A 65296-nucleotide genomic window follows, 5' to 3' on the forward strand; every position below is an offset into this window, starting at 1 on the left:
TACTGGCCCCTCCCCTTTGCCGAGTGAATCCAATGTCCTGGAAGCACTTGTGCATGCTCACTCCTGAGCCACCTCTGTGTGTCCCCCGGTCCCTCCTCACAGTCTGTGATTGACAGCAGTGGGAGCCAGTGGCTTCTGCTGCTGTGTCTCATCCAATGAAGAGGCAGAGACCCGGGAGAACCGCTGCTCTAATGCACAGCGCTGGATTGATATTGGGCTCAGGTAACTATTGGAGGTGGGGGGCTGCACACTGAAGATTTTTTACCTTCATGCAGATAAACAACCTTCAGCCTTTGAAACCACTTATTTTTTTTTCATTAAAATAAAAAAGATGTTATACTCACCTGCTCTGAGTGGTCCAGAACCTCTTCTTCTGGAGTCTTCCACCAATGCTCTCACTCCTTCTTTTTCAGTAAGTCCAGTGCTGAGGGGGCACCTGTGTGACTCCCTAACTGGGCTGTGTGGGTCCCCAGACAAAGCGTGGCTTGGCCACGTCATACCTGCTTCCTCCTCATGGGATTTTATTGACAGCAGCAGGAGCCAAAGGCTACCATTGCTCTGAATGTCTCCTGTGAGATCACGAAGGGGGAGCAGCAGTGCATCATTGGAGTACTCGGGTAAGTGTTTAGGAAGAGACCCAACAAATAGAATGGCATTTGTACCTTATTGCCGTCAAGGAATTAAGGTAAAAAATCATTTAAACTGCTTGTTGCAGGCCTTCGAGAACGTGGATCATTTTCAACAGATTTCAACAGATTCTTGACCATCTTTGAAGCGTTTGTGCCACACTTTTATTTGTGTCGCACTTATTGCATTGTCCCCGAAAGCCTTCTGTATCATCCGAAGAACTATCATGGAGGAATGTTCAAAGTTTGATGCAGATTCGTTGCTCACTCAATGGTGTCTAGCTCACCCACTGACTAGTACAGTTAAATTGTCATTGTTCACGCATGCGCATTCCAATCCACTCTTCTTGGCTGCCAGGTTACAATAATGTCGCTCAAACTGTTACAAGAATATAAGATATATATATATATATATATACAGTCAGGTCCATAAATATTGGGACATCGACACAATGCAAACTGTTGTAATTCCTACACCGTTCACCTGATTTGGATGTAAAAACCCTAAAAATTAAAGCTGACAGTCTGCAGTTAAAGCACATCTTGTTCGTTTCATTTCAAATCCATTGTGGTGATGTATAGAGCCAAAAATGTTAGAATTGTGTCAATGTCCCAATATTTATGGAGCTGACTATATATAAAAGAATATAAGAAGTTATATTAATGGCTGGCCTTTTTCCTCGCAGACCTCATACTAACATTGGTCCAAGATGGACCAATATAACTAAGCAATAAAATCCATGCCTGCATTTCAGCTTTAGCCTGGGTTCACATATATGCGGTTCGGTATATCTCATGTGATTCGCACAAGAACCGCACCGCATTCCTGTGCAAATCACATGCGAATTCTGTGCGGTACGATTGGAGCCATACATTTTGCATGGCTCTAATCGCACCGCACCCATACCAAAAAGGTGCAGGACCCTTTTTTGGTCCGCACTATAATCGGATCGCATGGGTATTCACACCTATGCGATCCGATTCTGCACATTGCACCGCATTTTGGGGACTGCTTTCGGGTTGTTGTGACAAAAACTGTAGCTGGTGACTGTTAAAAAACAGCCACTTACCTGTCCCTCGATCCCGTGGTGTGTCACGTGCAGCCACCTGTTACCGGCCGTCTTCTCTCCCTGGTCGCTGGCATCTTCAGTGTGGGCACCCGGCTGTGACAGCTTGCGGCTTCACAGCCGGGTACCCACTGCGGATGTGTGAGTAGCGCTGCGCTTCATGAATAGTCCTGTAGTCTTCTGGGACTTGTCATGTGTCCCAAAAGACTACGGGGAGGGAGGACACCTTCCGCTTCTGATCGCCTAGGTGATCGGAGCGGAAGTGGGAGCGGGTATCTGTCAAATTTGGGTACCCGCTCCCCCCCTGCCCCCCAAAGGTGACAATCCTTAATGGGGAGCGGGGGACCAGTCTTTAAAGCGGAACTTTCCCTTTTGGGTGGAACTCCGCTTTAACTTAACATGCACACGCAGTGGTTCGCATGAATGGGGTGCAGTTCTGATGTGATGCAGAGTTTGCACAGAAAATACTGTGAATTCCGCACCGCATCAGTGTGAACCAGGGCTTATTGTACAACAAGATCATGTATCAGGGTGGGTCTGTAGGCTCATTGCATCAGCAGTGCACTCACAATCTGATTTAGCTTTTACAGTATAAATGAAACCTGTTGAGTAAGAACCTAAGACGCTCCCCCCAGTGCTTTTCAGTAATGGGGAGTGGACACGGGAAAGAATGATCTTACGTCTCCTCCCCAGACTTGATTCACAAAGCTTTGAAGTAAGCTAAACATACACACCTTTTCCAGCCAGTATAACCTGCTGGATTCCTGACTGGTAGGACAAGTCACCCCGAGTCATATTTCATAGTTTCTCTCTTACTCATGTCTGTGATACGCTCGGAAACATTGCTGAAGTGTTACAAGTATTCACTTCCGCTGGATACCCACATGTCAATCTTTTTTTTTTGTAATACTAAGTTGCATTCAGTACTGTGTTTTATAGAGCTCGCAAGGTCACCACCTTTGCCTGTCCGTACAGGAGGTACAGGCAGACAGCTTACTGAGAGTCTGCACCATCCTGGCATTGCATTCGGATGCAATGCTTTACAGCAGTGGTTCTCAACCTTTCTAATGCCGCGACCCCTTAATACAGTTCCTCATGTTGTGGTGACCCCCAACCATAAAATTATTTTCGTTGCTACTTCATAACTGTAATTTTGCAGTGGGAGGAGTAGTGCCACGTCATTGGTGTCAGTGGGAGGAATAGTGTCCCATCACTGATGTCAATGGGAGGAATAGTGCCCCATCATTGGTATCAGTGGTAGGAATAGTGCCCCATCATTGGTGTCAGTGGTAGGAATAGTGCCCCATCATTGGTGTCAGGGGGCGGAATAGTGCCCCATCATTGGTGTCAGGGGGCGGAATAGTGCCCCATCATTGGTGTCAATGGGAGAAATAGTGCCCCATCATAGGTGTCAGTGGGAGGAATAGTGCCCCATCATTGGTGTCAGTGGGAGGAATAGTGCCCCATCATAGGTGTCAGTGGGGGGAATAGTGCCCCATCATTGGTGTCAGTGGGGGGAATAGTGCCCCATCATTGGTGTCAGTGGGGGGAATAGTGCCCCATCATTGGTGTCAGTGGGGGGAATAGTGCCCCATCATTGGTGTCAGTGGGGGGAATAGTGCCCCATCATTGGTGTCAGTGGGGGGAATAGTGCCCCATCATTGGTGTCAGTGGGAGGAATAGTGCCCCCATCATTGGTGTCAGTGGGAGGAATAGTGCCCCATCGTTGGTATCAGGGGGAGCAATAGTGCCCCATCGTTGGTGTCAGTGGGGGGAGGAATAGTGCCCCATCGTTGGTGTCAGTGGGGGGAGGAATAGTGCCCCATCGTTGGTGTCAGTTGGGGGAGGAATAGTGCCCCATCGTTGGTGTCAGTGGGAGGAATAGTGCCCCATCATAGGTGTCAGTGGGAGGAATAGTGCCCCATCATTGGTGTCAGTGGGGGGAATAGTGCCCCATCATTGGTGTCAGTGGGGGGAATAGGGCCCCATCATTGGTGTCAGTGGGGGGAATAGTGCCCCAACACTGGTGTCAGTGGGGGGAATAGTGCCCCATCATTGGTGTCAGTGGGAGGAATAGTGCCCCATCACTGGTGTCAGTGGGAGGAATAGTGCCCCAACACTGGTGTCAGTGGGAGGAATAGTGCCCCATCGTTGGTGTCAGTGGGGGGAGGAATAGTGCCCCATCGTTGGTGTCAGTGGGAGGAGGAATAGTGCCCCATCATTGGTATTAGTGACACCAATGATTGGGCACTATTCCTCCAACTGACACCAATGATACTTACCTTGCTGACCCCTGCTCCAGCCTGGGCTCGCTCGCTCCCTCCCTCTCCCATGGTACAGACACTTACTGGTCAGATGTCTTCCTTCTCCGGCCGCTCTCCTCCTCTTCACTCGCTCGATCTTCGCGGTGCCGCTCGGCTCCTCCTTTCCAAGCTCCACCTCCTCGCCGGTGATTGGCCGCCTGTGTGCATCTCCTGAGCTACAGTTCCGGCGGCCAATCACCGACGAGGATTGATCCCGGGGGTGTGTCCAGATGACAGGGAAGGCATGTCATCCCGCCCACACCTGGAGTCGGATAGAGGAGCGGTGTCTCGGTTCCTAAGGCCATCGGAAATATGTGTTTTCCGATGGTCTTAGGCGACCCCTGGGAAAGTGTCGTTCGACCCCCAAAGGGGTCGCGACCCCCAGGTTGAGAACCGCTGCTTTACAGGCTGCAATTTGAAAAAAAAAAATAAATATACATTTTTTTACCTATTAAAAAGATGTGCAATTATTATTAATATTATTATTTTTTTTTTTTTACAAAAGTTGAACTTATCCTTTAGTCCCCATGCACAGTGGACATTTTTACAGCTGCTCTTTTTTGCTTTTGGCGTTTTTTTCTACAGCCAGTAAACCACCCAGCATGTTATCCTAGGGCAGGGGCGGACTTACAACTCATGGGGCCCCCGGGCAATAGGGGATCATGGGGCCCCTGTTTCCTTGCCCAAACTCAAAAAAGCCTATGAAAAGGGTACCAGGGGCATCTCATGGGGCCCCTTACTGACCCCGGGCCCTCGGGCAGTGCCCGAATTTCCAAATGGTCAGTCCGCCCCTGATCCCCGGGTCAGTAGGGGGCCCCATGAGATACCCTTGGTACCTTTTTCATAGGCTTTTTTTAGTTTGGGCAAGGACACAGGGGCCCCATGATTCCCTATTGCCCGGGGGCCCCATGAGTTGTCAGTCCGCCCCTGGTCCATGCACACATAGGCTGTAATCAGCGTTTTTTGGCAGGGGCGTTTTTTTTTTGGCTGAAACCCCCCCGAGAAATAGTACGTTTCTAGAGTAGTTTTATAGCTGTAAAAACACTCTAACGCTGAAAAATAAGGTAAAACGCAGCAAACCAGCATTTTTGGAGTAAAAAAAATAATTTTTATTGGTTAAGAAACCACCGAAAAATGCGGTCAAACGCAGTAAGTGACTTTACAAAGCTAATGCTACCAGCGTTATTAAAACGCCCCCTGTGCATGGAGCCTTAAACAATTAACGTTTGTCGAGCCGGGAAACCCACACGCTGATCAAAATGCATCCAGTCCCCGCTAGATTGGCTGAATTTTGGTCACTATATGGCCAGCTTTTTGGTTTTTTTCTACCTTCTTGTAGTGTTCTCTGTGAGCTCCTGAACCTCTCCTTTTTCCTCTGACCTCTGGAACAGTGTACCTTAGTTGTGGTCATGTGTACACCACACATCCCATAGTCCAGTCCATCATGAGAGCAAGCAAGAGCGGGTGGTTATGTTCCTACATACAATGGTATCATGGAGAACAAAAGTAGTCACCCTCTAACAGGAATTCAGATCACAGCAGCAAAAAAAAAAGAAAAAAGGAATTTGGAGATTTGGAGGGGGCTGGGAGCAATAGAAGGGACTTTTTAGTTAAAGCAGAGCTCCACCCAAAAGGGGAAGTTCCGCTATAAGGACAGGTCCCTTGCTCCCCGTTCAGGATTGGTACCTTTGGGGAGCGAGGTGGGGGGGGAAGAGGAGTGGGTACCCGAAATTGACAGGTACCCACTCCCACTTCCGCTGCGATCGCCTAGGCAATCGGAAGCAGTTGTCCTCCCCCTCTCCCTCCCCATAGTCTTCTGGAACATGGGACAGGTCCCAGAAGACTACAGGACCATTCACAAGGTGCAGCACTTCTCGCACATGAGCAGTGAGCACCCGGTTGTGATGCCGCAAGCTGTCACAGCCAGGTGCCCACACTGAAGATGCCGGAGCCGGGAATACTGGAGAGCACGGGGGGGGGGGGGGTTACACCGTGAGATCAGGTAAGTGTCCATTTTCTAAAAGTCAGCAGCTACAGTTTTTGTAGCTGCTGATTTTAATTTTTTTTTTATTTTCACTGGAACTCCGCTTTAAAGTGTTACTAAATCCAGGACCCTGCATTCACTATATCTTTTGAATTTCTCCCTGCTTTCTTGAGGTGACGAGGATAAAAAGAGGGTGAATCTATCCAGCAATAACCGAGGCAACAAAAAAAAAAACTTGACAAAAGATCTAACCCTTCCCCACTTTATTAAAAACGTAAAACCTAAAGTGTTACTAAACCCAGGGCATCTACTATATCTGGTCTCCCACAGTACACAGAACATGGAGTTGCAATTATTCTGGTAAATATAAACTGTTAAATACCTTTTTACATCAGCAGTTGGAGCAGTCTTGTGGCTTTTATCAGTGTCCAGCTGAGCACTGGTTAATGCTAGCAGGAGGAGTTTTCATTCTCCCCCGATTGTCCTATGTGGCTGCATAACCCTTGACCTCTGTCTGGACAGCGCTGATTGGCCCTGTGCTGATCACATGCACTCTCCCAAGGAAAAAAAGACAAAACACTCTTGCAATACACACCCAACTGAGCATGTGCAGCTTGCCCCCAAAGCTCTGTTCTATCAGCAGAGGGTTTGGTGACAGTATAAGGGGAGGATCGGAGAAGACAGGATCAGACAGCCTTTTTACATAATGCGGAGGATTAACCCCTTAGGTTCCACAGTGAGTATAACAAGCATGTTGACTGCACATACAGACTGATTTTACTGTTGTGGGTTTAATAACACTTTTAGGCTCCGTGCACACTAGCATTTTTTTAAGCTCCCAAGGGCTTGTTCACACTTGACTTTTTTTCAAACTCTTGCCAAACGACCCTATAGCGTTTGACAAGCGCTGGTCCGGCGTTTGCAGAGCGTTTTTAACGCTCCAAAAACGTTGCATGCATGGTTTAGCGGCGATTGCTAGGCATTTGCCAAGCGTTAAAAACACCCCACAAATGCCTATAATGCAGATTGAATGGTGTTAACGCTCCGCAAATGCCTCGCAACCGCACCGCAAACGCCGGCCGGGCGTTTTTGGAGCAGTACCATAGACTTGAATAGGAGGCTTCAACTCCTCCTGACTCGACCAGAGGCATCTGTTTTGCCGCGACACGATGCTAACGCTGCAGTGTGAACAGCACTATGTGCTGCAATGTTCAGAAATTTGCGAGGCGTTTGGAAAATGGTAAAAACGCTTCCCGAACGCCTGTCTGCCGCTTGCTGACAATGCTAGTGTGAACGTAGCCTAAAAGCCATTATCAGCATTTTTTTCTGCTCCTAGAAGCTTAATAGTGTTATGCTCTGTATCCATGCATACTACTTTAGGCTATTAGCCTTTTTTGAGCTAAACACTCCTAAACCCTACTAAAACGCTCCTAACAGCTTTTTTTTCCCCCTCTACATGTACTGTAAAAACGCTAATAAAACGCTAATGCTCCTAAAGACTTGTGAACACTACTTTAATGCTACTAAACCGTTACTAAAAAATGTTATTACCAGCGGTTTTTACCAGCATTTTGTGAGCTAATGCTAGTATGCATGGAGCTTAACTCCTTGATGCCGACCACATGCAAATTAGTGGCCTCACAGAACTGGGCTTTTTCCCATGGGCCACTAATTTGCGCACCTGTCTGCCCAAAGTAGTTGTGATGATTTGTGCGGTTTTACTAACGTGTCAAAGTTACAAAATTGTGCTTAGGCATTAAGATTTGCTTTATATTTAGGCACAAAGGGGTTAAGTTTACATCCTTAACTGCTTCCGCGCCGCCCTATAGCAGAAATACTGCTACAGGGTGGCACAGGTGCGCAAAACCACGTATATATGCACCACCATTCGTGGCCTCGGTTGTCAATCACCAGGTCCCGGCCGGTGATTCCCTTCCGGCACCCGGAGATCTACGAGAATTACCGAAGGGGAGAGACCTGTGTATAAACAACACAGATCTCTCCCATGTCAGCTCCTGCACACTGCTTTGTATGGTTCTTCATAGCGGAGCCATGCAAAGCAGTGTGCTTACAGTGGAAAACACACACAGCACACAGTTAACCCTTTGATCGCCCCACATGTTAACCCCTTCCTGCCCAGTGCCATTAGTACAGTGTCAGTGTTTTTTATTAGCACTGATCACTGTATTGGTGTCACTGGGGATGTCAGTAACACCAAGTCAGTTCCCCCCAGTGTCAGAATGTCCGGCGTAGTCCCACTATAAGTCGATGATCGCCGCCATTACTAGTAAATAAAAAATGTAAAGAAAAATTCCAGTATCTATACCGCCATTTGTAAACGCTACAACTTTCATGTAAACCAATTAATTTACACATATTGGGAATTTTGTTTTAGCACAAACATGGAGCAGAATACATTTTGGCCTAAAATGACGAAATTTGATTTTTAAAATTTTTTTATTGGACATGTTTAATAGCAAAAAAGTCCAAAATATTGTTTTCTCAAAATTGTCTGTCTTTTTTTGTTTATAGCATAAAAAATAAAAACACGCACAGGTGATCAAATACCACCGAAAGAAAGCTCTATTTGTGGGAAAAAAAGGACGTAAATTTACTTTGGGTGCAGCGTTGCATGACTGCGCAATTGTTCGTTAATGTAACGCAGCGCCGTAACGTAAAAAAAACGGCCTGGTCAGGAAGGGGGGTAAATCCTCTGGAGTACAAAAAGTCAAAAATATTGTTTTTGTCCTCAAAATTGTTGGGGTTTTTTTGTTTATAGCTCAAAGAATAGAAAACGCAGAGGCGATCAAATACCACCAAAAAAAAGCTACATTTTTGCAAAAATTTATGACGAAATTTGATTTTTAACATTTTTTACTGGACATGTTTAATAGCAAAAAGTCAAAAATATTGTTTTTTTCTCAAGATCATCAGTCTTTTTTTAAATTTATAGTGCAAAAAATAAAAAACGCACAGGCGATCAAATACCACCGAAAGACAGCTCTATTTGTGGGAAAAAAAGGACACCAAAAGAAAGCTACATTTTTGCCTAAATTTATGATGAAATTTAATTTTTAACATTTTTTTACTGGACATGTTTAATAACAAAAAGTCAAAAAAATTTTTTCTCAAGATTGTCGGTCTATTTTTTTTTGCTTATAGTGCAAAAAAAATTAAAAAACGCACAGGCGATCAAATACCGAAAGAAAGCTCTATTTGTGGGAAAGAAGGACGTAAATTGCATTTGGGTGCAACGTTGAATGACCGTGCAATTGTCCATAAAGTAACACAGCGCCGTAATGCAAAAAATGGCCTGGTCAGGAAGGGGGGTCAATTCTTTGGAAGGCAAGTGGTTAATAGCAAAAAGTCAAAAATATTGTTTTTTCTCAAAATTGTTGGTTTTTTTGGTTTCTAGCTCAAAAAATAAAAACCTCATAGGTGATCAGATACCACCAAAAGAAAGATGCATTTTTGGCTAAATTTATGATGAAATTTTATTTTTAAAATTTTTTTACTGGACATGTTTAATAGCAAACAGTCAAAAATATTTTTTTCTTGATTGTCGCTTTTTTTTAATGTATAGCGCAAAAACTAAAAAACGCACAGGCGATCAAATACCAAAAGAAAGCTCTATTTGTGGGGGAAAAAAAGGACGTAAATTCTATTTGGGTGCAGCATTGCATGACTGCTCAATTGTCCGTTAAAGTAACGCAGTGCCGTAACGCAAAAAATGGCCTCGTCAGGAAGGGGGTAAATCCTCAGGAGGTCAAGTGGTTAATAGCAAAAAGTCAAAAATATAGTTTTTTTTTCTCAAAAGTGTCGTTTTTTTTGGTTTATAGCTCAAAAAAATAAAAAAGCAGAGGCGGTCAAATACCACCAAAGAAAGCTGCATTTTTGCCAAAATTTATGATGAAATTTGATTTTTAACATTTTTTTACTGGACATGTTTAATAGCAAAAAGTCAAAAATATTTTTTTCTCAAGAGTGTCGCTTTTTTATGTATAGTGCAAAAACTAAAAAACGCACAGGCGATCAAATACTAAAAAAACTCTATTTGTGGGAAAAAAAGGATGTAAATCCCATTAGGGTGCAGCGTTGCATGACTGCATAATTGTCCGTTAAAGTAACGCAGCGCCATAACGCAAAAAATGGCCTGGTCAGGAAGGGGGCTAAATCCTCAGGAGGGCAAGTGGTTAACAGCAAAAAGTCAAAAACATTGTTTTTTTTCTCAAAATTGTTGGTCTTTTTTTGTTTATAGCTGAAAAAATAAAAATGCAGAGGTGATCAAATACCACCAAAAGAAAGTTTTTGCCTAAATTTATGATGAAATTTAATTTTTAAATTTTTTTTACTGGACATGTTTAATAGCAAAAAGTCAAAAATATTGTTTTTTTCTCAAGATTGTCGGTCTTATTTTTAATTTATAGTGCAAAAACTAAAAACCACGCAGGCGATTAAATACCGAAAGAAAGCTCTATTTGTGGGGGGAAAAAAGGACATAATTTAATTTGGGTGCAGTGTTGCATGACCACACAATTGTCCGTTGGGCTACGTTCACACTAGCGTTGTGTGCAGGCGGCAGAGAGGCGTTTGGGAAGCGTTTTTACCGCTTCCCAAACGCCTCTGCCAATTCTGCACATTACAGCACATAGTGCTGTTCTAACGGGAGCGTTTGTGTCGCATCGCGGCAAAACAGACGCCTCTGGTCGCGGCAAAACAGAAGCCTCCTATTCTCGTCTATGGTGCCGCTCCGCAAACGCCCAGCCGGTTGCGACACGGTTGAGGGGCGTTTGCGGAGCGGTAACACCACTCAAACTGCATTATAGGCGTTTGTGGGGCGTTCTTAACGCTCGGCAAACGCCTAGCAACCGCCGCAAAACCACGCATGCGGCGTTTGCGGAGCGTTTGCCAAGCATTAAACACCGCTCCGCAAACGCCGGACCAACGCTTGCCAAACGCTATAGGGGCGTTTGGCAAGCGTTGGTAAAACAGCCAAGCATGAACAAGCCCTTAAAGTAACGCAGCGCCATAACGCAAAAAAAATTCCTGGTCAGGAAGGGGGGTAAATCCTCCGGAAGGCAAGTGGTTAAATAGAATATTTTTAATGTCACAAATGTCAAGTTACAATGGATCTACAGATCCAGCATGAGAATAGACAAGAAAAGAGAAAAGAAAAGAGAAACGAGAAAAGAAAAGAAAGGTAAAGAAAAAAGAAAAGAGAAAAGAAAGGAAAAGAAAAAAAAGAAAAGACAAGAGAAAAGAAAAGAAAAGAAAAAAAGAAAAAAGAGAAAAGAAAAGAAAAGAGAAAAGAAAAGAAAAAAAGAAAAGAGAAAAGAAAAGAAAAGAGAAAAGAAAAGAAAAAAAAGAAAAGAGAAAAGAAAAAAAAAAAAAGAAAAGAAAAAAGAGAAAAGAAAAAAAGAAAAGAAAAAAAAAAGAAAAGAGAAAAGAAAAAAAAAAGAAAAGAAAAAAAGAGAAAAGAAAAGAAAAAAAGAAAACAAAAGAAAAAAGAAAAGAAAAAAGAAAAGAGAAAAGAAAAAAAGAAAAGAGGTCAGCTAAAATCTTGGAGCAGAAGTCTGTGACCTCAGGAACTGTTCCTGTTCACTGTGGAGAGCCTGCAATCATGAGCAGTGCTCCTGCATCCCACATCCTAGCCCTAGTGCAGTGGAGGTGAAGCATGCTGAGACTTGTAGTCTCCCGGAAGCAGCTGAGCGAGCAGTTGTGTGTCAGAGGAACTGCTGAGTGTCTCCATGGCCAGCCAGTCCCCTCCTCTGTACACACAGGTACTCCCTGAGCCACTCCTGTATGGCAGGCCCTCCTCTCCCCTATACACGTCTGTTCCTCTCCCAGCCTCTCCTCCTCCTCCTCCTCCCTGGACACACAAGTCCTCCCATCCTCCCCATTCTCCTGTCCCTGGCATGGAGCTGGCACTGCCCCTTTCCTGTTATTTGCTGTGCTTTTCCTGTTTTGGTGAGTTTGTTTTCCTTGAAGTTTGTATCTCTCCTGTGGATCGTGCTGTACCCTGTCCTCGTCCTCTTCTCTGTACACCTCTGCTTTCCTGGAGCTTCAACTCCCAACAAATCTCCAACTTCAGCAATCTCTTCCCAGGAGACATCAGAGATCTGATTATAGATCATGGTGGCCATACATGCTTTGATTTTATTGATGTGCGCTTCGGTCGAATCGGTAGCAACAGCAAACGTAACTTCTATTCCGATCGATTTAGATCAGATTCGATTGCCAGGGCGAAAAATGATCATTCGTGTTGCGTCGATCGGCAGCCCTGAGATGCTTTGTTCACGAATTTGATCATATTTTGATCGATAGGATTACGATTGCCTGTACATTCTTAATAATCTCCTATCATATCTTTCAACTGCTGATAGAAATGCACTCTTCTGTGTGTTACATCAATTGAATGGGTTGATGACTATAGATCGATTATTCTTACTGGGAGAAACGAATTGGATGCTCCTTTATTGAAGCATGTATGGTCACCACGGAGGCTCGCTTATACCTTAATATCCGTGTTCACTCTGCAGTTCCACGTTCGCGTTTACATACATTTGTAGTGCGTTTGCGGCACGTTTGCAGTGCGTCTGGAACGCATTTGTGGTCTTTTTTTCATTATTATGAACTTTTTTTTACTGAGTTGCATTTACGTGCATTTGTAGTACATTACAGTAAATGTGAAAAAATGCAGTTCAACAGAGAGCATATCTCATATGAAAAACTAACCTATGCAGTAATAGCCTGTACAGCTGGATTTAGAAAAATGCAGTGTACGTTTTATTAAATGCACGTGAAAGCATCACAGTGGTGTGAACTAAGGGCTGCTTCACACTATAGAAACGCAGTCTGGACGTGTATCTGCATGTACATTTTGTATGCATTCTGGTGGGTTTGGGATGTGTTCCAAATGCTTTTTTCCCTCCTTTTTTGAGGTCCAGTGTGTATTTGATGCATTCCAAAAGCTTTTTTTCTTCCTTTTTGGGGTCATTTGGAGTCCAGTGTGTATTTGATGCGTTCCAAATGCTTTTTTCCTCCCTTTTTGGGGTCCAGTGTGTTTTTTTTTCCTCGTTTTTTGGGGTTGTGTGTATTTAGTGTGTTCCAAATGCTTTTTCCTCCTTTTTTATTATTTATTTCAGGTACTTATATAGCGCTATCAATTTACACAGTGCTTTACATACATATATATTGTACATTCACATCAGTCCCTGACCCTCAAGGGGTGTACAATCTAAGGTCCCTAACTTGCATTCATACATTTACATACTAGAGCCAATTTACCTACCAGCATGTCTTTGGAGTGTAGGAGGAAACCCACACAGACACAGGGAGAACATGCAAATCCCAGGCAGGTGGTGCTGGGGTTGGGATTCAAACCAACAACCCTAGTACTGCCAGGTGGAAGTGCTAACCATTTAGCCACTGTGCTGCCCAATAGTTTTTGGGGTCCAGTGTGTATTTGATGCATTCCAAATGCTTTTTTTCCTCCTTTTTTGGGGGTTATTTGGGGCCCAGTGTGTATTTGATGCATTCCAAATGCTCTTTTTCCTCCTTTTTTATTTATCTCAGGTACTTATATAGCGCTGTCAATTTACACAGTGCTTTACATATATGTCATATATTCACATCAGTCCCTAACCCTCAAGGGGCCTACATATTAGGGTCAATTTAGACAGGATCCAATTAACCTACCAGCATGTCTTTGGAGTGTAGGAGGAAACTGGAGTACCCACATAGGCACAGGGAGAACAGGCAAACTCCATGCAGGTGGTGCTATGGCTGGGATTTGAACCAATGACCCTAGCATTGCCAGGCAGAAGTGCTAACCATTTAGCCACTGCACTGCCCAATATTTTTTTGGGATCATTTGGGGTCCAGTGTGTATTTGATGCATTCCAAATGCTTTTTTTCCCCTCCTTTTTTGGGATCATTTGGGGTCCAGTGTGTATTTGATGCATTCCAAAAACTTTTTTTCTTCCTTTTTTAGGGTCATTTGGGGTCCAGAGTATTTTGTGCATTCCAAATGCTTTTATTCCTCCTTTTTGAGGTCATTTGGACTCCAGTGTGTATTTGATGCTTTCCAAATGCTTTTTTACTCCTTTTTTTGGGGTCATTTAGGGTCCAGAGTATTTTATGTGTTCCAAATGCTTTTATTCCTCCCTTTTGAGGTCATTTGGGGTCCAGTGTGTTTTTGATGCGTTCCAGTGTGTTTGATGCGTTCCAGTGTAGTTCTGTGCAGGAAAAATGCAGCATGTTCTACTTTTTTTTCTGGAACCAGAACACACTGGAACTGCAAGCACTAGTGTAAACCATACCATTGACAACCATGTAACCTACTTTCTGTGCGTTTTGGATGCAGAAAAAACACACTGAAGCGCGTGTGTGGACCAGCCCTAAGGTCACTGAAATGCATGTGGTTGTAAAGGTTTTTTGCCTTCATGTATTCTATGCATGAAGGTAAAAAACCCTTCTGTGTGCTGCTCCCCCTACAGCCCCCCTGATACTTACATGAGACCCTTCTCAACCCAGCGATGTGCACAGGAGCCTTGGCTGTCCTGGGTCTCTCTCTCCTCATTGGCTTAGACGCAGCAGCGGGAGCCATTGACTCCAACTGCTATCAATAACAGCACGTGCAGCCAGTGGAGGCAGGGCCGAGCTGCAGCTCTGTTTCTTATGGAAACATAGAATGGGGCTCGGGAGTGAGCACGCACCAGTGCCCCCATAGCAAGCATGCTATTGGGGGCACTGGTCAAGGGGAGGAGCCAGGAGCACCGGCAGGGGACTAGAGAAGAGGAGGATCGGGCTGCTGTGTGCAAAACCACCTCACAGAGCAGGTAAGTATAACATGTTTGTTATAAAAAAAAGAACCTTTAATATCACTTTAATTTTTCTTGCATATACATTTGTACCGCTTTTAAAAGCTTATTTGAATGCATCCGGTACAAGCCCCAAACTCCTTGCACACAGTACTGATGTTTTTATGTTGAATCTTCCTGGCAAAAAGTCTCTGCATAACAAAGCGAATATGGCCCTTAAAGTACATATACTGTAATTACACACGTATATAAACGTCTATACGCTCATAAGTGCGCAAAATTCCCCTAGCTCCCAGAATGTTCTTTTGCAGGAAAATAAACCAGTAATATTATAATCTAATATTCTAATAGATCATCTCTGCACCTTTTTTTCACATTTCTTTTAAAGGGAGCGTGTATATGCGTATATACACGTATATATATATATATATATATATATATATATATATATATATATACATATATACGTGATCCAGCACAGTGGGCCTGCAATGTAGCAGTAAATGTACAGTATACGATGTATGGTCCGCAAGTGGTTAAACTGGATATTTAACGGGCAGCACAGTGGCTAAGTGGTTATTACTTCTGCCTGGCAGCACTAGGGTCGCCGGCTCGAATCCCAACCACGGGACCACCTGCCTGGAGTTTGCATGTTCTCCCTGTGTCTGTGTATGTTTCCTCCCACACTCCAAAGACATCCTGGTAGGTTAACTGGCTCCTGTCTAAATTGGCCCTAGTATATGTATGTATGAATGTGAGTTAGGGACCTTAGATTGTACGCCCCTTGAGGATTAGGGACTAATGTGAATGTACAATATATATGTAAAGCACTGCATAAATTGATGGTGCTATATAAGTACCCATAATAAATAAATAATAAAAATTTCTACCAGCTTCAGGGAATAAGACTCAGCATAAATATCTGTATTTTCAAGTTAAAAAAAAAATCTGCCAGAGGGTCTAACCCTTCCCCATATTAAAAATTAAAATAAAAGGTTATTGCATGGAGATACACTTGAAGGGCTCATTCATAGGGATGCATGAGCCCTTCAAGTGTATCTCTATGCAATAACATTTTATTTAATTTTTAATATGGGGAAGTGTTAGACCCTCTGACAGATTTTTTTTTTTATCCCTGCCTGTGCCCTCATTGGGGATGTTCACCACTCTGTACTGGTGACCACTGACACCAAGAAAGAAAATTAATGAAAAACCAACATTTTAGAATTGTCACCAGAGCAAGAGTTAAGGGGGAATCTTCCAATGAGGACACCTTCTCAGGGGATAGCTGTCTAAAGGTTTGTGGACATGGGCATAGAGTGTTCTGTGCTCAGATCTGTAGACCCGTTTCAGAAAGGGTGGACCCGTCAGCAGATCCGCTTGCTCAGTGGGGGGATCTCTCCGATGATCCCTGCTGAGCAAGCAAATGACAGGTCTGTGTCTGCTCCGCTGCTGCAGAATGGACACAGACACAGCCCACTATTTTCTATGGGGCAGTCAGATGGAAACGGATCGTCTGTCCATTTCTACCTGTCAGTCATCCGATCCGATCTGCCAGCAGATCCACATCTGTCTGGTTTTAGCGGACAGGATCTGATTAGATACCAGCGAGTGTCAGCGGACATATGTCCGCTAACACCCGCCATGCCATAGAGCGCTATGGATGGTCTGATCGGGTCCACCTGAAAAACTGACAGGCAGACCCAATCAGACCATTAGGGGCCTTAAAGTATAGAAATCTGACCGCAGCAGTGTTGTATGCTTTGGACTCATTCACACAACACAGATTTGGTCTGTAGAGTTCAGCTGTGTAAGGGTTCATGTACACGAGACGTTTGGAAAACACTTCTGAACGATGGAAACTGACTGCTGGAAAACGTCTGTTTAGCTGCATTTGCATACCACATTTGTGTGCGTTTATGTGCGTTTGCGTTTAGAAGCGTTTTTTAAAGATAACATCAGGAGACCTTCCAAAATGCCCAGAATGCACTGAAAAACAGTAAAAAAATAACTGTTTTAGACATTTTGATAGAAATAGAGAGAGCAGAAGCAGAGAGAGCAGTATGTGTTGAGATTACCTGTCTTTTCTGGTTGTATTCACTATGGATCCCATCATGAGCATAATGCAGCACGTTCTACCATTTCCTTCACGCAAAATCTGGAACTGACTGCACTGGTGTACTGGGTCCATTTGAATACATGGAAAACGCTTTGCATGCATTTCTGATGATGAAAAAAGGCTCTGGACAGCATCTGGATATGGAACAGTTAAAAAACGCTTCTAAACGCAAACACTTATAAACACGGTTAGACACATTTACACATGTTTACAAGTGTTTGGCGATAAAATCTACTCTTGAACGCAAGTTTGTGCGTTAAAAAAAACGACTGTAAACTCAACTGCCTGTAAATGACTATGTGTACATGTACACATAGGAAAACATTAGGGAGAGTTCTGAGGCTGCTGACAAAAACGCAGAAAAGCTCCTAAACCTCAGTTTAGCAGCTGCAGTGTTTTAACCAAAAGAAAAAAAAGAATTGTGTCCACAGTCCAATTTTGACCGCATTCTTCACTGCACATATGTAAACGTTTGTACTAATGTTTACATGTATACAGCATATAAGGACATGGCCATATCCATATCCACTGCTGCCTTGTGAATATAGGGCCAGGGGGAGATGTAAACACAAACAATGTGTAGGTGGTGGTGGCTGCACAGGAAAAGAATGACCTCGGCCTTCAGGCATTTTGTTGATATCTACATCTCCCCCGGAATGAGTTATTCACATGGTGACAGCACAGGCGCAGAATAACCTCCCCTTTCAGAATGATTTAACCTAAAATAAAAAATAATGAAATGATTAAAAAGTTCAATTCATTTTAGTGCACATAAAACACAACATAAATCCCAGTTTTTTTTTTAAATATAAGTATAAGGTTGTGTCAATTAAATAGATACCAAATATGTCTAACCTTGAAAATGTGTGCTCCTGCCAAACAGAAAAAACTACAGTACCCAAAATGTCCATAGATGATCAATTTAGGCTTCATGTACACAAGCAGCTACTAAACTCGAGTTTAGGAGCTTTTGGCATTTTTTTGCCAAAGCTCCTAAACTAAACTCCATAAAACTTGAGAATGGGAAAAGGAAATAGGCAAAGAGAGAAAATGGACGTTAAAGGCACTGAATACATAAACACATATCAGTAAAATCATTTCTACTTTATTATGACAATAAGTCATGACAGAAAAACATTTTTAGTAAAACCCATCTCTTCATGGAAGCCTACCCCACCCCCTGCTAACTTGCCGACCTCCTCCACTCTTCCTACCACTCCATCCCCCACAGCTATCTCCTCCTGTGCCACCATCCCCTCCCTCCTAGATTGTAAGTTCGAAAGAGCAGGGCCCTCAATCCCCTCATGTTTTGCATTGTATTGGTATTGTTCTGTCACATGTTCTGTCCCCCTTTGTAATGTACAGCGCTGAGCGAACTATTGGCGCTTTATAAATACTGTATAATAATAATAGTTAAAAATTCCATTGCACAATGTCCCCGCGGACAATGTCACACATCCCGCCATACCAAAGGAACAAGACTAGTGATAAGACATACTGTAACCACCAGGAAGGTCCTATGGGAGGTGAGAGACATTAGGCTGCTAGAAGAATGGCCCAACATGTTTCGTGACAACAATCGCTTCCTCGGGGGCTGAATTATAAAATATATAATATTTATGTGTGCCAAGCAACAAAAGACCTCCTGTTCCCAGAGAGCTGACCTCCTCCACTGCTCACACAAGGCAGGGGGCCATCCAGGAGCCAGATATGGGGGCACAATAATGGCCAGCAACCAAAGGCCTCATAGGTCTCAAAACTATGTTATGTAGCAAATAATTAGGATTTCTTACGAGTAGAAGAAGGCCCTGTCCCCAAAACTGGGCAGAGAATCCACAGAAAAAGAAAAAGTTCACTCCCCAATATCCAGGGAGAAGACAGGCGTGGCCAGGAAGATATTCGAATAAAACAGCCCTTGACCTGTCTGTCAAAATGTCAACAAAGTACACAAAGAGTGCTAGTAGATGGATCCAGCCTTCTACTAGATAGAATGGCCATTCTTCCTGGGGATGTTCAGCCTTGTGGGTTACAGGATTCATACACCTTGTGGAGGGTTTCTTGACTGTTGCAGTTGTATTCCTCTTCCAGAGGTGCTGCGTTTAGGTGAGGTTAAACGTCCCTCTCCTGAAAGCGGAAGAATTGTGTTCAGGTTAGGAGCGTTTTGACTGCCGTCCGTTAGAAAACGCGGTACGGCGGCTGCTGCGTTTTGCCACGGTTCTGCTGCGATGTGCATTTTCCCACAAAAAAAAATAAAGTTTTGCATTTAGTTCTGCTTTCAAGTTGAATAAAACATATATATATCACCTCAGAAGATACAATCAGAAGGCAAATGAGCGCATTGGCTGCACCATAAATTTTAGGTATTGTGCGCACCGGAGTAAGATCAATAATTCTAGAGTCATCATTTATGGTTAACTATAAGATTTCATGTACACGAGCCTACCCTGATGGCCGACCGCGTGAAAACGCGGTACAGTGGTTGCTGCGTTTTGCCATGGTTCTGCCACGATTTGCATTTTCCCGGCGCCGCCGGTCAGGGTAGGCTCATGTACATGAAGCCTTATAGTTAACCATAAATAATGACTCTTACTCCGGTGCGCACAATACCTAAAATTTATGGTGCAGCCAATGCGCTCATTTGCTTTCTGGTTGTGATTTTGGGGTGATTTATATATGTTTTAGTAAAATTGAAAGTAGAACTAAATGCAAAACTTTATTTTTTTTAATTTTGGATAGCGCAATGGAGGGTTATAACCCATCTCAATTTTTTTTTGCCATCTGTTTACCTTTGGGGAGATTTCCTTTCACTTCCAGTCCAATAACTAAACGCGAAAGGTAGAGGAAATCCCTAAAAATTAAGGAAATCTGTTGTCCCCTCCCCCCAAGTCATCAGAACTAATATCTCTATTGGAAGATTCCCCCTCTATGCCTGTTCTAGATGCAACCCAAAATTTGGGATTTTCGTATACTTTCACTTTTGATGATAATGGTAAACAGGACAAATAATGAGGGGGAATCTCCCTTACAGGGGTGCATAACGCAATAAAAAGCAGACATGTTTTTTATTCCATCTTCACTCTATCCAAAACTAAAAAAGGTTTTGCCTTTAGTTATACTTTTTAAACAGTTTTCTAAACCCACCTTTATTGTGATCACAAAGGGGCTAATGAGCAGTACATTTCCCAGCATGTAGAAGTGTCCACTTCTACCACGTAGCTGGCAGCTGGGAGTAAAAATGGAAACAAACTCCTGACTGCTATAACAGCCAGCAATTTGTTTTTATGCCAGTGCCACTGTCATAATAGTTACGGCAATGTCAGCAAAGGATTTACAGGATAAATATACCTTTGAATAAATTAATCCGAACACTTCCTCCTCCCTATGCTGACTGTACCATCTTCCATTTACCTTGGAACAATGAGAGAGCCAGACCAGGAGGTATGACCTATGCCAGTTGGCATCAGGTCCTCTTCTCAGTTGGCACGGTGGTGTGGCACTGTGTACTTGTGGTCGTTTCCATAGGCCATAGAGATAAAACCAAGGTTGCAGTCGCCTCTCATTCAACCCACCGTACACTTATAAGGTACGTTATTTGGCAAATTAACGTTGTGTGTTGCGGTAAGGCAGCCCATGAATTTTTCACTGGTCCCCAAAGCACAAAAATTGGACTTACACCTTTTTTACGCAGTGCACCACAACACAAAGATAGTTCACATCTGTGCATTGTGCACTGAAATACATGTTCATTGAGGAGCACTGTCAAGGTGCATTGAGGTGCCATTGAAGATGCATGTTACCGCAATCTATAGGTGTGTTCCCAGCCTAACTTCACTCTAAGTGGCCGTTCATACCATCTCTCATGACCCCTAGCAAGTCACACACTTACCTGTCTCTGCTCCGTCAATTCTTGGCTGTGTAGCCTGATGGGTGCTGCTATGCCTGTGCATGTGCACTACAGCCACCAATAATTCCAATAGGAGGTTTGTACTCCACTTACACTAAAGTCCTATCTCCAGAATTACAAATCCCAGGCTTCTGGTATTGAAAACTAATGTACTTCTTTCTGCAGATATGGACACCTGCAGATAGAAGGCCAAGGAAAAGCCATCACTGTCTGCATGGTACCCTTACATTGCCTGCCAGCCACAAAAAGTACGGGCTTACCTCAGTTTACGAATGCCTCGGTTAACGTAATTTTCGGTTTATGAATGAAAATCCATTTAAAATAATACCTTGGTTTACGAATGTTTTTCGCAATATGAACAGATTAATTGGTTTTCAATGTGTTTACGAATTTTTTTTGCAATCATATCCCTGTACAGTACTATGCCTTTAAAGTGCACTTTATAAAGAGTTTTGAACAGATAAGACTTTTTTTTACTTTTTTCTGACCTCGAAAATGGAGTAGTTGGTTTTCAATGCATTTACGAATTAATGTTTAATCATGTCCCTGTACAGTATTTATGCCTTTAAAGTGCACTCTATACAGAGTTTTGAACAGATAAGACTTTTTTTTTTTACTTTTTTCTGACCTCCGGAACGGATTAATTGGTTTTCAATGCATTTGCGAATTAATTTTTAATCTCCCTGTACAGTATTTATTCCTTTAAAGCGCACTTTGAGTTTTGAACAGATAAAATACTTTTTTTTTACTTTCTTCTTACCTCTGGAACGGATTAATTGGTTTTCAATGCATTCCTATGGGAAACTGCATTTCGGTTTACGAATTTTACGCAATACGAAAAGTCCCGCGGAACGAATTAAATTGGTAAACTGAGGTACGCCTGTACTTATTGTCTGCAGTGTGCTGGTTAGGATAGGATAGGACAGGAGACCAGTACTGTTCTTGGGTTTGTCCAGCAGAATATTTGGTTGTTGATCATTTTATTGTTTGTTGAAAGCTCATAATGCCTACATGACTTTTAGTAGCTACAGGTCCACATCAAGCATCAGTAGCAACAATTAAGTAGCGTGTGTGTTAAAGCTTAACTCCAGATAGATAAATACAGTACAAGCTGAAAATAAAGTAGAATGAGCAGGAGGACAACATCATTAGGTCCTGCTGCTCTTCCACTGTCAACTCAGATGGCTGCCGCTGCAGTGGATGTCAAGCACCTATCTGTGCTGCTTAGCAGAGTGCCTGAATCACAATACTCTTGTCCATAAATATTCATACTTTGACAGCTAAAAGATTGTAAGGAACAGTCAGGTTTTACACATTCACCAAGGATTATATTGAAAGAGAGGTATGTTTTTTTTTTTTTTTCAAATCATACACCTACATCCTAGGTGGATGCAGGATTCCCTGCTGGCTCTGAGGGTGAGAACTGAGCCATTAGATAGACTGCTGTCAGCAGTGAGTGGTGACTCTCTTCCAGCACCCCCCCCCCCCCCCCCCGTGCTCACTGGAGTGCTGGACCATAGAGGATGCAGGCTCTCTGTGTCTCGCTGAGAGACTGAGCCAGGTGCCGGTCCGGACATCTTGGTGGATCCTGACTTTAAGGTCGTTATCTTTCCCCAGCCTGGACCAGCTCAATGACGTCAGCCGACAGCGAACTGTTGCCCATGGGTTTTAGTTATGAGCCATTGTCACTCTCTTTCCGAAGACAAACTAGTGTCATTGTGGCCTAAAAGACTGTCCTATTCAGAAATAGGAAGTTATAGGCCTTACCTTCCAGGTATCATTCCACATCACTAAATCTATGACTTAGTATGGACATACATATTCAGATCAAGATTCAGTTCCAGCTTGGGCTTGGTTGCAGCTAACTTGATCTTCGAGGTTCACATTGTGGCTTGTTTAGATTCCATGGTTCTAATGCTGTCAAGTGCCTTGCAAACACCAGGCGAAAGAGTGTGTTTTGAGGCAATTGGCTCATTTGACACTTACTGTTGGGCATTTGGGTACTAGGGTGTAGTGCTCTGAAGGTGGCCTTTTTGGGCAGTGCCCTCAAATTAAGGGTGGTGGAACCCTAGGCCGAACTCTGTCATTAAGCACATTGCATTGGTTGTTCTTATATAGGCATCACAGTGTTAATGATGAATAATTTACCAGAATAGCAAATGTGCTGTGTATGCCCATGAATGTGGCTATCCTGTGACACAATGTTATACTGTATATTTGATATCTTGGTTGTTAATTGTTGACTGTTAAAAGCCCATATCCAACCCAATTATCATCAGACTACATCTAAAAGGGTACATGTATGTTCACTTTCATTTTGCACAAAATTCAGACAGCTAATACATTTTATGTTATCATATTATTCCAATGGGATCACCCATATTTGTGTTCTCCATATAATTTTGAAGCCCATGCTATGTCTAAATTCAGCTAGTGTCCTGTTCCTTGCTTGACTGTCTGATCTGTTTTTTGTCTCCAATATTTGTTTACAAAGGCTTAAGTGGTGCCACAGACCTACAGAGCTCCTTCTTGAATTTGCAGAATGAATCCTTGGTGGAGAGTGGAGAAGCATGTCAAGGGATCATATTGGTGTTCAGCAACAAGACTGACAGACTGGTATAGTTTCCAAAGTTATTTAATGTTGCTCTGTTTTGCCACCTGTGTCCCATTAGGGAAGATTTTCTTTCACTTCCTGTCGCATGGCCCAAACGGGAAGCGATAGGAAATACCTCTAAATTGGGTCACCAGAGCTAGTGTTCCTAACGGAATATTCCCCGCTATTACTGTTCTAGAGACAACCCAAAGTTTAGGATTTTCTTTAACTTTTGATGATAGCAGTAAGTTCCCTAGAGAGGGTGAATCTCCCTATCAAGGGCACAGGCAGCAAAAAAAACCCTGACAAGTGTACTAATCCCTGTCACACATGAATACAGGAAAGCCTGGCTAGATGCGAAACACCATTTCGAAACATGGGCAGCAGCCTAAGAATCAGTGTACCAGTCCCATCTTGACCTACAGTACCATAAGTTTGGCAACAAACCTGGTAAATTATTAGCTCACCTGTGCCGCAAACCATTCGTTCCCATACACTTCACCTCCCTCAAAGACTCACAGGGAACGTTAAAACACTCCCCTGAGGAAATTATTTCCATATTGGAAAATTCCTTTGCCAAACTGTATGGCCCTGAACCCATTGACCAATCACAGGCCATCTCCTTCCTAGACGATATTGCACTACCTCAAATTGACCCCGTAGCACTCCAATCTCTCAACGCTCCTATTTTGCAATCTGACATTCACTCTGCCATAAAAACCCTAGCAAATGGTAAAGCACCCGGCCCGGACGGATACACCTCTGAATTCTACAAAATCATGGATACAACCCTATCTCCAATTTTACAATCAGTGTACTGCGCAATACAAGAAGGGGGACCATACTGATCCCTCTCCAATGTATACAAAACTTGAAAAAAAGTTTTGCCTTTAGTTATACTTTCAATGTTCGGTGATTAGCATAATCATATAGGAGAGCTAGGAATCAAGTAGACACATCCTGGTAATGGACCATTTGCTGGAGAAAAGTGTAAAAAAGATGAATTCTGAGTGGTTGATAAGGTCAACGCCTATAATGTCTTAAGCTTTAGGTTTTATAGATACATGCAGTAATGTTTATTTGACTGCTCAAATAGTTACAGTATATTATTTTTTATTTATATGAACATTTTTGTTTGCGGCTTGTCTTCGTGTGCTGATTGCAAGTCTATGTTTTGCAGCCAATACCTCGTAAGTACTATGACTTCTCAATATCCCTCATGAGTGCTCATAAGTTAACTGCCACTGTTGCTTGTGTAATTTTCAAACTCATTTTCAACACAGGAAAATGTAATTGTGTATGGAACAATCTTCCATGCAAAAGATTGTTCATGCAAAAAATTGGCCACAAGTCCAGTGAGCGCAGTATTATTTCTGTAGTTAGCTATAAGATAGGATAGCTTACTTACATTATATGATTTGTTCCTAAACTTTTCCTACAAACTGTAAGAGAATAGGATCTATGGCAATGGGCATGACACGTTACACTATTACACCAAAAAGAATGGACTTTTCCATTCAAATCTTGGATGCAGGCCCTATGTGTGGCCATTTATTAAAAGCCTATCTGGCTTATTTATACTTTTCTGATCTATAATTAGGAAATCCCTCTAATGTAAGATCTAATTATAGATGGATTTAGGGCAGATGCTTGTCTTGTGTACCGTCTTAAGTGGTGAGAAGGGGAACATTCCACAGACAATATTAAAGATTTTGTGGCCCGCTAATAAATAAGGAATGTAAACTGAAAATTATTTTCTTTAGTACCAAGTAGATGTAAAATCCTAGGACTAACTTACTAAAGTCCAAAATGCTTTTCATCAAGAATCCTGTTTGTCATTTGCTTTTATTATTACACGTATTTCCTTTTATGTACTTTATCAGCAAAAACCGCAATTACAGTCAAAAATTTTTTTTTGTTCTGGACAAAGTGGAGAAGAGTTACAATTTCTATTTTTGTTGCTGTCCTGGACAAAAAAAACAAAAAAAGAAGAGAAAGGGACAGAAAACACAGACCATCAAAACAAAACACAAAAAAACAAAACGAAAAAATGGATAAAGGTTAAAATCTTTGGCCACTCTTGTAAAAAAAATGGGTTGTAGCTGTTTTTGTTCGAATTTTCCATCACTTTCTTTCTGGGTGATAACCTCTGTTGCAGGGGTCTCCAGACTTTCGAAACAAAGGGCCACTTTACTGTCCTTCCAACTTTAGGGGGGCCGGACTATGGACAGTGGGAAAAGAAAGTGTCCTGAGCTCAGTGGAGGCAATAGTGCCCTCTTTTTAGTGTCAGTGGGAGGAATAGTGCTCCATCATTGGTGTTAGTGGGAGGAATAGTGCCCCATCATTGGTGTCAGTGGGAGGAATAGTGCCCCATCATTAGTGTCAGTGGGAGAAATAGTGCCCCATCATTGGTGTCAGTGGGAGGAATAGTGCCCCATTTTTAGTGTCAGTGGGAGGAATAGTGCTCCATCATTGGTGTTAGTGGGAGGAATAGTGCCCCATCATTGGTGTCAGTGGGAGGAATAGTGCCCCATCATTAGTGTCAGTGGGAGAAATAGTGCCCCATCATTGGTGTCAGTGGGAGGAACTATGCCTCATTGTTGCTGACAGTAGAGGGAAATAATGTCTCAAAGGCCGGATAAAAGCAAGTGAAGGGCTGCAGTTTAGTGACCTCTGCTCTGTTGGAAGGTTGATTGCATGCCATGGTTGCCTGACTATCCTACCCACTATATGGCCAAAAGTTTGACATTATAGACAATTGTGTGCTTCCAACTTTTTTTAAACAGTTTGGGGAAGGTCCTTTTCTGTTCCAGCACGACTGTGCTCCTGTGCAACTTGGATGCGACTTATCCCTTTGCAAAGTCAGACCCATTGTCGCTCTACTTTTGCATGTAAAACATTCACGTACAGCTTTCATGCAATTTTAGAGGGTTAACATTGAAGTCTATGGCCCTCGAGTTGTATGAAAGTCAGACCAAAGTAATGCGTAAACTACTTTGAAGTCGCTGCGACATTAAGTTGGGGTATGACATCTTAATTGATTATTTTTGTTCTAAGCAGCAACGAATTACACTCTCCCTTTTATTTACGGTGACGTACACATAAAAGTGAGACCCATCAGGGTCTAAGGTCAACAATTCTTAAGCCCCGTAAACACAGTCTGAATTTTGGCCGAAATCAGCTGGTACAGTAGAACTGGCTGACATTCGGCCCATGTGTGCAGGTCCTCGTCCGACAGTAGCTGACCCCACGACCGGCTTCTGTCAAACGAGGATGCTGGAAAACCAGCAGTCAATTGGCATCCTTTCAGCACTCTCAGCCAATGGCTGTGAGCGCTGACTGGTGTGTTCTGGCTGGTGAGCCATCCCCCTGTCAGAACACAATAGTACAGCGGGGGAGATCACTGATGTTAGCACAGTGACCTCCATGCGAGCCCCTCAGTTTTCATTCAGCCCGCTGGGTTAAGCAAAAAAAAAACCATAGTGTGTGTATCAGGCATTATTGTAGACTGGTTGTTGCTTGTGGCACTGTGTGGTTATGTTTACATAGGAGCAACTACTATTGCTAAGTCCAATTCTAAGGAAACTCTTGCAGATTTATGTGTATTTTATTGCAATATTGAAAACCTATAAAATAATAAAAATATAATTTGAATCTTGATAATGCCACCCTGATAGTAGCTTGCAGTTGCAGGACATGTGTCTGCTTGCTAGTTTCCCAGGCTTTATGTAATTGAAAAGCACAGGACTTAAGAATAGTGTTTTCACTACTCATATATGCGCACACACGCTGTTTGGATGTAAATAGAATTTTCCATCCTCTCTTTCACATTTGACAATTTCCTCTTTCGCTTCAGTTTCCTCTAGATCTTATCAGTGTAATCGTTTTAACTGCCTGCTATTTTCGGTGCCTATTATGGCTATTGTTAGCTACAACTAGTACGTGATACAAAGAAAGGCCCCGGCAAACTGGGTCTGTCCTCCCTACTGTTCGGACACATAACTTGTAGCACATCTGAGCTTCTTTCACATGCCTGCTCCATGCACCTCTCCGCCATGTTTTGTCCAAATTTACTGTCAACAATGTCAACAATGCATCATAGATTTACTGTCAACAATGCATCATAGAAAAACATAATCCCTGGAAGTGTATAGTTCAGCTCAGTTGGTTGTATGATGATCTAGTTTGACTGACTATGCTAAAATTATACAGTTACATCTATCTTCCTCAGTGCAGCTGGGCTAGGTTGGTTAGACTTTGCTATACAGGTATTGACCAAAACTGTTAAAGATAGTTTGCCTAAAAACAAGCCTGATCTACATTTAATTTGCCCATGACACCCAGTATTTCAGGAATATCCTTTTTGGCCTTGTGATAAAGTACACTTAGAGGAAGGGCATTGTATCATTATGTGTTACTAAAAATAACTAATATGAATCCCTACTGTGTACCTTGAGGCTTATATAAATTATTATGATATTGAAGCAGACCTTCGTCCCCCCAACCCTCTTTATCATTTCACTTCTACTACCCTCCTCTCAAACAATCCAAAATTAGTTTGTTTTCTTTGATACATTTTCTTTTGGGTCTCCTCCTGACACTTCCGGGATTCTTGCCTTTTCGGACTCCTTTCAACACTTCCAGGATTTTTGCCTTTTGGGACTCCTCCCAACACTTCTGGGATGCTCCCTGTTGTTCCAGTTGACCGCTGCCTTCTGAGATGCTCAATTCATGCATCCCAGGAGGCCTGGGGTACTTTACAGTGCACACACTGCTAGACATCATCAGGGGCCAACTGCAAGAACCTAGAAGAGACAACCAAGTCAAGCAGAAGATGACAAGGAACCCAGCATGTAGAGGTGGATGGTAGCTGAACTACACTATGTGTGAGTATGTGCTTTAACAGACTGTGTACCTTGAGACTGATATAAGTTATTATGATATTGAAGCAGACCTTCGTCCCCCCAACCCTCTTTATCAATTCACTTCTACTACCCTCCTCTGAAACAAACCAACATTAGTTTGTTTTCTTTAATACATTTTCTTTTGGGTCTCTTCCTGACATTTCCGGGATTCTTGCCTTTTGGGACTCCTCCCAACACTTCCAGGATTTTTGCCTTTTGGGACTCCTCCCAACACTTCCGGGATTCTCCCTGTTCCAGTTGGCCGCTGCTTCCTGAGATACTCAATTCATGCATCCCAGGAGGCCTGGGGTACTTTACAGTGCACACACTGCTAGACATTATCAGGGGTCAACTGCAAGAACCTAGAAGAGACAACCAAGTCAAGCAGAAGACGACAAGGAACCCAGCATGTAGAGGTGGATTGTAGCAGAACTACACTATGTGTGAGTATGTGCTTTGATCGTAACAGAATAAGCAACGTAAAAGGGGATTTAAAAGAAAATAAGGTGTATTCTAATATATTTTGTGGCTGAGAGAGTAGGTTGATTATTACCTTTCGCTAGGGATTTTCTCTACAGCAGTGATCCCAACACTAGGACCTGCGGTAAAACCTGGGCCTGACATAAACAGGCCCCTGCAATGAGAATACCATTCCCAGTGGAGCAGGGTCTTTGATTATTTTCAGGGACATTGATGTGGGGGGTGCCTTATATTTCTCCCATTGATCCATGGGCATTTTTTTACCGGACCACCAGTGCGACACATATTTACTCCTACTGACCTCCAATGGCATTTTCTCTTATTAACCACATTCTGGCTGCTAAACAGGGTGTTCAACCTTTGTTTAAAAAGTTTGGGGACCCCTGCTTTACAGGACTACCTTGCAGGTTTTCATGGTTTAGGATACAAGGCTTATTGATGTTGAGTAAGATGGGTAGGATGGGGAACAACTGTTGGGTTTAACTGTTAATGGTACTGTTCGGTTCTTTGTGGTCTAACAAAACATATATTAAAAAAGCCTTGGTTTTTAAGCAAGCTAGCAAGTTTCCAAATGTATTCTTTATATTTTCCTTATGCCCTTTTAGAATAGTATTGGGATCATGTTTGTTTTCTTTCAGTTGAAGATTCCTCTCTGGATATTTTACAAACTGATCTGAAAGATGCAAGCTCTTAAAAAGAGTTCTAAAAGGATAGTGCCCCAGAATTTTCTTACACCCTAGGTACAGCTACGGACACCTAACACCAGTGATCCAGACTTGGTCACCTTTTCATTGAAGACATGCATTATGTAGTGTATCTCCAAGGCATCCTGCTAATTTAATTATCCTAGAATAGCCCATAATTGATTGGATACAGCAGAACACATAACTGGTGCCTAATGTTGATTACAGTGGCTATAACTGGAGGTGGACATTTTCCAGACAGCTAGGAGCTGCTGTGTATGGAGCCAGTGGGGGAGGTTGGTCTCACATATACAGTGCTATTGATCGCCCAGCCATCTGCTGTGTTTGGCGCAAGAATTGTAGATAAGAAATAATTTCTAACCACGTGCAGAATTACTGCCTGTGAGATTATCGTGTCCGGCTGATTACATTTATACATTGGGCTGCCATTTAGATACAGGAATTAATTGTCAAGGTATTGCCGGAGAACACGAACAGGATATTAAACAATGATAGAGAACAGAGGAAAGTGTAGATTGAAAAAGAATCAATCATTGCACATCCTAAAATGTAATTTATTTATGCCATGTGCACCTATTGTTGTTCAAAATTGTAGTTTTACATCTTTGAGGAAATTAAAGAGTGAGCCCTCTTAAAATGAATAATTGAGTTTTTGCCAGATTTCAGTGGGATGTGTTACCAGACAACTTATTTTACCATTCAAGGAGCCCAGCTAGGAGATTTCTCCCTAGAACCCCAGAGAAGAAAAAATCCAGGTAAATTCCACTTTTATATTACAGGTCTTTAAGTTTAAACTTCAGGAGTTTAAAAACATAACTCAGCCTTTGTTCATAAACACATCTACCTGTCCTGTGATAGACTTCTCCTTCACTGGTTCTCTGTACCATGTGGCTGCTTTCATCTAAATGTAAAGTCCAACTCTGGGAAAGTAAAAAAACATGTCTTGCAGTGGGACTGTGGCAAAACTACAAAGGTTAATTGCTTGTTTATATCTAGAGCAGTGGTCTCCAAACTGCGGCCCAGGCACCAGATGTGGCCCTTTGCTTGCCTTTATCCGGACCTTGGGGTACTATTCCTCCTACTGACACCAACAATGGGGGCATCATTTTTGCCACTGACACCAACAATGAAGCACTATTCCTCACACTGACACCAATGATAGAGCACTATTCTTCCCATTGACACAACCAACAGAAGCATAATTCCTTCCACTGACACCAACAATGGGGCACTATTCCTCCGACTGACACCAATGATGGGGCACTGTTGCTCCAACAGAAGATGTAGCATTGTTTACTCCCTCTAACACCAGGACATTTTCTACTTCTGCTGGCCACAGTTCAGCCCCCCTAAAGTCTGAAGGACAGTAAACTGGCCCCTTGTTTAGAAAGTTTGAAGACCCCTGATCTAGATGAACAATAAAAGATTTACTTACCTGATCCTCTGCTCCTCCCAGCAGCTAGCCCATTCCCTGCAGCGTCTGTACCCCCACACTACTGGTCTAGGGTCCTGGTGTCATCAAGACCAGAGCAGGGTCCATAGACCTGCACTGGACATGAGGACCCCCAGGGAGAGTCTATAGCCGAATCATGGGGGATTGCTGCTTGCCAGGGGTGAAGATGATCAGATGATCAGGTAAGTAAAACTATTTTTTTTTCCTCTCCCCTTGACATCCTTTAAAGCAGTATTAAACCCAATTTACCAATTCTTAGATGTCATGGCTGCATTAGTATTCTTTTATAGGCTTTCTTCTATTTTCCTCTGGTGATCCAACCATCAGCTGTGCTGTTTTGCAGACGCTCAAGCTCTCTAGCAGAATGTATCAGTTTACATGGATGATGCCATCCATTTACCACTAACAGGGGGGCTTACAATGATCTGCTTTTATTTATTCATGTAAAACCTTTATCCCAGAAGGAAAAAAACTGTTTGCTGTAACCTATTATAAAGTGTTAGCTAGAGTTTGGCTTCAATTTGTTATTGTATTAAAATCTGCTAATAAATTTAACACTCCAAGCTATCCCCCCATCCTGACTGATAATGCTGGTGTCCTGGCTCATTCCTCCAAAGTGGTGTCTCACTAATACAGGAGGGCCAGATCACGAGGTGAAAACAGAGAGAAAAAAGTAAAAAGAAAACTGATGCAGCCATCACAGCTAATGATTAGCAAGCTGCAAAATAATACATTTTTGGTTTTGGGTTTAATACCGTGTAACCCCTTGCAGTGCAGGCACAGGGCAAGGGATCATTTTTGTAATTGCCCGGAATTGGGCTTTAACCTTTTGCTGCTGGTAACGTCCTATGAACCTGACAGCGGGGTGTTTTACACACAATCCAGTGGCTGTAGCTGCGCTACCGCCTGATTGCTTTTACAGCCCCCCATAATGGCGCCCCACCACCCAGCACGAACGCTCCCGCCATGTATTGCGGGTTCTGCTTGCCCATCTATGGGGCCAACATGGCAGGTGCCAGCGGGTTGAGGGGAGAGAGGAGACACACATACACTCTCCTCCCCTTCTTACTGTGACCCAGAAAGCGGCATATGTGACATCACTTCCGGGTCACCGCTGTCACATTCCTTGGCTTGAATCTGCATTGAAATACATCCAGTGGAGCACAGAGGAGACATGCAGGGGCTGTTAGACCCTCCATGTCACATTAAAGAGAACCTGTCACCTAAAAATAATCACATAAGGGACTTTGCGTCCCCTCTGTGATGAGAAAAAAAATTTACAAAAAAAATAAGTTACACCCAAGCACATAACATCCCCTCCCCAAAAAAAGTTTGAGGCCCCTCACCCCCATATATACACACCTACGAACATAAACACAGGTGTCGAGGTCGCATATGTGTGAAAACGTGGATTGCGATACACATGTTACATATCACCCCGCATGCCAGAGTGAGAGCAATAATCCTAGCACAAGACCTCCTCCATAACACAAAACTGATGACCTGTAGGGGCTTTTGAGACCTCGCCTATAGAAATGATAGGGTGATGAAGTTTGTCGCCATTTCACAGTCCCACACAAATTTAAGGCTTGACATGTTGGGTATTTATTTGCTTGGACCTCATCTTTTATATTTTACCAAAACTCTAGGCAATCTATTGCGTTTGTTTGCCCTAAAATTGACTTTAGTGTGTTTTTTACTGAAATTCTGAGTCCCCCGCTCCCCAAAGGTCTGCAGTCTCTGGTCATCTCCTGTACTATGTTCACAGTCTCTGGTCATCCCCTGTACTATGTCCACAGTCTCTGGTCATCTCCTGTACTATGTCTGCAGTCTCTGGTCATCTCCTGTACTGTGTCCGCAGTCTCTGGTCATCTCCTGTACTGTGTCCGCAGTCTCTGGGCATCTCCTGTACTGTGTCCGCAGTCTCTGGTCATCTCCTGTACTATGTCCGCAGTCTCTGGTCATCTCCTGTACTATGTTCACAGTCTCTGGTCATCCCCTGTACTATGTCCACAGTCTCTGGTCATCTCCTGTACTATGTCTGCAGTCTCTGGTCATCTCCTGTACTATGTCCGCAGACTCTGGTCATCTCCTGTACTATGTCCACAGTCTCTGGTCATCTCCTGTACTATGTCCGCAGTCTCTGGCCATCTCCTGTACTATGTGCACAGTCTCTGGCCATCTGCTGCACTATATCCACAGTCTCTGGCCATCTCCTGTACTATGCCTGCAGTCTCTGGCCATCTCCTGTACTATATCTGCAGTCTCTGGTCATCTCCTGTACTATGTCCATAGTCTCTGGCCATCTCCTGTACTATGTCCGCAGTCTCTGGTCATCTCCTGTACTATGTCCGCAGACTCTGGTCATCTCTTGTAGTATGTCCGCAGTCTCTGATCATCTTCTGTACTATGTCCGCAGTCTCTGGTCATCTCCTGTACTGTGTCCGCAGTCTCCGGTCATCTCCTGTACTATGTCCGCAGTCTCTGGTAATCTCCTGTACTGTCCGCAGTCTCTGGTCATCTCCTGTACTATGTCCGCAGTCTCTGGTCATCTCCTATTCTATGTCCACAGTCTCTGGTCATCTCCTGTACTATGTCTGCAGTCTCTGGTCATCTCCTATACTATGTCCGCAGTCCATTGGTTCAGAATATTTTTTTTCTTGTTTTCCTCCTCTGAAACCTAGGTGCGTCTTATGGAGCGAAAAATACGGTACTTTGCAGTAAAACTCATCGAATCTGCAGCTTCTGAAGTGCAGGAAAGTTGATGCATCATTGAACATCATGGGCAGCACAGTGGCTAAATGGTTAACACTTCCACCTGGCAGTACTAGGGTCGTTGGTTCGAATCCCAGCCACGGCACCTCCTGCCTGGAGTTTACATGTTCTCCCTGTGCCTGTGTGGGTTTCCTCCCACACTCCAAACACATGCTGGTAGATTAATTGGATCCTGTCTAAATTGGCCCTTGTATATGAATGTGAGTTAGGGACCTTAGATTGTATGCCCCTTGAGGGTTAGGGACTGATGTGAATGTACAATATATATGTAAAGTGCTGCGTAAATTGACGGCGCTATATAAGTACCTGAAATAAATAAAAATAAATAAATAATAAACATTGCTATGTATTGATTCAACTGGCAAATCATGCCCTTTTGCCAGCAGGAAATTGGTACATTTTATAGTCTGTTGGGATTAAAGCAGTAACCATTGCTTGGTTACTTTTACCTACAGGTAAGCTTATAATAAAGCTTTCCTGTAGGTACAAGGACTATCTCCTAAATGTGCACTGCTTAGGAGATATTCATTTTTGTAGCAGCACCGGCACATGCGCAGTGCTCTCTGAATGGATGGCATACTCAAGCCAGTGTGCATGCGCAGGAGTGAAATCTTCGCAGCTCGGCCATTCAAACGGATGGAGCCTGTGAACCTGAAAGGAAAGCCAGGTGAAGATGTCAAAGGTGACAGCACGCCGCTGGAGAATTTCCATTTTACAGGTAAATCTTTCAAATGTGCAAGTACATTATGCTCTTAACTTCCAGGGGGAAGGATTTTTTTCTCTAGACTTTATTACTGCTTTAAAGTGCATCTATAGGGAAATTTTATTTTTTTATTTATTTTTTGACAGAGCACAGAATGAAAAAAAACCCCTTTCAGGGTGTTATGCCATTTTTCTACCTTTGGGAAAGAATCCCTTCAATTCCTGTCCTGTAGACACAACGGGAAGTGAGAGGATATCTATCCAAATAGTGGAGAATCCTGTTTGAACAGATGTCTCATTGAAAGATATCCCCTTACCTGCAGTTCCAGTGACTGTAAAATGTAAGATTTTAAATCACTTTCTGTCCTGTGGCAATGATCATCAGGGTGAATCTCTTCAATGGGGACACAGACAGCAATAAAAACCTAGAAAACCATTAAATCCATCCAGAACCATTCTTATACACTCAATGCTGCTTTCGGTGATACCATGTTAGACATAGCCAGCACACCACCAAGCAGGGGCAGCACAGTGGTTTAGTGGTTAGCGTATGCTGCCTTGCATTACTAGAGTCCTTGGTTCATATTGCAACCAGGACACTAACTACATGGAGTTTGCATGTTCTCCCTGTACTTGTGAGTTTTCTGCTACAGTCCAAAGACATTCTGCTAGGTTAATTGGCTCCTGTTTAAACTGGCCCTGTGGTATAATGACCTTACATTGTAAGCTCCTTGAGGGCAGGGACAGATCTACAGTTCCTTTTGCTGTTCTAGAATTAGCCAAGATTTTAATCAGTTTTTGGGTGTGAATAATGTATGGCACATGAACTGAAAGACTGTTTATTGATGTTTAATGATTTTGTGTATTTTGTGACATAAATGTACAGATATGAGTAGCTGAAATGTGACCTGTAGCAATATGTAATCGTAAATGTAGATTTAGCACTCCATGTTATAATAATATAAGATGTTTTCAGAATTATGGCAGAGGTATGTGCTCATCCATTAACATTTGAAAAGACTGAGCAGCTACCTCAGGCTGAAAGTGACACCTGGGTGCCAATTAGATGTTGTCACCTATATGTAATCAGACTTTGCCATCTTCCTGAAGTTCAAAAGAGAAACGCAGACGTTTCGGCTTCATGACACCAGGGTGGCTCCGATCTGTCTAGAGAGCTCTAAAAGTATATACATACATCAAAGGAGTATGTTTCATCCCTCATACAAACTAAAATATTAGTTGCAGAGATGAAAATACTTCCTTCTGATGGGGCACTCTTTAGGCTACATCGGCATATAAAAACTATATTTGTGGACTATGTAGAATGACAGGAAAATGCAGGAAATGGTTATGTGGCACTGGAGTGCGATAGCGGAACAGTGATTGGTACTGTCGCGATCAGACTGATGCGCTGGTGTCGGAAATTCAATCCTCGATTTGGTGATTCAAGCCGGTCTTGGTCCAATTCACTTAAGGCAGTTCAGCACCCAGAACAGCCTGGGGGCGGGTACAGGAACACACCCAGTGTTAATTGGCCAAGAACTAATGTCCTGCCTACGTCCATATCCCCATAAATTGAAGACCTGGACATTGGGACATTGTGATTCATATGGAGCTGGTTCGATCGACTAACGGTTTACGGACTCTCTGACTTGCTCCAGTCGCAGGGTAAATCTTGGTAAAAGTTTTATCTCGTTTTTTGTTCCCTTTTATTTTATAGTGAACAGTCTATGTGTGTCTTCTTGTATTTTTTGTATTTTCTGTAACTTTTTATATGTTGAACATATTTTATGCACTGCCCACTTTCAGGATATTAAATCCTAAAATTAATAAGTGACTTCTGGGTATTTAAGCACGGGCTCATATCTTCGGAGAGATTAGACTGTATTGTATTTTAGTGTCTTTATACGCTCGGTCAAGCTCATTGCCAATCTGTATGCAATTGCACTGCGTGTTGGCAGATTGCCTGCAGATTGTAAAGGTAGCAGATCTGCCAGACGGAGATCTGTGTGTGTGGGGTGTCCCAGCAGACCGTTCTGCGGATAAACTGTTGGGTGGTGGCAACCTACCGTTTGTGGTGTGTCTGGTGTGGGGGTGTGTGGACAGTGGAAGAGTGATTAACACTGGGGTTCTGGCTTGTAGGATAGCTGGAGGTATCCTAGAAGGGTGTGTGATTGCTAGGCTGCTCCTCAACCCTTGTTAGTGCATCAGATTGTATGTAAGATTTGTATCTGCCAATGTGTGGTCAGCCATCTGGATTGGAGTGGAGTCTCCCTCCGGTGGTGGCCAAGAGGTAGTGCAGGCTGTGAAAGTATATCATGGCTGGTTTTATATGGTTTTATATATTTAAAGTTAAGTTCCCTTTATTCCCTCTTACCCCAAGTCACGGCCACACGTGCGCGCCTCGGTTAGCTAGTCACTGTGGGCGTGGCGTGTGGGTGAACGCATGACATGACCTTACATTGTAAGCCCCTTGAGGGCAGGGACTGATCTACAGTTCCTTTTGCTGTTCTAGAATTAGCCTAGATTATAATCAGTTTTTGGGTGTGAATAATGTATGGCGCATGAACTGAAACACTGATTATTGAAGTTTAATGATTTTGTGTATTTCTACTCAGGTGTGTGATGATCAATGGAGTGTGGAGTCTCCGCTCGCTCATGTGGTGTGCAGAGAATCTGGCTGTGGGACACCAAACATAACATGGACACCGAAGTCTGCTCCACAGGGCTCATTAGAAGCTCTTCAAGGAATACGCTGTACAGGTATGTTAGTATAGCACTACCCGCTGGATTTTGATTGGGTCCCCCTAAGCTCTGCAGAGCCAGGCAGCACACATTTTCCATACTTTCTCCCAGAATAAGTAAAACACTCCTTGAGCTTGTTTTGTTTTTTTTTTATTAGGGTTAACAACATGGATAGGGTCTAGGGGTATATGGGATTCCCAAGGAATTGTAGAACTTTGAGGGCAATTTCTCAGCAGAAAGTGACAAAAAAATCAGCAACAGTCTTGGTAAGTAGCACTGAGTCTCCTTTGGTGTACCTCCTCAGTCCTCATATGAAAATCTCCTCATCCACTGGCTGTCCTGAGGGTATCCCTGGGCAAGGGATTCCAAGATCTACAGTGAAGTAGTTCCAGTGAGCACAAGTTGGGTATTGCATCTGACCACCCTCTCCCTTCTTTGGCCCAGGAAGTGTAGAATTCCTCACACTGTCCTGTCTTGGAGCTTAAATGCATTGCAGCTGCTTTCAGGCCTTACGCTGGGCTGGCTCCTTCCCTGCTGATAGGCTGTCCTTCCTAGCAGATGGTCGGACAGTGGAGAGGCTTCTGTCCAGCTTCAACATGTAGGTAGCCCCCCTCCACTGGGGCCTCATACCAGGCTCCACACACCAGCATCAGCACCTTCACTCCATCTTTTATATATATATATATATATATATATATATATACAGTATATATATATATAGTTACATTAAGACTTTAGGATACCTTTATTGGTAGGGTGGGTGATTTAGGCTTCATGCGTTAGCTAATCCCTCTGAAATGCCTTTCCTCTTGTAAGCCAGGCACAAAAAACTCATGATGTGTGCATTTAGTCATGTCATTTAGGCACGTCAAGCGCTTGGCTGTTAATAATTTCATTGGCCAGAATTCTGGCTATTGAAAAAAATTAACGTTCAAATATTTGACGCGCCTAGTGTTAATGCGCTTTTAGACGTGTTTACATGCATCAAGCATTTTTTCAACCAAAACGCAGCTGCATTTGCCTCTAAATTCCTCTAAACGCCTATGTATGTAGGGACACCTAGGCTAACATGGAGGGACATTTAGAGTCAGGAGAAAAAAATAAACAGACGTCCCTAAAAGCAGCGTTAACAATGTTGTGTGTGCAAGATCATGATTTTACTACTCTAGCCACCTTTGGCTGCTATCTTTAAAAATAAATTCCAGGTTCAAATTGGATAAGTATAAAAACTGCCATACCTGGAATCCCATGGCCCATTGGAATGGATTTCAGCCAATTCAGCAGGAGTTGGGTGAAAATTGATCCATGTATGAACAGCTTTACAAGATAGAATGTAATAGGCATGCATGGTGAGCACCCTTGCTATATTACAAGCGCATACCTTTTACTTTGTGGTTCATGGTTTGGCCACAGATGCATTCTAAGCAAAACTTGATTAAGCAAAATTAGCCATAGGTAGTCTGTAAAGTTCCCTTTAACCTTATGCTTCCATCCTGAAAATGCCTACATAATATGTATGTAAATATAGACAAAAATGAATAAAAGTAAGCTCCAAGGAGCAGGGCCCTCCTATCCCTCTTGTATTGAACTGTATTGTTGCTGTATTGTCTCCCGTTATATTGTAAAGCGCTGAGCAAACTGTTGGCTGTATTATAATAATAACAATAATAATAATAAAAAAAAAAAGTGCATACAGTACCTTAGTCCTGATACATATACTTTAGCTACTCTAGCGGTATACTTCCATGTGCTGGTTACAGCTTATAAAATTTTGGTCAACAGCTGAAATGTTTCTGTTTTCTTTGAAGTTTGACAGCTGTCATTGTGGATACAGTAAATTTTCAGTTTAATTACAGCTGCTAACTACTAGAGGGAGTCTGGTGATTTATAGTTACTGACCACTAGAGGGAGTTGTGTAAATAAACCAAGTACTGGATGTGCCTGCTGCTTTTTTGCCCTCTGGTGGTCATTTTGAAGAGTACAGCCTCTAAGTTTGGTATTGAGCAGAATGTAGGGGATTCTTACTATCTAAAGTGTTTTTAAACTTTTATGTGTCCCTTTGGAATCTGTCGTTACAATATAGGGCCGCTCTGGAGTCCAGCACTGCCATTCAGAAGAGATCACACAGTCTGTGGCGTAGTTTGGCAATCTTCAGCTATTTGTACACTTATATGTTTAGCACTGCAGGGCTATGTATTGTATCCTCCGGGGCACTCGGATGAATTAGCCTAGGTTCACACTTGTGCATGTGATTCGCACAGAACCACATTGCTCTGCCAATCACGTGTGAATTCTGTGCAGTGCCATTTGAGCCATACACTTTGTATGGCTCAGGTCACACCACATCCGCACCAAAAAGGTGTCAGACCCTTTTTTTGGTCCGCACTAGAATCGTATCTCATGGGTATTCACACCTATACAATCCGATTCTGCACATAGCACCGCATTTTGTGGACCTATTTTGGGGTGTTGGTAAACATACACACCCGCAGCGGTTTGCATGAATGGGGTTGGATTGGGATGCGGTGCAGAATTCGCACAGAAACCGCTGCGAATTGCGCACCGCATCAGTGTGAATCCAGGCTGACACACAAAGCTGAGCGATCAGGGTCTTATTCAAGTCGTATACTGTAATGTCAACTTTTCTCTTAGTCATTCGCTATTGGACTGCCTTGAAAAATCGCACACTAATTGACAAACTCTCTTGGTCCTACCTGCTCATACTTACTGTAGAACTTCAAGTGGATCTGTGCTTTGGGGGGGGAAATTATACAATCCTAAATACACAATCCTATACCCACAGTTGATCCGGGGGAAGGCAAAAAAACCCAAGAAAACATGATCCAATTTGCTGCAGCAGAGGAAAAAATTCCTTCCTGATCCCCCGAAAGGCAATCAATATTCCTTGGATCAACTTTACCTATAAAGATTGATTTCCAATTATATTATGTACAGAATCCAGGCCTTTTTTAAAACAATTTACTGAGCTGGCCAGAACCAACTCTTGAGGGAGTCTAGTCCGTATTTTCACAGCGCTCACTGTGAAGCCTATCCATATTTGGAGATTAAATTTCTTTTCCTCCAGACGTAAAGAGTTCCCCCTTGTCCTCTGTGATGACCTTAATGTGTTACTAAACTCACAACAGTAAAATCAGTCTGTACTGTATATGCAGTCAAGCATACTTGTTATACTCACTGTGGAACATAAGGGGTTAATCCTCCGCATCTGATGATAGTACAGAGCTCTAGGAGGCACTCTGCACATGCTCTGTTTAGTGTGTATGTGCTAGAGATATTTTTTTTCCTTTGGGAGGGTGCATGTGATCAGCATGGGATCAATCAGTTCTGTTCAGACAGAGGGTCAGGGGTTCTGCAGCCTCATAGGACAGTCAGAGGAGAATGAAAAACTCCTCCTACAAGCTTTAATCAGTGCTCTGCTGGACACTGATAGAAGTCATAAGACTGCTATATACTGCTGATGAGAAAAGGTATTTAGCAGTTTATATTTACTAAACTAATTGCATTTCCACATTCTTTGTACTGTGGGAGACCAGATATAGTGAATGCAGGGTCCTGGGTTTAGTAACACTTAATGGTGAATAACTCTACACCGAGTTCACTATATAAACCACTGATGTATTTATACATGTTGATCATATCCTCCCATAATCTCCTCTTCTCAAGAGGTAATAAATTCAGTTCCTCTAATCTTTTTTCATAGCCGATCTCCTCCATACCTCTTATCAGTTTGGTTGCCCTTCTGTGCACTTTCTCCAGTTCCCCAATGTTCCTTTTCTGAATTGGTGCCCAAAACTGAACTGCATATTCCATATGAGGTATTACTAATTTGTACAGGGGTAAAATTATATCTCTCTCTCTGGGGTCTATACCTCTTTTAATACAAGAGAGGATTTTGCTCACTTTAGAAACCACAGCTTGGCATTGCATGCCATTATTAAGCTTGTGATATACCAAAACTCCCAGATCCTTCTTCACCATTGATTCCCCCTGTTGTAACTCCCCCCCTCCTAGTATGGATGATGTATGCAGATTCTTAGCCCACAAGTGCATAACCTTACATTCATTTTTTTACATTTACATTTTTTAAATTAATTTTTGCTTTTCCTTATACAGTAAGTAGTATTGTAATTTATAGATTGATTTGTTGATTCACCACTGGCTGAAGTGCTGGGCATGTAGTTAAAGTGTATGCAAAGTCTAAACTTTTTTTAGTTTTGGATAGAGTAGTGAATAGTTAGAGCTGAACTGCGGGAAAAAATAAAAATTAACAGTGGGGAGGGAGTCCCACCGTGGGGTTTACCTGCTCATTTTGCCTAGGTGTTGATGAATAAGGTGATTCACTTACCTTGTTCCTTGGTTCCTCGACATCTGGTGCTTTCCTCCACTGTCTGATACTCTGGAATGTGGGTGGGTCCTTGACATCCTGTCATACAATACAGGACTGATGGTCCTGTATTGTACAGAATGACATTAAAACAGTTCTTCAGTCACACGTGTAAAAATTAAAAGTAAGCAGCTATAAAAAGCTGACTTTTAATAAATAGACACTTACCAGTTCAGAAATCCAGCGCTGTCCTCACCTGAGCCAGTTTCTTTACCGGTCTTTGGTCCCCTGTGCCAGCATGTTAACTGTGGGCCACCAGCAGGGCCAGTGCTGCCACTAAGCAAACTAGGGAGCCGCCTATGGTGCACTGCCACCTAGGGCACAGCCATGGCCAGGGCTGCTGATAGGGCAGTACAGTCAGCCCTGCTGTAACAATAATGCTATTTTCTCTGGGCTCCATCAGTTCACCAAAGGTTCCCTGGAGGAAGGGGAGCAGAGAGGTACTCTTTTTTTAATTTTGGGCACAGGCAGCTAAAGCTGTGCTGCATTTTGCAATGCTAATCAGTGGTGGCACTGAGGCTCATAGTCTTTCACTGGCGGAGTGATTCTTTCACTGGCGGAGTGATTATCTCTTTCTCCGATGAGGAGGGCGGAAGGCGAGGCTGTAACCTGGTGGCGGGAGGTGGCTGAGGGCACAGGCAGCATTGGGAACCTGGTGCACAGGTAAGCTCACAATTTCTGTTTACTGAGGCAAAGACAGAGATAAACCCATACATTGTACTGTATACAGACAGACATACAGCACCTTCTGTACTTTGTGGTCATCATCATTAAAAAAATGTGTGGCTGAGCCACAATTTTACCATGCCCCAACCACTCCCCATTATGCTGCAAAGGCACTGCCACCGTAGTATGGCAATAGTGGCGGGGTGTTGTATAAAACCAAGATAATTATTTAAGAGGTTATTGGATAAATTAGCGTGTCACCCAATGTATGGTCTCCATTCAGTAGCCAAAAGAGGCATACAAAAAAAAGAGGGTTGTGAAAAGAGATTCACAGAAAAGCGGCTACATAATGAACAGAACGTGACACTCAGGAAATAATTTCCAAAAATGATGCTTTATTACACATATATAGATATGACATATGGGCATTTGCCCTGGTTTACCATCACCTCAGTATGAGACAATACACACAGACCTAAAACCATTTAAAATGACACCAGAACCGGTCTAAATGTGTGTGTACAGCAGGGAAAATGGCTACATGAGTCTAGTGTCCCTGTAGCACAAACACATAGGTGAACACTTCCCTAGGGAGGTGTATCCAATAATTATGCCATGGGCATACCAAAATAGAGGATATAAGGGATTAAGCAGTAACCATTATGGCAAATCCCTATCAAGGAATCCAAAAATTATGCTATAATGTGTATATCACATGTATGCAATAGAGCAAGCACAATATGCGTCAAAAAGGAGAGTAGCAGGCCTCAGGCCTGTATGAAGGAAGACATAAATGTCCAATATTTTATACAATACATTCCTGTGCCGGCACAAGTGGTTGGGGCCCATTCATCTGTAATATAGATAGCTGTTTCCTAAAGCTCTTAGATGGGAATATGCCCCATTTATTTCCAGGATGGAGGAAAAGATGCACACAGCAGCACTCTGCTTGAAATGGTTTCTTCACCACTGCATGTGGACTATACACCACTTTTTGTAGGAAAAGATAAGACACATCCCAAAGACTCTTCTGGAAGAGTGACACAAGTGACATCTTGCTTACTACTTTGCATGTGATCACTGATTGGCCAATCAGTGATCACATGATCGGGACCTCGTACAGAGGTCCCATCCGACGATCGGTGTTTCACTGTGTCCAGAGGACACAGTGGGCACCGGATCGCGGTGCTGTGCGCTCCCAGGGAGCGCGCACAAGCAGGGTGCGGGGAGGCCGTTTATAAATGGCCACCCGACCCTGCACTGCCACAGTCCGGCCATTTATATGCAACGGCAGGTCGGGAAGTGGTTAAAACCTGGCAGGGGTTCTAACACTTTCACACAAAATTACCTGTTTTTTTAAATTGTAAAACATTGACAGACATTAATCACTTTGTTAAGACTTGTACTTTCTGAAAACGTTTGTTTAACTTTGATTTTCTCATTGCTGTCCTCCACAGGAAATGAGTCTAGTGTGAGTGAATGTGAGAGCCCAGGGGAATCAGTGCAGTTCTGTGCCACAGAGAAAATTGCTGCCATATCATGCAACCAGAACTTCACGGAGCCAAGAGGTAATGAGCATGGACACTTGTCATCCTACATCATCAAGTCTTACTGTATATCATTCAGACTGTCCACACTGGATTCAATTCAAACCCAGGTCTCATTTAAAGTGGACGGCCACACTGAATTCTATTCAAACCCTTTAAGGAGAGTTCTCCTTTAAAGTTGCCCATTCAGCTGGACTGTATAAACACCAAGATCACCCATTAATATGAACTAAGGGCCCAGTCACATCTGTCCTGTCCTATAGAGTGTGCTAACACTCACTGTGTTGCACCTTAACACGTTTCAATAAGGCAGCCCATTCATGTTTTTTTTTTTTATAATCAATCTTTATTAACATTTTCAATGACAAGAAGTAAAATACACAAAACAGTAAGTCAACATATATATTTTAACCTGGCAAAGAGGTCATAAATATAGAGGGAGCCCCTATATGACAACAAATGTAAACAGGCTTCTTGACCATAGTTGCACATAAACGGAATAAGCATAACATTTAGAATCCCAGTAATTCAAACAAAAGAAATAAGAAGAAGAAAAAGGAAAGGAGAGAGAGAGAAAAAAAAAGAAAAAAAAAGGGGGGGGGGAAAGAATAGCACAGCACTAGACTTCCAGAAACACAGAAAAATCCATTAAAGCTGTTCATAAAAGTAACAGGGGCCAAATAGCACTAGGGAAAAACCCATGTGCACAAATTGTGAGCACTAAACAGAGAAACCACCCAGAAAAGGCTCATGCATCTGGTATTTCCGAAGAATAAAACATCCATCCTTGCCAAATATCTTTACATTTCTCCCCCTGACCTTTAACCACTTCCAGACCGGACACTTTTACCCCCTTCTTGACCAGGGCAATTTTCAGCTTTTAGCGCTATCACACTTTGAATGACAATTGCGCGGTCATGCAACACTGTACCCAAATGAATTTTTTACCATTTTTTTTAGATAGATAAAGCTTTATTTTGGTGGTATTTATTCACCACTGGGATTTGTATTTTTTTTGCTATGTAAATGAAATGTCCAAAAATTTTTTAAAAAAGTGTTTTTTTTATAAAATTTTGCAAATAAATAATATTTCATCATAAATCTTAGCCAAAATTTATTCCGTTATTTTTTTAGTAAAAAAAAAATCCAAATTAGTTTATAAGCAAAAATTTTAATTTTTAAACATTTTTTTTTTACATTTTTATTTTATTTTATTATATTATTATTTTTTATTTATTTATTTTTTTTTTACATACTGTCACCCTAGCAGTACAGTGTCACCATGGTGACACTGTACTACTTGTGGGGGGTGATAAAGATTTTTCTTTTTTTTTTTTACACTGATTGCTTTTACACCCATATAGGATGTAAAAGCAATCATTTCTCTTTCTCTCTGTGTGCATTCCTGCACTCATTGAGAAATACAGAGTGAGCTGTGATTGGTCACAGCTTGTCACATGGTACAAGGCTTTTGTGAATAGCCTTGTACCATGTGACCTCTGTGATCATTCACATATTTCACACATAGTAAGCAATGATGTCACAAGTGACATCTTGCTTACTACTTTGCATGTGATCACTGATTCGCCAATCGGTGATCACATGATCGGGACCTCGTACAGAGGTCCCGTCCGACGATCGGTGTTTCACTGTGTCCGGAGGACACAGCGGGCACCGGATCGCGGTGCTGCGCGCTCCCAGGGAGCGCGCACAAGCAGGGTGCGGGGAGGCCGTTTATAGACGGCCACCCGACCCTGCAGTGCCACCGTCCGGCCGTTTATATACAACGGCCGGTCGGGAAGTGGTTAACCAGGTGGACCTAACGCTCGGCATCCATTATTTTATCTACTTCCCGTTTCCAATCTGATAGTGTAGGGCAATCACGACGTTTCCAGAACCTCGGGATCATAGATCTGGCCACACTCAGAAGATGGGGTATAACACTACGCCTGTAGGCCTTCATAGAGGTTGGGGTAACATGAAAGAGTAAAAGCCCATTCATTTTGAATGGACTAAAAATCAGACCTGCACTAGTTTTTCCAATGAAGCATGCTACAATGCATGGTGGTCCATTACTGTGCATTGTGGTGCACTGGAACAAAGGTGCATTTCTTTATTGTGATTGAATGCCATTCAAAATGCAGAGGTTTGAAGCCAGGTTAAAATATAAAAAAAATTATACTTTACATTTTTTATTTTTATGACCTAGAAATGAAACTCTACCTTCATTGTAGCTTGCTTTAAGATGGTGATCAGATGATCTCCTACAGATACTTTCACTGATTCATGTGTAAATCAGAAAAAGGAGACCTTCCGACTGTTTCATGAATGGTTGTGACCAGCCATTCTGTCTAACATGTTCCACCAGTATAGAGGACACTATTTATGTTTGAAAATGAAAATTTGTTCCAGTTTTATACCATGCTGTTTTCAAAGGTCAGCTTCACTTTTAGTGATGTTGTCCTTTAAATGTTCCCTCTGTCTCCCTGAGAGTAAGCCATTAATCAAATGACTTACCTTCTCCTGAGTTTTCTACTGTTCAAGCGCACTGCCTGGGCTTTTCATCTTCATGGCTGGTTTATAGTCATTGGGGCCTCCAGAAGTCAAGAGGAGTAAAAGGTTCAACCATAGGAATATATTGTCTGTGTGGAACGCATGCCAAATAGGAGCTGGCCATGTCTAGAATTTCTTTCTACAAAGGTTTCACATTGATGGGCAGAGTTGCACATTGAAAAAGGTTTGGTAGTTTCTTGTATTTATAGTTCCATCCTTGCCTTCAGTTCTAAGCAGCGTTCCAGTCTCTGCCAATGAAAATAATCCTTGAAACATGATGCTACCACCACCATACATCACAGTTGGGATGATGTTCCCAAAGCTATAAACACTGTTGGTTTTTCTAGATTTTTAAGCTAAGGACAAAAATGTAATATTTTGGTCTAAGACCAAATAAACATTTGTGCGTCTTGCACACTCCCTTCAGCAAATTCCAAATGGAATTTCATTTTTTTTAGCAATTGTTTTGCCCCACCTTGGTTAGCCCAGATTTGTGACATCTCAGTTATTGTTGTCCATGGATGTGTTTTTCGATCTCAGCTGTGAAGTTATACCATATTTTTTTTTAATTTTTTAAAAAACAGTGCTCTGGAGTATACTCGATGCTTGAGATGTTTTTAAAGATGCAGCCATTATTGGTGTTTCTCTAGAACTTTATTCTGGAATTATCAGTTTTGTCTTTATGGTTATGTGTACATATGATCACTAGCATATTCATTTTAAGATCATATGATTTTATTGTGCTTTATCGGCACATAAAAAGATGCCCTCCAACTTATGATGTACCTTCTGAAGGCAAATGTTGGCCCCAAAGCTTAAAGTATTATTAAATGCTCTCATTTCTTCAAATGCATCTATTCTGCCTAAGCAAATAGACATAATACATTGTATGCTGCATAATTGTCCCCAACACTTAGTGGGGTTGATTTACTAAAATTGAAGAGTGCAAAATCTGGTGCAGCTGTGCACAGAAACCAATCAGCTTCTAGGTTTTATTGTCAAAGCTTAATTGAACAAGCTGAAGTTAAAAGCTGATTGGCTACCATGTACAACTGCACTAGATTGTGCGCGCTCCAGTTTTAGTAAATCAACCTCACTATGTGTACAGTACACTGCTGTTGTTACCAGAGTGCTCTGTGTTGCAACCCTAAATGTCTGACACAGGGAACAGGTCAGTCTAACAGCACAGGCTCCTGCTGCTGTCAATCACCTTGCTAGGAGGAGGTAGGAGCAGGGGAATGGCTTGATTCTGTATGCGTCTGGACCATCTCCTTGTGTGGACATGCACTGTGTAGGAATACTTAGCTGCAGGACAACCAGGGGCATGCACACAGAGGTTACTCCACAGGACCATGCAGGGAGATGGAGCCACCCTAAGGCTTCATGTACACTGCTGCTCCTAAACTCAAGTTTAGGAGCTTTTGGCATTTTTTTGCCAAAACTCTTAAACTCAACTCCATAAAAGCCTATGTATCCATGTACACATAGGCTTTTAGGAGAGTTTAGGAGCTTCTGTGTTTAGGTGAGGCTAAACGTCCCTCTCCTGAATGCAGAAGAATCAGAACGTTCTGACTGTCAGCTGTGGGAAAATGCAAAATTCAGCAAAACTGTGGTACCGCGGTTACTGCATTTTGCTGGGATTTGCGTTTTCCCGCGGTGGTCAGAGTAGGCTCGTGTACATGGAGCCTAAAACAGGAACAGGGATAGAGTCATATTTAAAACATGGTAAGCAAAGCAACCGCAGGATTTATAGTAAAAATATACAGCAAACCTGGTAAGTACTGAGAACTGCAGTACTATATACTTTTTTTAAATGATAAATTCTTTATTCAGAAGAAGAGAACAGTCCAAACAATATATACGAGCAAGACCGCACAACCATTTGGAAATTATTCCGCCATGTATTGTTACAAAGTAATGTCGACATGGTTCAAATTATAACTGTCTTTTCTCTCTAGTAGTACATTCTTTTTGTTATGGAGATCATACAAGAATTTTTGAAAAAAAAAATACAGGGAAATGATGGGGGGGAGACGATTGGGGAAGAGAAATAGGGGAAATTCGAAGAGGGATAGGCCAATACCATAGGGCAACAAAGATGGAAAACAAGGGGGAAGGAGAGGGGGGAAGGGGATTGGGGACTGTCTGGATCCACCTGTCCCCCCTCAACATCCAAAGAGCCCATTCTGTGCATGTCTCTTAGATTAAAAACTCTAACGAGCAGGGCCCTCTGATTCCTAATGTTTTAAATTGTATTGTAATTGTACTGTCTGCCCTCATGTTGTACAGCACGCATAAACTGTTGGGGCTATATAATGCTGTATAATAATAATAATAATAATAATAATAATATTAACAGTAATTATGGCTCAGACATGATACTATAGGCTTTTGTAAGTCAGGGTTCAATAACATCTTAATTAAGAGTTTTACAGCAAAGTTGGTGAATGCTTATTAAGATTTTTCAGGGTTTTTTTTTATTTGTACATGAGGTGGATAACTATGTAGATTTTTTTTTTCACATCAACATTATGGACTGTATTGGTTTTAACTCCTGTCTGTAACTCTTCAAAATGTAGAAAGGGGGAAGGCTGAATACCTAAATGAAAGCGCTGTAAGGTTTCTTCATAGATCCATGTTTTCCTTGAGCCTTTCTCTGTGTTTCCTTGGTACATGCCACTTATCCCACATTTCATTGTGTGTCCCTTACTGATCTATGGAACTCTTTTCTTGTATTCGTTTATCCATAGTGCTGTCCAAGACAGATAGATAATACTTTATTGTCATTATATACATACAAAAAGATCTCTCAAGGTACTCAACAACAGCAATATTAAAAAAATGTTTTTCATTACAGTCACCTATGCATGCTTCCTAACATATGCCCACATATCCGTCCTTAACCGCTTCCCAACCTCCCTATAGCAGTACTAATGCTACAGGGCGTATATGTTTACCACTGCTCAAGGTAGAGAGACTCCCAATCTCCAAGCATAACTCCTCCTGTAGGTGCTAGCCCAGCTCGTATGCTGCATAGATGAGAACAAAGGACGTCCGATTGGCTGCACTCCAAACAATCCACTTTATTGAACCAAGATAAAACCAATGCAGACAGTGGAAATACAGTGGGGAATTGGCAAGTAAATGCTATTATGTTAAAGACAGCGCTTATTCATTACCCCAATGGGTAAGATCTTGGTTCAATAAAGTGGACTGTTTGGAGTGCAGCCGATCGGACGTCCTTTGTTCTCATTATTGCTGCAGGGTAGCAGGGCTGCGCAAAATCACACACACATATATATATATATATATGTGTGATTTTGCGCAGCCCTGCCACCCTGTAGCAATAATTAGAACAAAGGATGTCCGATCAGCTGCACTCCAAACAGTTCTCTTTATAAATATATACTGTATATAAATATAAATATATATATTTATACACGTAATTTTGCGTATCAAGGTAGGGGGCGCACGTGCGCCCTACCTGCACCGCCATTGGCGGCTATGGATGTCAATCACCAGGTCCCGGATGGAGATTCTCCACTGGCACCAGAGATCGCCAAGTATCACTTACAGGGGAAAGATCTGAGTGTAAACAACACAGGTCTCTCTCCTGCCAGCAAGAACATGGTGCTGTGTATTTTTCTACAATGCAGAGAAATACACAGTATGTTTCCCTAGTAACACACACACAACACATCATGTAAAATAGCACGCAGCACACAGGTAACCCCCAGATTTTAACCCTATTCTGCCCAGTGTCATTAGTACAGTGTCAGTACATTTTATTAATACTGATCACTGTATTAGTGTAATTGGAGATGTCAATGGTAGTTAGTCAGTTCCCACCCAGTGTCAGACGGCCCGCCGCAGTCCCGCAGTCCCACTATAAGTCGCTGATCACGGCCATTACTACTATAAAAAATAAATAAATAATTCCAGTATATGCTGCCATTTGTAGACGCTATAACTTTCACATAAACCAATTAATTTACAGGTATTGGGATTTATTCTTACTAAAGACATGTAGCTGAATACATTTTGTCCTATGATGAAATTTAATTTTTTTAATTTTCTTACTGGATATTTTTTATAGCAAAAAGTCAAAAATATTGTTTTTTGTTTCAAAATTGTTGGTCTTTTTTGTTTATAGTGCAAAAAACTAAAAATGCACAAGTGATCAAATACCACCAAAAGAAAGCTCTATTTGTGAGAAAAAAGGACATAAATTTTATTTGGGTGCAGCATTGCATGACCGCGCAATTGTCAGTTAAAGTAACGCAGCGCTATATTGCAAAAAAAAATGGTCCGGTCAGGAAGGGGGATAAATCCTCTGGAGGGCAAGTGGATAAACAGCAAAAATGTAAAATGTTTTTTTAAAAAGGCATGAAAATATAATATTTTGTCCATATCCTGTATGAAGACATTTCTGCTGCTAATGTGCCAATAATTTAATTTCCCTCGGATATTCTATCTTTAGATAACAGGTCATGGAGACTGTCCAGGGGCCGTTCTTCCTGTGATGGGCACATGGAGGTATTTGGAGAGGGCATATGGAGTCCTGTATGTTTTACAAGCATTAAGGGAATGGATGCTGCCTTCTTCTGTGAACAAGTAAGTGTCTCCAACACAGCAATCTTCTTTTTCTCAGCAGGGCAACTCAACCAAGAAATAAACTGAAAGTTAGGTAGTTTATTCATCTTGCCTTTAATCTGCTCCCTTATATAGCATCAGGCTTGGGATTGCAGTCCAGAAACTGGAGAGATGCTCAGAACCAGGGGACACCCAGGCTTGCATTTCAGATTTCGGCCCCCTTCACACCAGTCCAGTGTATTGCAGTGTGATACAGCATGCATGTCTCTGATGACATTACTCCCCAATCAGTGCACTTTGAGGATACACCACTCACCCTAGCTGGGGGCCGGATAAAATTTTGTAGCACGCTGGATTTGGCCCATGGGCTGTAGTTTAGAGACCCCTGATTTAGAACAATGGGAAGAGTCAAAAATGGCTTTTGCAGTGACACCTGCACCCTGTTATCAGGATAGGAAATGAGGGTGACTCTCCTAAATGAAACCACAGACAGCAAATAAAACAAAACATTCTCACTCTTACCCAGCTTTGGCTGGATTTGAGGTTTACCTTGAGCCCGGGTTCACACCAATGCGGTGCGGGAAATGCTGCGAATCCTGTGTGTTTCCCACACTGCATTGTAATTGCATCACCTTCATGCGATCTGGTGCAGATGTCAATAATGAATTAATGACACCCCTAAACAGAATGCAAAACACGATGTGATTGCCAGAAATCACATTGCATGGGTAAGAACACTAATGCAATGTGATTCAGGTGCGGATTTAAAAAGAGTCCTGCACCTTTTTTTTGCGGATGCGATGCGATTTGAGCCATACAAAAGTGTACGGCTCAAAGTGCACCGCACAGACATTTGCATGTAATTCGCACAGGAATGCGGTGCGATTCCTGTGTGAATTATATGTGGTGTTCTGCACCGCATAGTGTGAACCCATTGTGAACAAGAAAAAACTGACAATTGGTTGCTGAAACAATAAACAAGTCAGTCTGTGAATGACATTAGTCATTAGTTTTAAACTAATCCCTTGAGCAGTGCAATAACAATAGCAATAGCAGACCATGTGGGTGCTTTGGGGCCTGGGGGGTGGAAGGCGGCCCAATTAGAGAGATGTTGAAGAAAATTACACATTGCAAGGGCTTTTTTTCACATGCGGCAGCCCTTGCTGCCCCTCTAACAAGGGATCTGTGCTGGATCATTTTTCAGAAGGCTGTTGACAGGCGGCTTGGAGGTGATATGTTGCTTTCTCACTGCCTAATTTAACCCTAAAAAGGTTGAATCACCATGCCAATATTACAAGACTAGATTAACCAAAATGTAATTAAATTTAATTTGGATAGCTATGTTTTAGAAAACGGACTAGCTGATTATGCTTGTGAATGACTATAGTGTTGATCAGGGTCGCCAGATGCAGGGGGAATGCAGCTGCAGCTATGGATGCACCACTCCCATCACTGGTCATGCTGCTTTTCTGATGTAATCTGCAGGGCCTAGCTATGAAATAAAATTAATAAATATATGTGAAAAAAACGTTTGCGCTAGATGCGTGCAAATTATACAAAATGAAATAAATATAATACAATACATCTAAATAAAAACTGCTGTCACCTTAAGTGATATAAATCATATAAACAACATAAGTTAAGGATGGGGCAGCTAAGTGATTCAGCGGCCCTGGTAATAAACAAATTAATAAGTGGCTAATTAATGAAAGTCCATAAATTCATTCCAACGTGATAATCTTCCAATTGTTTCCCAAAACCGGAATCACCAAGAAAAAGCGTTCCCCTTTCGGGTGTACACTCCCCAAATTTCCATGCCTCCCACTCTCATGGTCAGCATATATCGCTTTGCAAAACTCCAAATAAAAAGGAAGTATGCCAATATCAGTATGTCCACAATCCTCCTTGCTCCTCTCTCCCAGAAACAATGGCCATGAAAAAGTAAAAAGGTAAAAACTCCAATGGTGCAGTACAAATAACATCTTTTATTAAATAAATGCAGACAGCCACTCACAGAATAACTGAAAAAAGCACGCCTGTAGATAATGCATAATAGTGTGATATGGTGGGTTGCACGTAGTGCTCTCACCACCGCCGGATCCCAAACAATGGCGCTCTTGCTTCACGTCCGGTTCCGGTCCCAGACGTCACTTCCGGTCGCCGCACAGCCTCACCCTGATGTGTTTCGTCACTTCCGACTTAGTCATAGGGATCTAGCTATGAAATAGTTTAGACATCTCCACTCTGGGGTGCTGGTGGACTTAGATCTCAACAACCGTGCTGGGACGGTTCAATGACTCTTCCTTTCCTGGCTTTTTCATCTGCAGCATTTTAGCAAACAACTTTGGCAAATGTTTGTATGGCATTGACATGGTCAGCATCAAGTTGCATCATTTTCTGTCTTGTCTCCCTGTACAGATGGGGTGTACGCCTCAACAGCCCCTTTTCTCGCTGCTTAACAAGGGAAAGTCACCCATCTCTCCTGTAACAATACAGTGTCCAGAGAACAAGACTGCACTCTGGGAATGTGACCATCAAGTGGTTGATATGTGTGTATCTGGTCTGACCACCTACCTGCAGTGTAACCGATCCAGGTGAGCTTTGTCTATCACTTTGTATCACTGATTTCTTTATTACAGGTACCTATATATGCATGTCTTGAATAATAGCAATGTCTTATTCAGATTACTTTATCGGATAAAATCTGGCATAAAGTGTATGTAAACTCAAATTATACAGCTTTGGTAAACTATTAATATTTTGTTTTCCAAGGTTTCTTACCTGAACATCCTTGCAGCAACAGCTCTGTTGCAGGCTGACAACCCTAAGCCACTGCCGCAATTATCAACAGTGTTGTCAGCTTGCCATGTGCTCTTATTTAGTTGTCTGTGGGACTGCCCATCAGATCCATTAGATAGGCAGCCAACCAAAGAAGTACGCACGGCAGGCTGACAACAAATGCTGCAAAATCAGGAGCATTGGATTTGTGTTGTCAGCCTGAAACAAAAAGTGTTGTCACTGGCAGGATCTCCAGGTAAGATGTTTTGAAATATATTCACAGAATACAGTTTCCTACTTTTTTATAGTATTGTTTCATGTCTTATTTTGATTGATCTATAGGTCTCATGCACACTAGAGAAGCTCAAAATGGCTTAAAAACGCTTGACAAAAACCGCTAATATTTTTGCGTTTTTTGCCAGCGTTTAGCAGTGTTTAGCCTAGTGTGTAAGCTACATATAGTAGTTTTAGCATTAAGAAGTGAGGCTGTTGTTAAGGAGAAGGTCAGGAAGCCTGCTGCCCCATCCTTAACAACAGATGAGTCATCAGCTGTCAGCTGAATGTAAAAAAAAAACCCCATTGCCTGCAATTAAAATAAATTTGAAAAAAATGGCGTGTGGGTCCTCCCCAATCCTTACCAGGCCCTTTGGGTCTGGTATGGATTTTAAGGGAAACCCCATCACAAAATTATTTTAAAAAATGGTGTGAGGTCCCCCCCAAATTCATACCAGACCCTTATCCGAGCATGCAGCCTGGCAGGTCAGGAAAGGGGGGGAGGCAAGCCAGCGCAAGCGAGTGCCTCCCCCCTCTTGAACCATATCAGGCCACATGCCCTCAACATGGGGGGGGGTGTTCCCCAAAGCACCTTGTCCCCATGCTGATGAGGACAAGGACCTCTTCCCCAAAACCCTGTCCGGTGGTTGTCGGGGTCTGTGGGTAGGGGGCTTATCAGAATCTGGAAGATCCCCAGATCCCAGCCCCCCCCCCATGTGAATGAGTATGGGGTACATAGTACAAGAGAAAATAAAAAACCTCTGGTCCCGACGAAGGCTTCCACCATCTAACAGCTCTTAAATTACCTTAGATTGTATGCCCCTTGAGGGTTAGGGACTGGTGTGTATGTACAATATATATGTAAAGCGCTGCGTAAATTGATGGCGTTATATAAGTACCTGAAATAATAAATAAATAACCAAGGGGCGGGGCCATCCAGTGATGTCACAAGGAGACCCCACCACACCCCCCTGTGACATCACCAACCCAGCATGGACACATAGGATAATATGGAGGGCTGTTTGGAAGCAGTAAAAAAACGCCTGACGCCCCTAAAAGTGTCTGAAAAAAGGCCCATGTGTGAGGCCATATGTTTTATTTATTACACATTTATCATGTTCAATAATTATTATTATTTCTTTGTTGTTACTTAAATATATTTTGTTAAGGTTTGCAGCACATATTTAAGATATTTATTTACATTAAATAGTACAATATACAGGCAAAGGTGCACTCAATGAAAATCACAGATATGATTCACCTGAAGGAAAGCATCATGAATGAATGTGCTCAAATTGACGGAAATGTTACTGCATCTGGTTTATGTGAATCTTGCAAAGCGCATGGAACTTTGCATCACAAATGGTGGAAATCACATTGAAGATGTCATAGATTAATAATCCAATGAAATAAAACGTTGTTGAAAAATGCAGACTTTAGGGACATAGTATAGTATAGCACAGTGTTCATATATATATATATATATATATATATACATATATATATATATATATATATATATATTTATATATACATATATGTATTTGTGAGATACCAAACATTCTGAATAATAGATTTAGATTTCATAGGCAGTTATAGAAAACTATTTTTTTTGGGGGGGGGGGGGGGTAATAAAGGTTTTACCTAAATGAAGAAAAGCTGATCATTGTACGCACCATTGTCAGTGTTAAATGATTAGTCTAAACCCTCCAACGTATAGACTTAACTTGGTCTGTTAAAAGAAGTTGAATAATATCAGAATTATTAGCTGGATCACCATGTTAAAATAAAGAAAATAGAAAAGGAATGCACCCATGACATCTAAGAATTGTGAGCTGCAATATTCAACTCTGACATTTGGATATAATACTTCTTTATGAATAGGTGGTATACCCATAGAATGGTACTATGGATACACAGCTCATAAACTGTGCCACATCCTAAAAAATGTGATTGCAACTAAATGGACTTTATAGGCACTTAAACATCAAAATCTTGTAAAATCTTCATACTCTTTATTGACAAATCACATAGTTAAAACAAGACAAGTAATGATAAATTCTAAAACATGATACTCAGTAAGTACCACAATTACAATGTAGAGAAATTGCACCTCAACAATTGTTTGAAATCCTACCGCTCCTAAATGACCATATAACCTGATTTGTACCAAAGTGGATCACAGATGGTTAGGATGACTGAACACAGATATATTGTCATAGTACATAGCTAGTACAACTTCAGCTGAACTGAGAGGTGAAGTGTGTGCAGGCCATACTGGTGTCCAGGAGCGGTAGGAATTCAAACGATACAATTCTTGAGGTGCAATTTCTCTATGTTGTAATTGTGGTACTTATTGAGTATCATGTTTTAGAAGTTATCATTACTTGTCTTGTTGTAACTATGTGATTTATCAATAAAGAGTATGAAGATTTTACAAGATTTGATTTTTAAGTGCCTATAAAGTCCATTTTTTTTATAATATTGCTTTAGCTTTATAAATGTAAAGCTTTAACTCAGCATCAAGTCTAATTCTTGCTGTAGTTACTATTTCCAGCAGACATTCTGTGCTGTAGTTGATGATTACTGCCGAATTGTCTTTGTGTTAAGTGTATAATGTGTGTTCTGCTTACATAGACAAGGCACAGGTTTACAGTCACAGAATGTGTCATGTGAACCATTGACATTCAATCACACCACATATGTGTGTATATAGAATAAATTAGGATTCACATAAAAATGTTGCACTCTGAAACAAAAATAATGTTTAACATGTAGGGGTTCCTTTCCCTACTCCAACCCCTTGAACCCTATAAAGCAACAGCGAGACCCTAGGCCACAATTCGCCATAACCTCAGTTTATTGAGCTTTAGCAATCAATATTTGCCATCATGACTGCTATTCTCAGAAATGAAATTGGGAAAAAAGATAATTAAGGCATGTTATAGCTTACTGAATTGACACTTGTGTATTGACTTACTGTATCTCAAACAGAGAATGTTTATGTTTTATATATAAATATATATATATATATATATATATATTCATTGTGCCTCTAAGCATCCTAAATGTATCAAATATAGTCCCAATTTACAAAATTATTGTAGTATGTTTGTGTACTTTAAACAGGACAGCTTATACTTAATTTCTAAATTATATAATGTAATTCTTCCCTTATGTAGTGTTAATTTTGTAGACAATGATAGATCTTGAATGGATTGTGGATTTCCCAGCAAGCTGTGGCTTATAATTGTAAATCTTTACTCAATGACTAGGAGAGGATGTAAGTCTCTCGTTATTGGTGTCATTGGAGTTGATTTACTGAAGGCAAATCGACTGTTCACTTTGCAAGGGTTTGCAGAGCTTAGTGAATGAGGTGAAACTGCTGACTTTAATGTTTCTCCCCCCTGCACATGATTGGGTATTCATTGCAAAATGACATGATTGGGTATTCATTGCAAAATGAAACTTCACCACCTTCACTAAACTCTATGGCAAATTCCCTTGCAAAGTGAACAGGCTTTTTGCCTTTAGTAAATCAACCTTTATAGCCATATTATAATACTGTATTTACCTACAAATTGCAGATTGGAGTTTTCAGTAGAAGTAGGGACTGTGTCATAGGGGAGAAATTGTAGTTCACCCTACAAACATATTTACTATTAATGCATATTTGAAAAATTGCCTCTTTTTTTCTTATCTTAATCTTATTTTATTATTTTAAAAGTTATAGAAAAATCAAACAATTACAAGAGAGGCTTCATAGAAGCATATAGAAATTCGGGAATAATCCCAAGACATAACAAAATCGAAATAATAACCTTATGTCTGGGTATAAGCTGTAGATAGTAGGGAACCCACAGATGCAATGATAGCCAAAACAGATCCTAGAGTCTAATGCAGAATAAAATAAAAGACAAATAAGCATATATAAAATTAAAATCAGGAACCAGACCAAAGACTAACAAAAATGAGGGATATGAATATTATATAACAATGGCAAGAGAGAAAAAAAAGTAAAAATTGGAAAGAGATATAATAGGAGGTGCTCTCCCCTCAACCCTAAAGACCAGATCTGAAATGCCCACCTTAAGAAGAGAGAATGGCTCGAAACCTTTTTAAATTATGAAATGTATGCTAAGAATCGCCTTTTAATTGAAAGTGTAACTGCATTTTCATTGCCACTACACTACCTCCTTTGTAAGTTTTATAATCATAAGCAGCCCCCTTGACTAACTTTTCTCTGTCATGTTTGGTCCATCTCATGCAATTGCACTGCAATCTTCATTTAGACCTATAGAGAGTGTTTCTTCTGAACAATGGGTTCAAGCATAGAATCCAATGAAGAAGATTTTAAGAGGCTATGAAGCTTTAAGGAGTGTGCACAGAGATCTCATTGGAATGGAGACAGGTGAACATAAGACTTGGATTCAGTGCTGGGGAAAAAAAATCCAATAAGTACAATTATACTTTAAACATTTGAGTCCAATACTACGTTTGTCTTTGTAAAATCTGACTGCCATAAATGGATCTAGGAATTTCATTTTCACTCTCCTTTTTGGGGGTTCACGGTATAGTCATGTGATCTTTGTCTTGGGTTGATCATATATATCTGGAGCTGCGATCTCACACTATCTTTGTGTGTCTTTCAGAATGGAGGAGTCTTGGCTTGTTTGGCTCACCATATGCCTTGCTGCTGTAATGATCGTCGTGTTCTGTTGGGTTCGTGTGGTCAAGTCCACAAAGTGCTGCGTTCAGTGTTTACACAAGAACATCACGTCCCTGTTCTGTAAGAAACCACAAAGTCGAAGGGAGTTGCATTCACGCAGGAATATTTATCACAGGGATCTCATCAATGTTACTGTGCAGGAAGCACATAGCCCCCCATCTTCTCCTGGAATTATTCAAGACCCAAGTGGTAAGTATAAATCAGTTGGGGTGTGTGAAGACCAACCTTTACTATACTACAATTCATCTCCAAACAGCCCAAAACTGATTCACAATGAGCAAAAAAAATGATCACAAGGATTTGAAAACATTTTAAAAACAGAAATAAGCTGAATTCTATACTAATGTTCTTGCAGAGCCCTTTAAAAAATATACTCCATATGTACATTTCTCTGTTGATATTTTTTTTTTGCCAAGAAAGTAACCAGAGCTCTTCTTTCATGCATTACAGAAGTCAATGCTTTGCTGGCTCCTCATGGCTTCCGTCTGAACAACACCATCACCCCTCCACCTAGTTATATGCATGCGTTGAAGGTCCTGTCCAGGCCTTTGGAGAACACTCAGACTCCGCCCCCAAGTTACCTGGAAGCTCTGAAGATTCTTTCCCGGCCAATCTTGGTCCATGTAAATGCAGATGACTGTAACGAGGACAAGGAGGACCTGACAGTCCTAACACACAAAGATAAAGAAGAGAAGTCAAAGGACAATTCATAGGACAATTCATTTTTTCAGCATAAAAACTATATTTATAAAACCAGATACTGAGCTAAACACTTTATACCCCTGAACTCTTACTGCTCTTAAATTTTGTTTTCCATTCCCTGTTTTAAAATGTGGACTGTTGCAGCCACATCGCAATCTGTCAAGAACAACCTTGATTGAAAAGTAAGCGGACAACTACAAAGCTTTAGAGGACTCCTAAACCTGAAATAAAAGTTTCATTATACAGAACAGTTACCAATATTCACAAAAGTATACAGAAAAGGTTGTAGTCATTTTTCACAGAATAGGTTAGGTTGATATTATAAGCTACCAAATTGCACTCCCTGCTGTATATGTTTACCTACTAATCTTCAACATAAATTATATAAAGAAGTGAACAATCTAATGGGTCATGGGATCCTTCATCAAGAGCAGCACAGTGGCTAAATGGGTAGCACCTCTGCCTGGCAGTCGTTGGTTCAAATCCCAACCTCAGCACCACCTGTCTGGAGTTTGCATGTTCTCCCTGTGCCTGCGTGGGTTTCCTCCCACACTCCAAAGACATGCTGGTAGGTTAATTGGATCCTATCTAAATTGTCCCTAGTATGTGTATGTATGAATGTAAGTTAGGGACCTTAGACTGTACACCCCTTGAGGGTTAGGGACTGATGTGAATGTACAATATATATGTAAAGTGCTGCATAAATTGACAGCGTTATATAAGTATCTGTAATGAATATAAAATAAGTGTCACTATGGGCCATTTCCACTTTTGGACGTACAGTAACACAAGTTTTTGACATGCATTAATCTCTTAGTTTACATGCATTGTTGCATGCTATGAATTTGCATTCATGTGTGTTTTTAATGCATTTTAAAAGCATGTTTTTGCCCATGTGTCATACAAAGTGAGTGAGAAACATTCACACTAAAGGTTTCCCTTGGTACAGACTTGCTAAAAATGCACCTGAAATGTCTGATGGATATTTTCCTTTCTCATTCACTAAGTGACGCTGGAAGTCCTAATCTTTTCAATTATGCTGCCACCTACAGGAACATTGGCAAACAAAAAACTGTTGGCAAACAGGGTATAACTCCTCCGATTACCAGCATGCCTCCGTATTTTGCCAGTGTCCTAGGAAGATAAACATCTTTATTCAGATTTGTTTTAAAGTCTAACCTGTGATTTTTGTTCTAGCAACTTTTTTTCTTCTTCAATCAAGACTCTTCTCTACACTTCTACTGGTGTTTCCCACCATTTTAACAAATATCCAACCCTGTTGCTTTAAGGCTGGCTTTTGGGCCATATCTCATCCAGGCCCAGCTGGTCTGGGCATTGAGGGTGAGCCTCGGAGTGCTCCTGGGGCACTGGGTTCAACATTGGCACTTTCCAGACTGGTTCTGGTTACGTTTGGCCCACTCACTTAGTGAGTTGACCATTCAGACGGGCACCTGGAATTACCTCGTGTTTTTTGGTCACTGGGCACTATTTTTTTTAAATGAAATAGTTCACAATTTCAATTGTTTTTATCTTGAATAGAATAATGAGCTTTTTTCCTGCAGCCACTGAATGCCAGTAGGAATGAGAGGAGGAGAAGCCAGCTTTCAGCTGTTGCAGGTGGAAAATGGAGAGGATTGTTTCCTGTATATGGGGCCCTCCTACCGACCCTCCCATCCAAGTGTAAAACAGAATGTGACAGGGAGGCTGCACGGGGTCCCATATGGAAGAAAAATATATTTGAAATATATTTTAAAAATATTCTTCCCAAATATATTAACATATATTTGAAATACTACAATTTTGGCCTTATGCAATATATTTCAAAATATATTTCAATAAAGAAATAAATAAATACACACATACATATATATATATATATATATACACTGTATGTTGAAATGTGTTTTTATTACAAAATATATGAAAAATATTTTTAAAAATACATTTCAAATATACTGTATGTCTTTAAAAATACAAATCTACATTTTTGGAATGCATTTACAAATACATGTAAAAATATATGTTAATATGACTTTTTTATATGTTAACAAAAATCTGAAGAATACATTTAAAAAATATATATGTTTAATAGCAGCTTCTGCTAGCTGCTAGAAAGGTCCTAGGTGAAGCGCACTTGGTATCACACTGCCTGGACAGGAGCTGACGCTACATAGGACGTATTGGCTTTTATGGCTCCTGCTCCTTCTGCCATCGATTGCGCTGGCCCCTTGCACTCTGATGCTCTAAGATGGTGGGTTGGCAACCCCTGATCTGGCCTTCCTGACTCGCCATCCCAGAGCATGAGGTCACGGGCCACATCAGAGGGCTCTCGCGGGCCACAGGTTAAGCACCCCTGCTCTATATGAAACACTTCTATTCATATGGTGCTGAAGACTTCTGCATTAAACACTTCTGTGTGTTTATGGTGTGGTAGACTTCTATATGAAACACCCCTGTCCATGCTGTGCAGTAGATCTTCATATAAAATGCTCCTATCCCTATGATGCTGTGAACACTCCTGTCCATACAGTGCAGTAAATCTCTTTATGAAATACTCTGGTCCATATGGTGCGTAAGATCTATATGAATCATTCATGGTCATATTGTGCAGTAGATCTCTATATAAAACACTCCTGGGCATATTGTGCAGTAGACTTCTATATGAAACACTCCTGGCCAAATAGTGCTGTAGATCCCTATATGAAACATTTATGTCCATATGGTACTATAGACCCCTATATGAAATACAATGCTGTAGACCCCTATATGAAACACTCCTGGCCATATAGTACAGTAGATTTTTTTTAATTTGAAACACTATCCATTTGGTGCTGTAGATCTGTATGAAACACTTCCTGGCCATACGGTGCTCTAAATCTCTATATATGAAACACCCCTGGCCATATGGTGCAGTAGATGTCTCTATTTAACACTTCTTTCTATATGGTGTTGTAGATCTCTATAGGAAACACTCTTATTGATATGGTGCTTTAAACCCTTATTTTAAACACTCCTGGTCATATTGTACAGTAGATCTATATGAAAAAATCCTGGTCATATTGTACAGTGGATCTACATGAAACACTCCCGGTCATATTGTACAGTAGATCTATATGAAACACTCCTGGCCATATTGTGCAGTAGATCTATATGAAACACCCCTGGCCATATTGTACAGTAGATCTACATGAAACACTCCCGGTCATATTGTACAGTAGATCTATATGAAACACCCCTGGCCATATTGTACAGTAGATCTACATGAAACACTCCCGGTCATATTGTACAGTAGATCTACATGAAACACTCCTGGCCATATTGTGCAGTAGATCTATATGAAACACTCCTGGTCATATTGTACAGTAGATCTACATGAAACACTCCTGGCCATATTGTGCAGTAGATCTATATGAAACACTCCTGGCCATATTGTGCAGTAGATCTATATGAAACACTCCTGGTCTAATTGTACAGTAGATCTATATGAAACACTCCTGGCCATATGGTGCAATAGATCTCTATATAAAACACTCCTATCCATATGGTGCTGTAGACCTCTATATGAAATGCTCCTGGTTATGTTTAGCAGTAGATCTCTATATGAAACACACCTGTTCATACGGTACTGTATATCTCTAAATGAAACACTCCTGTCAATATGGTACTGTAGATCTCTATATGAATCAGTCCTGTTCACGCAGTGCTGTAGATCTCTATATGAAGCACTCCTGTCCATATGGGGCAAAAGATGTATATGAAACACTCCTGGCCATATGATGCAGTAGATCTCTATATGGAACACTCCTATCTATATGGTGATGCTGTGGACACCTATATGAAACAATTGTGATCAATTTTTGTGATTTAGCTTACCACTGCTAGACTTCCACACATCATTTTTTTTTACATCTTTTCATCTTTAAAGTTTGCGTTTATGACGTTTAACGTTATTGTTATTCTTTGGAGTTCTTAAGAACATTTTGTATCTGGGGACTTTCCTTTATTTATCTAGCATTGGTGATGTTTCCAGCCTTGAGTATGTTTTTACAAGCTGCTCTAGGGAGTTCTACATAAAGTCTAATTGTTATCGTTGTTAGACAAATAACCTGCGTGCATCTCTGAAGTCTGCGGGTACACCGTGTGGCTAGGGTTTTGCCAGATTTGTCCTCCAACAACAAAGAACAAGTCACAGCTAGACTTTAAGAATTAACTGCTGGTGGCTGTGTGGTTTTACACTTACGGCATCTTACTGGCTCTAAATCAAAAAGAATGGTGAACATTCAAATGTTGTGCTAGGGTCAAATATCTGAACCAAAGTCATGTTTGCAAAGAATGGTGTTAAAGCAGAACCCCATGCAAAGAGCTGCCATTCAAATACTTATTTGATTACTGCTTCAGCTGGTAAAGGATTTGTAGTTCTGCTCATTTAGTCTTGTGATTTATACACCATTGGTAGACATCATAACCAACACCAGGCCAATGACAGCCATTGGTTCAACTTAGCAGCTTCCATTGTGACCTCTACCAAGTCATTGGATAATGATTATCATTAACATCTCTGTTCACAGAGAGGAGACTGCAAAGCTGAACTAGAAAATAGTAATCTTCCAGGCTGTGCAGCATGACATTAAATCCTGCAGAAACCTCACCAGCAAAAGGTTCTCTAAAATCTGAGGAAACACACACCTGGTTTCCAGGGACATTCCTTCGTTGGCTTGATAAGCGAGATGTTGCTCCTTTACTGATGTGAATGCTTTAAAATATACATTGCCAGTGAGGGACCAATGCCTTGCTCATCCAGCTAGCAAGAGAGCTACATGTGGAAACAGGCAAGTATATTTCTACCCTGTTTACGGAATAATGACCCCTTGGAGGAAAATCAGTTTACATTCATGTCATTTACCCAAATTTTAGCTCTTGCCTGGAGTTCCACTATAATGATTTGGCTCACTGGCCAACTGGAAGGAGCAGAAAGTGGTGGGCCAAGGTTTCAACACTACTACGTGACACATATGAAGACTACTGATGGCAAATTCAAGCACTTCTAAGTTCCTGGGCTTTGTACATAACGTTAGTTTAGCATTTTTTACTGCCTGAAGTTTAAAGTTGAATTCTAGGATAAGCAAATATTGCTGTATGTATTGTTTGCTGAACCTTGATGTTCTTTATGTAATTCTTCCAGATCTGCAGGAGCTTCCTGTAATATAGACCACCCAACGCTGCTCTATTTCCTTGTGTAAGGTGCTGGAAGGTGGGGAGTGCTGGTCTTGTACCTGTACCCTCCTGTAGTTTTCTGCAGGCAACTTGTAGTGGGTAGGGAGTGCTGGGTCCCTCCCATAGCTCTGCTCTCTGCACAGGCCATGTAAAAAATATTGATGATGTCACTGTTAATTAAGGTAACATGAGTAGATTTGTATCTTTTTGGCTATTATTTAAATCAAAGTGTTTGTAGCTGGTGTTCAGCTTAAGGCTCCATGCACGCGGTGCTTTTTGATAACGCTGGTAACATTAGCTCTGTAAAGTCACATTAAAAACGTAAGATTTTCAGCTTTTTTTAGTGTTTATGCATTAGTGTTTAGCTGCGTTTTGCTGAGATTAGCTGCATTTTCCTGCCTTTTTGTTTTTTAGCGGTTTTTTACCACGAAAACCCATTTTTGGGTCAAAAAAAGTCCGAAAATGCATGTTTGCAGAGTTTTACCGCGTTTTGCCACTTTTTTAGCATTAGAGCATTTTTACAGCTAAAAACTCCTCTATAAACCCACTAGTCCTGGCTTTTTTTTCCAGCCAAAAAAGTCTCAGCCAAAAAACGTTGATTACAGTCTATGTGTGCATGGGCACATAGGATAACATGCTGGGAAGTTTACTGGCT

The 65296-nt window shown here is 41.6% G+C and overlaps 1 protein-coding gene across 1 annotated transcript; it reads left to right on the forward strand.

Annotated features, from left to right (window-relative positions):
* The first annotated feature begins 11790 nt into the window (after window positions 1-11790).
* On the forward strand, window positions 11791-60599 carry LOC149450054 (scavenger receptor cysteine-rich type 1 protein M130-like). Its single transcript, XM_089692489.1, has 8 exons — window positions 11791-11947; window positions 23320-23441; window positions 37055-37199; window positions 43710-43820; window positions 50833-50966; window positions 53364-53539; window positions 58649-58914; window positions 59176-60599. Exons 1-8 carry the CDS (start codon window positions 11896-11898, stop codon window positions 59436-59438), a joined length of 1269 nt encoding a protein of 422 aa, XP_089548615.1. The 5' UTR covers window positions 11791-11895; the 3' UTR covers window positions 59439-60599.
* The last annotated feature ends 4697 nt before the right edge of the window (window positions 60600-65296 follow it).

The sequence above is a fragment of the Staurois parvus genome, unplaced genomic scaffold (genome assembly GCF_062004578.1).
Source record: "Staurois parvus isolate SC_StPar_1 unplaced genomic scaffold, SC_StPar_1.0 ptg000586l, whole genome shotgun sequence".
Taxonomy (NCBI): domain Eukaryota; kingdom Metazoa; phylum Chordata; class Amphibia; order Anura; family Ranidae; genus Staurois; species Staurois parvus.

Excerpts from the sequence above, each read along its gene's own strand:
- LOC149450054 (XM_089692489.1), top strand. The coding sequence starts at position 11,896 with ATGGAGCTGGCACTGCCCCTTTCCTGTTATTTGCTGTGCTTTTCCTGT. Across the intron at positions 37,200-43,709 it reads TCAAGGAATACGCTGTACAG|GAAATGAGTCTAGTGTGAGT; the intron begins GTATGTTAGTAT and ends TGTCCTCCACAG. Across the intron at positions 53,540-58,648 it reads CTGCAGTGTAACCGATCCAG|AATGGAGGAGTCTTGGCTTG; the intron begins GTGAGCTTTGTC and ends TGTGTCTTTCAG.